We start from the raw sequence: 72,089 nt of genomic DNA, 5'->3' as shown, positions 1-72,089 counted from the left end.
AGTAACAGGGACTGAGAAGCAAAACACAACTCCTCATTTTCTTAAATCTGTAACCAGCTGCTTTCACTGCAGGAATAAAGGGTATATGCCTCACTCACCTCTTATTCATCTTTGTGTTTTGCCAGGTAATTTAAGAAACATTTACAAAAACCCCACCGTTTTCAGAGATTGAGTCATTCAGTAATGCAGCTGCTTGCAGGGGAGTCATTCTGCACAGGAGTGCAGGAGGAGCTTCAACAACTTTTGCAAAGCTGCAAAATCCCTGGATAGAGAAAGCAACAATCCAAAAGGTAAAATAATTCATATTCCAGAAGAAATGTCCCAGTGATGCAAAATACAGCTTAATTTAATGCACTGACAGAGACAAGGACTCCAAAATGTTTTGAGAGATTCTACTGTAGAAAGAGAAAATGAAGTGTATAAGAAATTAATTATTTGCTGCAAGTTTTTTATACATCCCTGAGCAATCTGTTCAATTTTTGCATTACCAACTCTTCGTATAGACTGAGTTAATAAAAGCTTTTAGTCTGTTTACTCCTATATACTTCAAAACAAATACATCCAAAAGCTTTTTTTTTTTTTTTTTTTTTTTGAGTCAATGTAGTTATAAGCAATATTCTGGGTATTTTTCTCTATGTAGTTTATTTCGATAAACATATTTACACAATATTCTTCTACCTTCACTAAGGCAAGTCCTTCTAAATACATATTACTATGTAGCAGAAAGAAAACCCTGCAGACAGCTCATATTGCATTCTCTGGGTATATGGGACAAGACTGTACCTGTAAAAATCATCCCAGAAGCAGTGTCAGGTCCCACAAAGCAAAGATGTTCCTTCCAATTGCACTGGGCCTCTCATCATCACCATCATCACTGGAAGGAATAAAATGGCACTGAGACACTCTGTGGGAGCTGCTGTACACACACGATGTCCATATGTTAAACATGACTGAGACACATGATACTGGGAATGCAAACCAGGGGAACTTAAGCTCTGATTTTAAAATTGAGAACATCTTCCTAACAAGTCTAGAACTGATTGCTCCAACAGCAAATAAGGACACTTAATTTTTTTTCCTACTTTGGCAAGTTACGCAAGAACTGAAATATGCTTCATATATCACAAATATATGCTTGTTGCTCCTCTTGTAACACATGGAAAATCATTAAATTTTGCCTTTACAGTGACAGCAAATACTGTACTCTAATTTCAAGGTGAAATGTCCTTAACTAACTTGAAATACAGAACAAAAATTAGAATGACCAAGTCATACCTCATTCATTGTCTTGAACAAAAATGAGTTAGTAGTTCAAAGAAAGGGCCTGGAAGTTTGTGACATGCTGTTCTCTCTAAAGAGTTGAAGAAAATCCACCAGTGTTCAGAATCAGCAATTACAATAAACTCATTTAGTTTTCCAAGAGATAGTGGCAGAGATAATAGTGGCAGTATTGCCTTTCAAACTAACAAAATGGCCCAGACAGCTTTGATATCAATTACTGCCTTTGCAGAGAGAAGACTTCTTGTCATTGTGGAAGAGGCTCATGTAATGTTCAAGAGCCAGTTAAGACCCCAACAGCGTCAGTGTAGTCACTCCAGTCTCTCCTCCCTCTGGTCTGTGGTGACTTTTCAGATTTTCAACATTCCACTTCAATGTCTAAAGTCCTTAAGGAGGTATCCAGACCAGGCACTGCAGTAGTTTTTACAGTGTTACAAAGTGCTTCTGTAAAACTGCCTTGGTCTGTGACAAAGTTTCACATGCTTGGGTGAAGGCACAGCAAGAAATGGGGGAACATGTTCCTCCAATTTCCCACTCTGAGGGACCTACTCCATTACCAGGACCACAATCAAAGGAGACTAAAATTTGCCAAAATATTCCTTTTAACAGAAAGTGCATGTCCCAAACACCTGACTCAGCCCTAGGTCCAAAATGTTTCTCTAAACACAAATAAGAGAAATGGGGTAATGATAGTTCATAATTATATATAAAATATCTTCTTTGAGTGTACAACCCTGTGCAATCTGACAAAAACTTGTTCTTTAATATTAGCTCTGTGATTTACTAGGGAGAATTCTTTTCTGGAAAAAGTTAATTAGTATTTTGTTATTTAAATTCCTACATGATTGTTGACAGAGCTTTCATGGACAGTTACCTGCAAAAACTTCAGTTACTGTAAGAGGCAGGTCAAGAGAAAAGATGGGGTTTTACACCTCTGCTGTTGGTCAAGTAGAGACAGGGAAGTAGGGACACCAAAACTTGTTCTCTACCTATCCCCATTGCCTCCTACGTGGGTAGTGCAGGAACTTGCTCAGCCCACTGTGGCTTCCTGCTTGTAGCACATAATCTGGGAGGAGAAATATCCCAGTGTTAGCTGCCCTTTGTACCCATGAGAAGCTGGCCAGCAGCTGCCTGGGGCTGAGCAGGCACAGCTGCACTGCCTTCTTGCAAGGCTGCAAATATGCAAAGGCAACTTTGAGTTTTCTTTATTCCAGCACTTGGCAAAAATGTTTTGGATGCTTAGCAAATCTAGGCTCAAACATTCACCCCCAATCAGAGACAAAACCCCTTGTTTTTCCAGGGCATCCTCTGCCACTCAGGCAGTGTTGTTGTTATTCCCTTGCCATTGTCCCTTGCATTGTCATTGCTGTGATAACACAGCTGTCTTCTTTGCAAACCAAATATTCCTGCACATCTCTCTCATTATCCCTCTAAATTAAAGTACCAAAGTAAATATGAGTTAAGATTAGGCTGAGTATACTCTGGCTTTAATTAAGAATATTGTAGAAGTTTTAGTGAGATCCAGTGCTTTCCTTACCCTTGCTAATCCACTTAATAGCTTTTCCATGGCACAGACAGGCTGCTAGATGACCTTATCCTGGTAATAAGGGAAATCAAGCCCTGCCCATTTCTAAAGGACAAGTTAAAAAAATGCCTCCTGAGCTTCTGATATGGTTGCTGCTGGAAGACCAAGTAGCTATCATAGCCAAGGCAAGTTGCTCCCAGCTGAAGTCACCTGAAGGCCTGGCACCTCTTCTCACAAAGGAAGACCAAGTAAAATAAACACATGGGCCTTTAGCGTCTAAAAACCAGTCTATATTAAATCTTGTAGGACTGGCCTTGGAGAACTTGGTAACCCACCTATAAGAAGTGTGAGTCTGTTTCCTGATAAGAAGTATGAGTCTGTTTCCTGCAGGTTCCCAAAGGACTCAAGATTTTGGTTTTATCAAAGCCCTAGCTTACCCTCACACATCTCTACTTCCTGGCAGGACAACTACTGGGGCTGTAGTCGAGCTCATCAACTGAGCATTTTCAGTATGAAAAAAGCCAAATGTTCTCCTTTAGAGTCCTTGACATTTGAAATTTATATTTACTCACTCCCTTATGAACCAGAGACTAATAAACCTTCAAGGCACTCTTGGCCACTTGGCACTTTAAAGCCAAATGTAGATTTACACCACTGCCCTAAAACAGACTAGAGTGGTGGGAAACTGAACAGCAATTTTGGGAACTATTTTGATGCATTTGTTTGCAGAGAGCTATTTGATTTAGGGTAGTATTAAAGAAGAATTAATAAAGGTCTGGTCTTTATTGGATTTCAGAGATTTTTCAAAGGCATGCATAGTGTTGGATTTTTTATAAAGTAATCCAAATAAATGCATAAAATATTGATCTTGCCCAGGAAGGCCAAAATAATGCAGATGTTAAAGTTCCCTGCTCTCCATGTATGTCAAAATCAGTAAAAACTAAAGCAAAACACTACAATTAAATGTATAGGTTTGTGTCTTTCATACCAATATCCCTCAGGTCCTGAAGTCCTGCAAACATTTTCCCCAGCTCTGCTGTGCAGGGACATGCATTATTTATGCACTGTGCATACTTAGAAAAGGCAAGCTCTTTGCCATTCTCAGGTAGTCTCTGAATAACACATAAAAGTACTAGGGCTGCTCAGAGCAGCCCTAATACAAGCTATGCAGAGGCTCTTCACAGGCCACTCTCTAACAAACTGTAACCCAGGGATGTGCTGGGAATGCAGCTGCTGGAAAGGCCAAGGCAGGAGTGAGCAGCTTCTGAAGCTCTGCTCTCAGGGGGCAGTGGTGGCCCAAGACACACAGCACTGCCACAGTGCATAATCAGAGAGTGGGTGAACACTCAAAGACATTTTAATCCCTCTCCCTAGGCTGCACTTTCTGTCCTTTGCCTCCTATACACTACAAAATCCTACCCATGGTTTGATAAATACCTGGAAGTAAAGCAGGATAAGAAGCACTGTAGAATGTGGAGTGTTATAGCTCCACACTTGTCAGACAGAAGAGACACAGTCCCTTTTAGTGACCCAGCATAGCCAAGTTTGACATGAAAACTGGTTCCCTTCCCTCGTCCTCACCAGCTAACTGCTGCCTGTGCTAACACTGCACACAAGCCCTTCCCAGCATGGCTGACCCTGGCTCTGGTCCCTTGGGCTGGATGCTCTCCAAACAGAGAGCCATGTTTGTCAGAATGTGAGTCAGCATGGGCTAAAGCCTTTAGCAGAAGGACAGGAGGGGCTGGGGAAAAGCCCCCTCCACACTCAAGCAGCTTCAGACACAGGGAACATCTCATACCTGACTGAGCTGGTGTCACCCAGAGGATGGGATCAGCATGGCTCTGGCATTTGGCAGGCAACAAGGGCAGTCTGAAACAGCAGCTGACACATTGGAAACAGGGACAGCATTAAGGCATGATGGAATGATGTGGCAGTTTCAATCCAAAACCGGGTGGAAACACCAATTTCCTGCAGTGGTAACCCAAGTGCTTCCTCCCTGGTTATGTAACAAAGGAAGGGTTCAGAACTGCAATATTTTTCCCTGCCCCCACACTGCAGTTCACATGTGTGGGGATTGAGAGACACGGACCATGCTGTGCAAGCAAAGCCAGTCACCAGCATTTATAGTTCTCTACGTTCCATACAAAATTTTCCACTCAGACCCCTTTGCCCCTGTTCCCGTAGCAACACAATCTCTTTGGTTATCAAGTCCTTGTTACATCTTCTCTTGTCAGAGCAGTCAGAGTGACCAGACATGATGTCTTCACTTTTGTTCTTGCCTTGAGTTTATCTCTCCCACAGCTTCCACTGTATCAGGGCCAAGAGGTTGACAGTGCTACCCAACTCAGTTTCTGTAGCTGTCTGATCTTCCACACCCATGGAGTGCACTGAATAAAGATTTTCCATGAGATTGGGAAAGGCTTATCTCTATCAGGCTGGTATTGATAAAGAATATTGTAGAAGTCATAGTGAGATCCAACCACTAGTTATTCTTCATATTTTAGATTCCCAGGACAGATGCTGTTTGTGGTCTTGTTTGCATGTTACAACACATTTTTATTACAGGAGTTTTATTTGTTGTATCCCTTAATTAGGGCTGTCAAACTTCTTCTGAATTCACTGCTTTTAAACCTTGGTTTCATGAGTTACTTTTGCCCCCTGGTTATTCCTGGAAGACAGAGGATTACTAACTACTGTGGAATTTTATGTAAAATTAAATGCAATAGAAGTTTGAAAACATAGAATGACCAGTTATGCAGTCATAGCTTGTTTCTCATTAGCCTGCAGCAATTTCACTTAAAACTTGTGCCATCAAGTTGTCTATTACTTGCTTTTTAAAAATAAAATACTAACCACCTTTCCAGAGAGGTGATTGAAACCATATATTAAAAATGCAAGTTGTGGTGCCTTCAGGATACACTGTTTCTCAAAAGGCCTTTGTTCAGTTAATCAGACATAAAGGGCTTGGCAGTATCACAATCTGTATATTGGTGTCAAGGACATCACCCATGTGTCACCTCTGTAATCAACCCAATTTGCTAAGCTCTCAAGTTCCTTGCCACAGCCTTTAGATGGAAATAAAGCCCACTTGTTAATCACAAAGATAATGCATTTTGCAGTAATTGACAGTGACAGAAGTAAAAACAAGTTGCCTAGGGTAAACAACTACCAAAAGCCTCAGCAGCAGCCAGCTATGATCTGCATTTCTAAATAACAAAAGCTGCCCAAATAATGCCTAAAGTCAGAGGCAGAGAGAGATGTGTGTACTTCCCAGTATTTTCATATGTATCGTATGCCCCATGCAACAAATAGCAGCAGGAATCCTGCTCTGCAAATTAAGACTAGGCAAGATCGGGCTGGGACAGAGTGAAAAGCAAGTAGTCCAGAACACCACTGCCAAAGTGCCCTCTCCTCAGATGTCTGTATTTGGAATATTCAGCTACTCAATGCACTACTCTTTTATCATAACTTAAGGTATTAAAATCTCTCCAAAGGTGAAAGAGGAAAACCCTTTTCTGTTAGAGCTGTATTTCATAAAACTGTAGTAATAATTTAGGTCAATACTACTTAAATTATAAATTCTGAGGGTTCAGAAGTGTGAAGGCCAGAATTTACAAGCAAAATTTATCTAGAAAAAGGCTTAATAATGGTCATTTTTATTTGCACCCTGCTGTCACTCCAGTGAGTTCAGTCCAACAAGAGATCTCTGTTTTGATATCCATGCCTATTTTAGGATTATTAAAAAAATACCCAATTCATCATAACATTTCAGAAAAACATATCAATTTCAGAGATAGCAGCTCCCTGGTTATGGATCACGGATTTAAAGGACTACTGGGAAAATAGGATGAGGAAATTTACTTTGGAAAGATTGTACATTCTGACTTAGCAATGAAATACAATCATCAGAAAGCAGGATGTGCTTGGTAATAAGTGTGGATTTCCAGCCTTATAGTTGGCCTGGGAGCTGGGGAAGGTGCTTACTGTTTCCAGACATAACTTTTCCTTTGTCAGCCTGCCATATAGCATTGCTGCATTGTGAAAACAAGACTGCATTTACGCTGCAGATATCATAAGACTTTGCTTAGTTTGGCTTCTCTGGGCACCCACAGGAGGCCGAGGATTTCACATTCACTTTGCAGAAGAGAAAATTGAGTCATTATGAAATCAGCCTTCTAAACTTCAGGAAATAATTGGAATTACAAGACCCCATATGCCATATTAGAGCTCCTTAATATACTGGAACTCCTAATAGTCACAGCAGAAAAGATTCTGGACACTGCTCAGTTTCACAGCACATGTCCTACAGCTAGGCATGACAAATCACTGGTTCTTTTGCAACATCAGTGATGTATTTCTCAAAACATGTTCCAGGTACAAAAGAAAATTAATACATTGACAGACATCATTAACACTGACACTGTGCTACTGGTCCATTACCTCTCACATTTCTGAATTTTCCACATTTAAGAGGTTCTCTGTAACAAATATAGGAAGTTTCATTAGTGTTCTAATCTTTCCTAGCTTTCTTTTTTCTTCATATCTTTTCCACTAGAAGTGTTGTGGACAACTCATTGGCAGTTCTGACACTGCAAAGCACTTGTGCTCACTTCGCAGCATTTGTCACATGCCCTCACTGGTCCAATGTCTCACAAGCTGCCGTTATGCATGTTATATGCACAATATGAATTCTGAGAACCTATTGTCAAAGCACCTTTAGAGCCAAGTTCTTTAAACATTTATGGCTAACTGCTATTCGAGTCAAGTGCACTGTTTATATTACCAAATGTCATATCTAATTCCCTGTTATGAACCCTTGAAATAAAATTATGTGATAATTACACAATCTGTTTGAAACCTGACAAATATATTCCCAGCACAAATGATTTATTAAGATAATGCTTTGCTATAGCATAATGGTACTTCTTAATGGAAGCAGTAAAGCTGTTTCCTATGCTCCGATAACCACAGTGATTTCTTACACAACCACTGATTAAGCAATAGATAATGTAGGCATTTTGGAAACTATACACACCACAGATTTATTTCAGGCTGCTCAGAAGTTATGGCCTGCCTATCTAAACGGACTGTTAGCAAGGTATGAGCTTCAGTTGGGCTGTTTTACTTGTTCCTACCCAATTTAGTGCCACTGCACTAGATTTATGTTTAGAGCAATGCACAGTTTAGTCTCTTTTTGTAAGAACTGCTGTTAATCAGAAAATTAATGACTTGGCTAGTGTGGTGTGAGACATTAGTAATGCCAACCCTGCTCTTCTGGAAGGGACTTTGGGCTGGTAGCTGGTGAGCAGGAAACTCCCCTATGTGGGAAAGGCTCGTGGCCCTGCTGCTCTGAGAGCACCACCAGCAACAGTGACTGAGGCACAGCCTCAGTGCAGCCCTGTGGCATCTCCTGTGTGTCCTCCCCTTGCTCCTCTCCCTCCCACCAAGAGGGGCAAGTGATGCTCGAGAGGGAAAGCAATTCAATGCACTAGCAACTGCATATTACATTACTTTCCTATCTCCTTTTCCCACTAAATAAGAAGTCCATTCTCAACTGTTTCATCATCATTATAATTAGTATGTATGGCAGATGATCAAATTAATTGTTTCTTGGGTTGAAATCTAGCACTGGTAAGATGTTAACAATTTAAATGAGACCCTCAATTTTCTACACATTTCTGCAGAGAGTTTAGTAATTGCTTTAGCTTTGTTCATTCTGCCAATCCATGCTTCAGAACACTGATTTCATTAATGAGCAGCTAAACATGACTGCCCTGCTGATGATTTGTTCCCATGCTACCTGGGAAATGTCATTTGAAATGGCCTAAACTCAGTAAAAGGGCACAGAAAAAATTTAAGTGGCAGCACTTTGTTTTACTCCCAATTGCTACAAGTAGAAGAAAAATTGCATCTTACACAGCCGTTTCCAAAAGCATATCCAGAAATTATTGGTGCAACTTGCAAAATCATGTCTGGTGTGAAGATGAAAACTCTCGCTATGAAGATTTTTTCTGAGCTTTAATTATCATAAATGTATATTCTTCAAGAACATCAGTGCTAGAATTATAGTCTATAATTAAGGAGGAGCTCGAATCTGGTTTGTTCTTGTCTTCACTCTAATTTCTCAGTTACACAACATCTGTACATCATGAACATTTACTATTTCAGAACCAATGCCAAGTGGACATGATGAAAGTAAGACTGAAAAAATATATCCTTTCTTCCTTAGAAGGATTAAATGCTTTCTTCCTTAGAAGGATTCAATACTTTCTGTGCTTAGCTGAGAGCTTCTTCTGTTTTCATGCTTCAGGTAGGCAGAGGAACATTGGTTAAGGAAGCAGATTAGTGTTGCAGATATGTTTCTTGCTAATTTAGTGAAAATGTGTCCCTATTCATGCAAACCTTTTGGATCTTTTGTTATGTGAGTTTATACATGCTCAGATCTTGTCAGATGAATCCTACAGCTGGGACAGCAGAAGGGGAGCCAGGTATCCCACTGCACAAATCAATTCACTGAAATCCTGGGAAGGTTTGTGATTAAACTGGGATTTGCTTCAGCACCACCCTTGCTACTGACTGGGTTAGATCTCTTCATATAAAATGTTGACCTTTTCAGTTCCCTGTTGCCTGCAAATGACCAGAAGTCTGCTAACACTCCTGAAATTGTTGTAAGAGCATTTTTAGCATCAACAATATATGGCTTTTTCTTAGACTTTGTTGTGATTCAACAATTTCAGCTGAAACATTCCTAAGCAAAATATGTCTAAGGATTAGAAGATGGACAAAGGCATAAGCAACTGAAAGGATGGTCCTAAGGAAAAAAGCAAACATACAACCAGACACTGTTACCTGTACTGCCAAAGTGAGGATTAGCCCTAAGAGAGGAATCAGCAAATTACTGTCCTCATGAATAATTTTAAGGCAGTTATTTAAATTAGAAGTAGAGCAGGTGTTAGATACTAATCTGCAAAGTAATTACATTAGTTGTATGCAATGTAATTGCAAATGAGTGCAACAGGCATTGAAGTAGGGGGCAGATAAGAGTAACAAAGGTACAGGCCTGAAACTAGACAGGTGAATTCCATGCACTTATGGATGAGGTAAGAATGGGAACTTTCATTGGTTCTGGTGGGCATGTGGCCATATCATGGCCAAGCAGAATTACCGGAGTGCAGCAGAAAGGATGATGTCAACTATGCACCAGTTTTCTGCTCTCCACAGCATTTAAAAGAGCAGTTTGAACAATGCAAACAGATTTTGTCAGCTGCTCTGCGGTATTGCCATGAGGGAATAAAGTTCAGTGATATTTTGAGGCATTCACAGATGTGAGAAGGGAACCACAAAGAGTTTGATTTTTATTCAACTGCTGCCTGCTTCCCTTTCCACTGCTTTTCACACACACACATGCTGGAAATCTCCCCCTTCACCCCCACTCAGCTTGTTGATGGCAAGCTTGGATGTATCCCGAGAAAGGAGCTGGCTCACCAGGAGGCCACTCTTCAACCTGTCTGCAGGACAAGGCAGGTCCACCAGCAACCCTGGGCAGCTTAGGAGAGCAGAAGGAAGGACTCACTGAGCAAGTTGTAGGCAACATGTTAAAATGTGTGAGAATGTCCCTGGCAGAAAGTTGTTGTTGGGAGGAAAGGGTGTGAGAGAGCCAAGGCTAAATTCACAGGAATGCAAAAAAATGCATTTTAGGTTGGGGAAACAAACTGAGATGGCTTGAGGCTGAGACAGGCCAGAGAGTGGGGAAAGAAGGAAAGGAGGTTTCTAAAAATCCCATCTACTGTGTATAATATCAGGGCACCCTGTAGAAAGCAGACTGAAGACTATTGAAGACCATTAAAATTTAGAAATATGGTTTAAATTCACATGATCAAAGGCAAATCTCCTAGAGAGGATTTCCTGGGTGCACCACAAGTAAGAAATCCCAGAGGAACACCACCACCAGCAGAGGACCAGTGCCCAGAACCCCAACCCTTCAGGAGGTTCCCTGCACATTTGGGGTGCTTCTCCAAAGCCAGACACTTCTCCTGGCCTTTCCTTCACAGACACTTCCCAGACTCTTCCCACTTACAGAGTGCTTCAGCAGCAATCAGAGCTCCAGGGACCAAAACCCAGGTCCCAAGGGTTCCCTGGTGAGCCCCTGGTTCACATCACAAACCAGCACTAATGCTCTGAAATTCTGCATTCATCCAAGACAGGCCACAATCCCAGGTCTGTTCTAGCTTCATATGGAATAGCATGGTTTCTGTGAAGCTTGGTTTTTCTACTAGAAAAAAATGTTCTAAAGGCTAGAGCAAGGAGACAACAGCTTTGCTACAAGGAAGAAGCTGGGGGGATTTTTTATGTAGACAGTTGACATGTAGACAACTATCTTAAAATCAGAGTAAGGAGAAAGATTTTTCTCCACGTTTTGTAACTATCAGTGCCCAAAAAACAAACATTTGACTTCTGAGTAGGTTTTCGTTGCATTTTAATTCTCCAAGAATCCTAATGATGATTAGATCAATTCCTGTCCATTAGAATTTGAAATGAATCTGTTTTGCAACCAGTGAGTGCCCTTCTAGTATTTCACTGAGCATTTTTGATAGATGGGTGAATTTAAATAGAACAAAAATGTATCTGATAACGATGTCATTATGCTTTTTCTGATTTAATCAGAATATTTGTACCATATAAGTCCATTAGAATATCAACGAGATGATTCATATCAGACTTCTTCAGGGAAATAGCAAGCATTTTAAAAAATTTTATACTTCCAGCAGTGAGACTTTGTCCTCACAACCATCCACTTTGCACAAAGCTTTGGTATGTTCATTGTGCATCTCTGCAGCCTTGTGATCCTATTTCAATGCTTTCTTCACAAAGGTGCCATCTCTTAGAAGATGTCGTATGAAGAAAAACATTTACCTTTAACAGGTATTCACAATTCAGGTGAATGCCTTGAGGCAAGTGAGTAAAGGCACGTCAAACAGAGCTTCTGGGGAAAATCTCCTCTCTGTTTCTCAGTCACACAGAGGCCCACGAGCAGGCAAGGCCAGGAACAAGGCACTGTCAGTGCTGCAGGACAATAGAGCCATGACCACCAGGAGTCCCACAGGTACTAATGGGGGAGTCTGGGGACAGGTTATTTATGCCCATTTGCCAAATACAAGCTACACCTACTTTTAGGGCTTTTAATATCCCAACCCAGACAGCTGTGGGGCCATTCCTCTTCCCAGCTCAAATAGATGACCCTAATACAATCCAGTTATAGAACTCTGCTGCTGGACTTTCCCACCTTCTTATCCCTGAACTCTATTAATATGGTGTAGAAATCAGAGATGCAACTGAACACATTCATGAAAATTCAGCTTTATCTCAAGCTCCTCTGTTGCCAGGCACCAAAAAGCCACTGTGAGAAACAGAAGACCTTGAGTCAAGCACAGTCCAGCAGTGGTTAAAACACTGGTGTCTTATCAACACTGTTTTAATCATCAATTCAAAGCTCAGCACCATACAGGCTCCCATGAAGTGAAGTAACTTTGCGGGTAAATGAGACATTAGCAAGATGCTCGTAACTAACTGCTGTTTGTCAGGAAGTTTTCAACCAAAATTTTTAGTCTATATGTTTTATTTCACAACTCTACCCATACAGACCATTATAAAAAGCCATTGACATCATTAAACTTCAGCACATATTTCTAATTACATCTAAATATCTAAGTGTCTGAAATAACAATGTTCTGAGTTTCAGTCAGGCTCTGCATGTTAGTATACGCAATAAAAAGATACGTCTCACTAGGTAAGACACTTGAAGGGAGGACTTGGGAAATTCAGCTCCAGCATATCACAAATTTCAACCCAATCCAGGCAAGAAACCATGACAAACCTGAGGATAACAGAGCAATGAAACTTGCAAATGGCCCTTTACAAAAAAGGTGGAAAAAACCCAATGTTTCGGTGGTTTTAAGCTTCACGGGTACTTATTTTTAAATTAGAATTATTTTTTGCTTCTTTGTCAAGTATGAGTTTAATTTCCATGTTTGACTGGAGTTAATAAGGAATTAAGAACATTTTCCTTGCTCCTCCATGTTATTCAGCCCTGTTGAGTCTCACATACAGAGGGCTTGGTGAAAGTTTCAGAGGCAGTAGAGCTCATTTAACTATTTCTGATCCCAATACAGAGGGGAAAAGCACACAGGCAGAACCCCAACCCCCCATTCCTGGTGAGGAGGAGTCATGTCTGAAATCTGCATTCATGGGCTCATGCAGCTGTGCTTCCCCCACCCCAGGCACAGTGTGTTTCAGCTCTGCACTGAGCTACCCAACATCCATTTTACACCTATGAAAGCCAGATCAGGTAAAGATTAGTTTTTCATCCATTTCCATGTCTTAGGCTATAAAACACTCCTCTGTTTTTCACATCCTTCCCATGATATCTGAAGCAGCACCAGCCCATCTGGAGGTTCTGAGTGCATTCAAACATTAACATTTTGATGAAAGGCCTGTTCCATCTCTGATGGATATTTCCTTTCCAGTCATTCCCTTTTTCCAACTGCAGTTACATCAAGGCTGCATTTGCTCTAAGTTGTTATTTGTTGCTCAACAACAACTCACATAACAACAGGTGAGTTATTGGCTGATACCAAACAGAACCTCATCCTCCTCTGTCAGTTTGCAACCTGCACAAACCATTCTAGGAGTAAGGCAGGAGAGCAGAGGAGGAGCTACTGCATGGCACAGGAGCACACCAAGTCTGAATGCACAACTCCTCCTAAGAAACCAGTTCACAGCCAGGAATATTGGTCTTAGGGGATTGTTTTCTGGAGGCCTGAAAAGCCCTCTCAGTGTTGAGGGACCTTTCAGAAAGAATTCCTCCTCTAAGCATATTAAGACTTAAAACCTGCTTTCAGGAAAAAAATACATCACATAAAAAGTTTTATGAAGTCAGACTTTTTTTCTTCCTATGGATGGATCAACCATAATTGCAAGACAAGGCTTTCAGAAACCCACAAGCTGTGAAGATATCAAATAAACAATGCTGACAAAGTTTAGTTCAAATTCCCTAACTGGCATTTACTAAGTATAAGCTTACCTTTCCACTGCATTTCTGAGTATCCCTTAAGACCAGTTGCTGTTGGAAGTCAGATTTCAGGCTCTCAGCTACCCTTTTTATTTACATAGGCCAAGTGATAACAATCAGTGAAATTCTAATCAATCTAATTCAAGAGATATAGTCTGCAAGATTGCTATCTCTACATGCTGCACAACTCTAAACTCACAAAGCATCATCCAGAGTAGCTAAATAAAACTCTCTGCTCAGGCACAGCAATGGTCAAAAAAATCTAATCAAACAATTGGATGCCTAGAAAAGATGATAGAAAATAGTGAAATTATAATAATGTCCTCAGATCAATATTACTCTTTCAGAAGGTAAAGAAAGCGGATGAGCGGCAAAGGTGAAGTTATAAACTTCAATTCTTACTGCTTCTACAGGAGGGCATAGGGCTTGCAGAAAAAACTGCAAATTGGTGGTGCCCTGATTTTAAAACCACTTGGTCCCCTCATTACAGCAATCAGTGTGAATGTACGTGAGGAACACGAACCCGAGGCTCTGCCAGCATCTGCAGGCTCTACTCCTGCTCTCAATCTTACAGCCAGAACACTTTATGGCTCAAGCTGTGTGAAATAGATACTGTGGACAGCAGCACAAACACTGAATTTGTCAAGAGAGCTGACACTGCGTTCAGCACATCTGTAATTGCAATCTGGCCCCTACCAGAAGTAATTCCAAGCAACCACTTAGGAACAATATTTTTTCTCTCCCCTCCCTTTCTGTTTTTAAAGAAACTCAGAGAAAGTCTCTTCAGATGACTCAGTGCTTCTCATTCCTGCATCCTGGCAGACTGGGAACTGACCTCTCTGTGCACGTGCACCCACACTGCAGTGGAAAATCTAACAGCTGCTGCCTGTGTCCCTGCTGGACAAGTGGGGTCCTCTCAATCACTTCTGCAGAATATTCACCTGGTGAATAACCTTAGAAGGAAAAGTGTTTTCCTGCAGCAATGTGGTAAACTCCTTTTCCCATTGCAATCCCATTAACATCCCACCTTCCCAGGACTGCTGCAGCACCGGAAAAACTCTAACTGCTTGACAGCCAGAAGGAGCTACAGAGACTCTCTGTCCAGATACCTAGGCCATCACTTTCATTAAAATCACAAAATAAAAGCATTTACAGCTACATTTATCTACAGTCTCTGAAAGCACAAAGAGGAGATGACAGAAGGTTTTTCTCTCTAGAACTGCTTTTAGAGGAATACACCATTTTCACTGAAGGAAGAGCATTCTTACAGGGAAAACTACTTTTGCTATCACAGCCAGTTAGCAGAAAATACACATTTATCTGTTAAGATATGGTCAAGAGGGAATTTTGGTATGGGTAACATAATCACCACGTTACTGATAGAAAGGCAATTCAAGGTTGTTAAAGCTCACAGCAGGCGCCTGCTAGCTCCCAGTATGTGCTTAAATCCTGCAGTACTCAGTGACAGGTGGAGATGTTTGCAGAATTGACATCCACAGAATAATGGCATTCAGATGGTAGTTGGCCTGAAACACTTCCCTTCATTTTAAAAGAGCATAAGTAAAAACTTTGGGTACCTTAAATGTGAAATCTGTGCTTCCCTTAAGCAAATGAAATTGTAATTTTTAGCTTTCATATCTAGATTCATGGACTCTGAAACTTGATTTTATTATTACACATCTTCACACTGGTTTCTGTTCAAAACTTTGTTTAGCATCCACAGGACCACAACTGAAGCTAAAGCAAAAGCTTGATCAAAGCTGGAGCTGTTTTGTAGATAGTGACGAGAACACTTAGAGAAAAAAAAATGTGTAAGAAAAATTTACCCAGCTAAAAAAACCAAAAAGGTATAAGCTAGTAAGCTGTTACCAACTATATTTTTTTCTATTTGAATGGCATCTTGTTTTCTCAAACTGTATGAAACAAATTGCTACCCAGGTCTGTGCTGAACTGGAGCTACACTGCAGACACTCAGAACCAAAACTCCTTTTACCACAACTGCCCCAGCACCATAGGGAAAAAAAACCTAAGATTTTTAAGGGAAATTGTTTTGACAACATTTTTGTTTTTAAACAAATATTGCAAGTTTTTAAAATACAGAAATCAGTGGCTGTTATAATGATTTTCACAATAGCATTTCCAATGCCAAGAAATAATTATGGTTTCAATAAACCATTTGCTATTTTACTGGAAATGTCCAGACTGATGATAAATTGTTACACTGCTCAGTCTGGATGCTAGACCACATCCAACATTAGGAAAAGTTATGAGTTTAATTAAACTAGCTGTGATAACAAGCATTCTCCTTCCATATAATGGTACCAACCTCCCCATGAAAAAACAGGGAATATCTGAAAGGGCTGATTCCATACAATTATTAAATAAATGAAGGTTCAAATTTTCCCACAGGCAAATTTGAATCTCAAAAGAGTTAATTTCAACCTTTCAGCCATATTTTTCCCACAGACAATTTAACTGCGCATCTTTTATGATTATGGACAAACATATTTGACTGGTAAAGGTATTCTCAAATTTTTGGTGGCCTTTCATTTTTTGTTGGCCTTTCATTTTTTATTGGAAATATGGACTATCATCAGTAAGAAACACTCCAGTGTGTACAAGTTGGGAAGAAGTTGAGCAAGCTTGAAGCAATTTCCTCCGCCAAGACTAGCAAGCTTTGCTATAACATAGAGATCCAGCTGAAAGAAGGGGTAGAGCTGAAAAATGTAACTTTTGGCCCTGGGTATGGCCAGGGCCTCACCCTGAGGGACAGCCAGGCAAGGAGATCCCTGAGTTCCCCTCAGGCCCTGGTATGGCTGTGAAAGAAATGTTCCTTCCCTAAACTCAGTTCCTAGAGAAAAGGGAGGCTGTGAATCATCAAATAATTAAAAACACTGAAGGGAAAAGTGAAAAACATAATAAAAATTTACTTACAACACAGGACAGGGAGGTGGGGGCCTGTGGGGCCTTGCTCCTGGCAGCCGCTTGCTCTCAGCTCTCTTGCCCGCCCCTCACTCACTCTTAAATTTCTGTCGTGTTTAGGAATAAAGGGTCAAATGTTTTAGCCAAGCCTTGGACTGGGTGTTTGTGTGCAGGTGCTGGCTGTGAGGCTCCTCTGTGAGGAGATTCCCACAGGAATTCTCTGCCACAGACCCATGGCCTGTCACAGCAACGCCACTCTCAGCAACGCCACCCTCAGCAACACCACCCTCAGCAACGCCACCCTGCAATGGGAGCCCTGTACTCATCAACACCACCCTCAGCAACACCACCCTCATCAATACCACCCTCAGCAACGCCACCCTCATCAACACCACCCTCAGCAACACCACCCTCATCAATGCCACCCTCATCAACGCCACCCTCAGCAACACCACCCTCAGCAACGCCACCCTGCAATGGGAGCCCTGTACTCATCAACACCACCCTCAGCAACACCACCCTCATCAATGCCACCCTCATCAACGCCACCCTCAGCAACACCACCCTCAGCAACGCCACCCTGCAATGGTAGCCCTGTACTCATCAACGCCACCCTCATCAACGCCACCCTCAGCAACGCCACCCTCATCAACGCCACCCTCATCAACGCCACCCTCATCAACGTCACCCTCAGCAATGCCACCCTGCAATGGTAGCCCTGTACTCAGCAATGCCACCCTCAGCAACGCCACCCTCAACCCTGCCACCGGCACCCCCAGAAAATCACATTTCAGAAAGCATTTTTGGGGTGAAACTCTTAGGAGCACATCCCTTGTAGTGCTTCAGTGGCCTCAGAATCTTTTCTCACATCAACAGCCCTGGCAGATTTTTAGGGAATTCAGTGCTGTTAAATAATGCTTTTCTGAGATCAGGGGCAAGAAACAGCTCATGCCACAAACTGGCCAAGTTTAGTCAGAAATATTCATCAGAGACAGCTATGGCCATGGAGGCTGAATTATTTCTCTCTTAACATCTTGAGCTCAGATCAGGACTTTTGCCGAATCTTTTCCTGGCTCGCAGAGCAGGGCTGATTTCCAGGCAAACCTTGCCAGAATCCTTAGATCTGAGCCAGATCTGCCACAAGGCAGATTTCTTCTGAAAAGGAATGCTCTCTCCAAGTCCCATCAGCTTTTCCAAGACTTTTTAATTTCTGCCCTATACTCTGGAAAATGGCCTTCCAGCACTGCAAATTAGAAAGTCCCACAAGTGCTGAATGGACTTGGGCTCCAACAGTTTCCAAAAATTCTTGCTGCTGAAGTGGAATTGAGGATAGAAAAGAGCATCCTTTATTTGGGTGTTTGGATCTTTTCCTCAAATTTACGGTTGAAAGTTTGCACTTGGAATTGAAACCACATATCAAACCCACACAGTCAAAAAAAAACCTGGCAAATGTCTGCCTAATCTGTCCTTTAAACCTCAGCAATGGAAATCCTACTGCCTTTCTGTGGTTCAAAAGAAAGAGACATGGAGGAAGAAAATCCTTGCCTATGGCTCCTTCACCAAGGGACAGTGGCAGATTAAGTAGTTCCTATTCTGAGAAGTGCTGATTGATTTGGGCTGTATTTTAGTACACCATGATGTGTTTTGAGAATCCTCATAGAATCAGAGTGTTCTTGTGCTTAGCTAGCCCAGAACTACAAACATCTTATAATGCCCCAGTCTCGCTTGCTGCAATTCAAGTCCAGTACTTCTTCCTTTACCAGTCATAGTCATGGAAACAGTTTCTTTCTCTGCACATTTTTTAAGCTATATTTTAGGTGTTTCAGTGATGCTCTCCTCTTCAGGACACAGCTCCAGCACCTCACTCTTTGCTCATATATCTCACTTTTGGTAGCCCTGTACTCCCTGGGCCAGGTCCACTTCACGTTATTGAGAACAGTGCCATGAACATCAGTGACCCTTCCCAGAGCGCTGTACACTCGTCACTTCAAACATTTCAAATGTCACACTGCTCCTTGCATATTGCAGTATTTGGGGGGAGGAGATGTGCCAGAATGTAATGTTCATGATTTTCCTGATAGCTGGAAGATAATTGTGTGTGACTCAAAGGTCCTTTTTATAAACATCATTTGTCACTTTTTATAAAAATTCATTTTAGAATTTCAGGTCACTAAAAAGCTGACAGTTCAACTTCCTACCCCATCTCCACAGCACAATACTTTGTTTTCAAATTTCTTAATAAACAGCAAAGCCTTTGGAATACCCTTCCTTCATAGATTTGTTTTCCATGTGGAAATCTTACCAATTACTGGAGAGAACCAGAATGTGCTGTCTTTATTACCTTTCCTTGCTTCACCTCCCCAAGAACACTTTCATGATCATAATTATAAAAAAGTTCCTTTCACCATCCTTTTCTCAGGAAGTACTCCGTGCTGATCAGGTCAAAGCCACACCATTCTTTTTCCCTGCTTTCTCTGCCTCTCAGTCCAAAGTTGTATCCAGGTTTCTTCTGGAACCTCTGCCTGTGTCCCTGGGCAGTCTGTTCCCTCCCATAAAGTGTCTCATCAAGCCCAGTCTTCCCTTCAGACGATGTTATTTGCTGTTGTTGAGGTCTCAGCCATGTGATGATTACCTTGACCCCTACAACTGGCATCCTCATCCTTCATTCCTTTCTCTTCCAGCTAGGGACTTTAAATGGTTTTATGGCTCATCACTTTCTGGACCTCAAAGTAGTTATACAGCTCCCTCCTTCCCTGTGCTGTACCTTGACATGTTCACATCACCACCCCTCTTCCTGTCATGTCTTTCTTCAAGGATCAGCTTTTCACTCACAAATCTCATTTACTATTTGCCAATTTTACAACCAAAGATACTCTTCCCATCATTTATAGTTCAGATCACCTTTTGATTTTCACATCAGCTTTTTTCCACAGGTTGAACCTCTCTTCTCTAGATAATTGATGGAAGGGGGCAGGTTCTCATAAGCATGTTGTTTAGCAAAATGCAAATAATCACAGTGGTTTGGAACCAGAAGAACTAAATTTAATTCTTCCTGGCTTTTGAATGTTGATGGAACAAGTATAGAAAACATGTATAGGTATAGAAAGAGATTTGTGTGTATGTATAGCTAGAGATAAATAGAACTATAAATTTACAGATTCAAAAACTTGTTCATTATCAGTCTCTGTACTGTTCTTTTCCTTTGCCTTTATTACAGATGAACTTTCTTTAGAACAAAGTCTAGCTTCCTGGAAGCATGTTTTCATAATTTATTAGTTACAGAAAACTAAATCCAAAAATACTGCAAAATGTCATGTGCTTATCCCATGACAGTAATTTTGAATACATAAGAACAGATGCTGCTGACCTTGTGGCAGTAGAACGCCCACTCATTGAGATTACATTTTTTGCTTAAGGAAGAATAGCAGGTTTCAGTCCACAATGGTATTTGGTTTGATTTTCAGAGATTGTTTTCTGCAGAGTTTTACAGTGAAGATGATTTCCACAATGCAAAGATATGCAAACATTTTAATCAGCTTGCAGGTGGACACATCTCAATCACAGAAAATGTTTAATTAAGACTAAGAAAGCATCATGCAGTGCCAAGAGCATTGAATGTTTTAAGGGAAGCAGGACAGAGAAGAAAGGTAAAAAAAACCAGACATTCACTTTTAAGCTGCTGTAACACCTTCTTCCTTTTGAGACATACATAGAAAATAGTTTCAGAAATCATGTATTGTAATAGAATAATTTATTCTCATGCTATGGTTGATCCCTGATGCTGTAAATAGAAAGACTCTCCAAGTCTCATATGCTGCTGAAACCTCATACACACTGGTGGTTACTTAGATCAAATAACCCAAATAACCCAAAAGCCAATGCTCAGTGCTGCTAATGGGTCTCTATATGACTGCCACATCTCACTTGGTTCAAAAAAAATGAGCTCACATGGCTTTCCTTGAAAGTCACATGAATTACCAGGGTCTGGATGCTCTGCAGGACCAGGGTGAGATCTGCAAACACTACAGGATTTGCAGGACCAGGATGAGATCTGTAATTGCTACAGGAGTCAGCCAGATTGAACAGCTGAGAATATCAGGGTATGAATATGAGGAGATTTCTCTCATTTGATAGGAAATCTCTCTGCTCAGTAACCGCAGGCATTATGCTGGGGCTTGGCAAACTCTTTGTGTCTTGGCCTGGACCAGAGAACAGAAAGAAAATCCTGGCAAGAACTGGAAGCCAGCATCAGCTCAAGGCACATTTGGGGAGTTAATGAACTCCAGGAGTGAAGCTCTTAAAGGAATGAATATCCCCAAATTAATAAAATTTTTCATTTCATTAGGAAGTGAATACTCTTTCTTTTTACTCTACATTGTTGAGACCATAAAGACAGCCCCTATGGAAATGGAAGACTCATCTGAAAAACTGATTTCATCTTTATCCATTATCTTTCTAAATGCAGCATCTTAGTGCCTGTGCTTTGAGTGTTCTCCAGAGAGCCAATGGGATTTCTTAATGGACTCTGTGCCAGGCTCTGTGTAGCTTCACCTAACAATATAAATGTAGCAATTCTGCTGAGGAATGATGGAATGAGGAATGATTGTCAGTTATAGCCTTGTATGTGGGAATCTCTCTTTTTCAGTGCATTTTGTGTGCGTTTCCTGCCAGAGAGAATTTCAGTCCAAATTTCTGTGCAATATTTAAAACATAATTGTGTTTAACAAACCCAGCAAAAAGTGGCAAGCAATGCAACAGGGAGGAAAAGCCCAGACTTGTTTCCAAACAATTCCTGGGCTAGCTCAGCCAGGCTGCTCTCAAGAACTGTGCTCAAGGATGTGTCCAGCAGGATGGGATACCATGGGGAGCCACAGAGCAGCTGCAGGAGGTGTGGGCGGCCTTGTAGGGCTGGAAGGGACCTGTGGAGATCACTCAGTCTAACCCACCCCTGCCCAAGGGTTTGGAATATTCCCAAAGAGGGAGACTCCACACCCTGCCCGGGCAGCTGTTCCAGTGCTCTGCCACCCTCAAGGTAAAGAAGTTCTTCTTCATGGTGAGGTGAAGCTTCTCGGCCATTGCTTCTCATCCTGTCCCTGGCACCACTGAAAGGATTCTGGCACCATTTTATTCAGCTGAAGATGTCCACTCTGGGCTGAAGACAACTGGTCTCAATTTGAAACACTGGGAGACTGTTAATCAGCTGCTTAATTTGGTAATTTTTTTCCAGTAATTAATCATCCTCACTGCTAAAAACTGTGCTGGATTTCTCATTTGAGTGTGTTTGGCTTCAGCTTTCTGTTATTCCTTCTTATTATACCTTTCTTTAACCTGAACCACTTAATTGTATAAACCACTATACTCTTTCCCTGTGGGTTTCCAGGGTAATCAAGTTACCTCTCCATTTCCTTTTCAATAATTTAAAAAATTTAAACTCCTTAGTGCTGCCACTTTCAGATGGAGCCTAAACCAACCCCGCAGACTGAAATTCTGTGTACAGCTCTTTTTTTCTATATCCCCAGTAGTGTTCTTCAACATCCTTTTTAAAATATCAGTCTCATTAAAATCAGATTAAAATGCATTTTGCCCAAATAAGCCTTGCCTCCCAAGTGATCTGCATGACTTTAAAAAGATTTCCCCTTCCTCATGTTAGTTCTTACTTTGTACCAGCCGGGGGTTTACAGTCCATGTTGTTATATTTGCTTTGGTGGAGTGCAGCAGTGTCAGGGGGGTTCCTCTCTGACCCCAGAGCCACCTGGGGCAGGTGGCAGCTCCTGTAATGCTGCACTCTAATCAGATCTCAGCGTTTTTTCCAGGCTGATTCTGCCAAGAGCAGACCTGTCCCTCCCATGGCAGTGAGCTGGGCTGTCCCTGACCCGCAGGGTGAAGCTGGCTGGCCCAGGGGAGCTGAGGCCCCTGCACCCCTCTGGACCAGCTCCAGCCATCCCTCCTCTCTCACAAGTGTAGTGCAATGTCCTTACACTCCTCTACATTTGTTGAGGCTTTTTCTCTGCAGGCAGCACAATAAGTAAAACAAGCAAGGCAGGCGACCCAGGGTTTTTGCTGATGTCTGGTGCAGTGAGAGCTCCCACTGCTGTGTTCTAACACCCATTTGCCCATGGGGAGGTGCGAAATGAGCAATTGTGAAGCTGAGATCAACTTCAGCTGTTCAACATTTTAGGAATCTCCTTTTTTGAACCACCATATGTGCCATATTTTTTCATCACAGAACTTCTACATGTGCCTTATCTTTATTTTCTCTGCAGTAGTGTTGGTATGACCAGTCTGTCCAAGACAAAAAGCTTGTAAAATACTTCTTTGATTAATTGTAGTAGCTTAAATAACATTGTTATTTACAACCAGGTGCTCTTCGCAGGAAGGGGGGCAGCAAAAGCACGGCTCTTTTCCCCCTGGCTTTCACCCCCACCACCTCGTGCAATCCCTCCCACTGCACCAGAGCTGTGGGCTTGACAGACCCAGTGGTGGCGATGGCCACAAGCCTGACCTTCTAGAATTCAACTACATAAAAGTGATGTGGATTCCATGCCCTGATGTCTGTGGGTCTGCAGACACAATCCCACCGTGGTTGGTATTTATAATTCAATGGAGTTTTGATTGTCTCTGGGGGCGTTATGGAAAATGGGGTTACAATGAAAGATCTGCTTGCATTTTCAAAATTTGTCTTGTGAAATCCCTCTCAAGATTCACCTTAATGCATTTCCTGAGTCAGGAGTGAGTAATGTGATTTAGCTTCCACATTTTATGGGATCTGCAGCTGTAGAATTAGAGAACGGAAACAAAATAAATAATAAAAATAAAACAAGTGCCAGAGAGACACAATTGCCATTCTAAGCAGAAGGCAGTTCCTGTAAATGGGAGTGTCAGGTAGAACCTGCTGGGCTTCCTTAGGGAAATAACAGAACAGCATCTTTCCATCACTGAACTCATCTGGGAAACAGCCTCTGTAGGAAGTTCTCTAGAGCTCCTCATTTCTCATGTTCTCTCATGTTAGGTCAGCCATTACTCAGGGACCTGCCACCGATTATAATCTGGCAAATAAAGGTTTTTGTGTGCCCAGAACCGGGAACAGATACGGCCAGAGTGAAAATGGGCGGCCATGGCTGGTCTCTGGTTTGGGTATCCTAGAGCAAGCCCTGCCAGATGCTGGGTTTGTCCCTGCCCTGGGCTGGCCGCTGTCATTGCTGTCGTCGCTGTCATCGCTGTCATCGCTGTGCGGGGCAGCGCAGCGGGCGCGGCTCCATCGCTCCCCCGGCCGGAGCAGCACCAAGGGCTGCACAAACAGCCAGCCCAGCCAAGCAATGTTAAAGCACATCTCTGTAGTACCCTGAAGCATGAACACATTTAAACTGTTTTCCTTCCCTTCCCTCCCCCCCTCAACTACCCATCTGGAATGATTTTGCCTTTCTATTTGCTAATGAAGCCGAAGCAGCCGGGAGCAGCAGCTTTAATGCTGCATGAAACGCCTCTCCCCGGAGTGCTGAGTGTGTGACACAGCAGGGGGAGCGCTGGATGTCGGGTTGGTCTTTCTGTGAGGTACCTGTGCAGCGAACCTGACATCCTTGTCTAGACAGATAATATATTTCCTTTTCCCTATCACTTTGCAATGCAAGTCTGAACATTCTTAGTCTTTCAAATACGAATGAAACAATTTTTTAACAGTTTGCAAACGTCTTTCTGACTTTATTCCTTTTCTTTTCTGTCTGGTGCTCACTGGAATCGATTTTTAATTGAAATCACTCCACCTCTAGGTCAGCCTGAAAGGTGCAACCATTACATTTCTGTCTTCTCAAGTTTGGAACATATTTTTCATTTTGCAGCTATAGAAATTAGCTCTCTTTGCTTCCAAAAGAGCAGCAGTTACAAGAAACGCACAACTTGAGCAGCCAAAAAAAAAAAAGTGGCAATAAGCAAAGCTCTGGCAGAAAGCCTGGGGAGCACACAGGTGCCCCACTGCTGTGTTTTGGGGCAGCTCATTTGTTCATTGCTAATTGGGCCCAAACTCAGGGAGCTCCCTGTGACTGGGGAAGATATCTGGGCTGAGGGGGAAACGGTCTGTAAAGGTGCAGCCACATAGCAGAGACACCAATTTGCTGTGATTTCCTTTTGGATACAATGATCAGACCCATATTTCGATGTGTTTTGGCAGGTACCACTTTGCGGGTTTTTTTAGGTTTGTTCTGTTGGACTTTTTTATCCAGTTAATTTTCCATGAAACTCTGATTTCCATTTGGGCTGAAAATTTACATTTCCTATCAGTTCTACTGAACTGATGAACTTAGAGTTTGTCCTTTATTTTATTTTTCAATGTGGCCAGAGCTCTGCCTCTCCAAATACTGTGTGCTTTGTCCTGTCTGGCTTCCATTTAATTTTCTGCCTTTGTGCATGCTGTTCACCTTTCACATTTTGGAAATTGCTTTAGATGCAAATACATGCATTTGTGACTCCTCATTCAAGATTTTAGAAGTTACTAGAAAATTCAAAGTAACATACGACAGATCTGAGCCTCTGCTGCTGATTCACGTAATTGGTTTTAGGGATTTTGGTTTTTCCATTTTCTTCTTTTATTAACAGATGTTCTCTTCCATTTTAAAGGACTTGAAAATGTTAATTGTTTAAAATATCAAGTCTGATCATTCTTTATCCTCTCTGTGTTTTTCAGCTTTTTCTTTCTGCAAGATCACCAAGCAGCACTCAGCACATTTAATTCGCTCTGCAGACCTCAGTTACAGATTAGTAGACTCATTCCCTTCACACAGCACACTGGGATTTACAGAAATAGAGGTAAGCAGAAAGCACTGGACTTTAAACAGAGGGTCAAACACAAAAGCAAGTTACCTGGCTTGGGAAGTTTAAAAGGAGCAGCTGGGCTTCAGGAACCAGCTGTGTCCATGCTTTTAGCATGACTCAAACAGCAGGATGTTGATTTAGCTTTGTCTGGAACACAGAAGGATGAGAGAAATCCACCTATTTGGTATTTCCATTGGTTCAAACCATGCACACAAGGAGGCACAGCTCAGCTTGGCCACAGCAACTTTCCTCATTTGTGATCCCATTTTGCTGCCCTTGGGCCCCACATTGTCATTGACTCAGAATATTCTGAATGGGCTGTAGGGAACATTGTCGGAGTTGTGTTTCATTGTTAAATACAATGAATTTGTGCTTGAGCTTCCTGCAGGTTTCTAGGCAGGTGGACACTTCCAAGCTGAAGCCAAATGAGGCACTCTGAGCGACCACCTGGAGGGTGCTGGCTCCAAAAAGTGCCTCAAACCACAAACCCCAGTGCCCCAGGGCACTTTGCCTAACTTAGAGTGATGCCAGGTATCACCTTTTGAAAAGGGACAACTTCTTCCTTCCTCAGTGACCCTTCCCAGACCAATTCACAAGGGCCAGAGCACAGCAAAGGAGAGACACCAGACTAGCAGCTACAAAGACATCAGTTTCTTCTCTAAATATTCAGAAATCATATGAAGAAGTGCTCTGGCCATTGAAAACTGCTGAAGGTGGTCCAGTGATCAGGCAGCAGCAATGGTGCTTTACTTTCCCCCTGCTGTCTTCCCTGCTCCTTGGACACATCTGTCACACACTGTTGGAAATTGAAGGGGGTTTTCTTACCCCCATGAGCCTGATTTTTAGTCTCAAATAAAGGTTTTGCAAGACTTTCATGGAAAGCACTAGAGAAATTCAACATCCTGTCAGAGCTGGGGCACAGGTGACACACAGCCCCGGGGCTGCCTCAGGGAAGGGTTTCTTGTGCCCTCATTCCCGTTTCTATCCATCTTGCAGCTCCAGCAAAGAGCTCTGGATAAACACAACTTGGGCCTTTAATAATGTGCAGCTTACAGTGAACAAGACAGCAACCTTGTGTGTCTTCTCCTTTTCAAAGGGTGTTTCTCTCTGTTTCCCCCATCAAGGCGAGGGCCAGAGGCAGGGTTAACGCTTCCCTGGCTGACAGCAGGAGGGCTTGGTGATGGAGAGGGGAGCACAAAGGTTCTGGGGACAGCCAGAGGGATGTCAGACAGGGAGAGGAGACGGCACAGACAGGCTTGAACCTGCCCCCTTCTGTTTTGTCAGTAATTCACCACTCCTGTTTCAGCACAAACAGATTCACCACATGATGCACAGGCAAGTTGTCATCTCAGGAGGTTGCTCCACCCAGCAAGAATGCCAAGGGCTCCCTCCAGTTGCCTGAAGTGCCACCTGACGGGTGACTGGAGGACATTAGAAGGGTAACAGACCTCCTTGAGTCAGATGTGGAGTGTAGCAAGGTGACCATGGGGATCTCAAATGGCACCAGATCCCTGTTTAAGCAGCTGCCTTGCAGGTCTCTGCCCCATTGGACTGCAACATGGGAGTACAGCTGCCAAAAATGCACATTTTGTACCTTAACATCATTCCAAAGTCATGTTGGGTTACAAATTACAGATCCAAGTGCTGGCTTTGCCTGTCACAATTCCCAGCAAGACATTTCAGCTGGGCCAATTAAGACTCAGTCTGGTAGCTTTCTGTAAGTTGTTTCTTTTAGGATTTCAGCAATGGGCCTGGCTGCCAAGTGACATATCTGAGCACTTTGTTCTAAGCTGAGGCAGTCTCTGATGATCCAAGCCACCCTGTGAAGACATGAGCAGCAATCCCTTCAAAGACACATCCCTCCTTTTCCTCTGAAATGCAGTTGGCAGTTTGTTCCTTTCTGAAGGAAAACAGCAAGTGCTACTACATGATATATATAGTTTATTGCTATTAATTTTTGGATGTGTTCTTTCTGAGAATATCTTATCTCTCTAAGTTTTTTGTTAGCTGGAATCGTTTTCCTATTTAAGGGAATCTGCCTGTAGAATTGTGGGACTTTCTTTCTTAATTAAACTCCAAATGAATTTCACTGTTAATTTTCCCAATATCCATTTGCTCAGTACAAATAAGTGGAAGGATTGTCCCATCAGCATTTTCCTGCTGCAATAATATACAAACATCTTCCTCACCAGCTCACTCCTGTGAGGGTGGGGGATCTCCACAAGAGCATATGTCTGAGTCACTGGAAGCCAGAAGCCTCCACAAGCTGTCTGAATTCACCAGCACTGTGCTCAGTCAATGCAGAGCTGGGAAGGAGGCAGTTGATAAAGAGAAGGGGAATTACCCAAACATGTGGTCACATTTCAGGTCTTCCTTGAGCAAAGATTTCTCTTCATGCATAGTTTTCCATACCACCTTCACAAATAATTGGGAAAGATCAATGGAACTGCTTAGAGGACAGCCCTGAAAGCAGAGCAAGAATAACTAAAATGCCATACCCTTCCCACAGCTTGTATATCTGCACCTAGGTCAGCCCACACCACGGGCACTGGAGTCAAAGGCTACATTCACTGCTTGGGAGTTTCTGGATGGTATTTTATGTGTCTGTAGAAGAGGGAGTTCATAGACATTTCCAGATTCTGGAGGTGATCAGCTGTGAAGTTTAAATCTGCTTCATAGTTGGAATGACCATAACAATATACTGCTTTATAGATAATTCTGGATAAGATAGTTTTTCTGTCTCATTCTGTCAGCTGCAGCATCTCTCTCCACTCTTACTGCAGCCCAAGAAATCCTCACATTAAATCTTCCCCCACCAGTCTTGTCTGTCACATCTACACCAGCCTACATGTTATTGTCTCTTTAATTTTGCTAGGCAGGACTTCATCATGCCTTACACCATCCTACACATGGTTCTCATACTATCCTCTAATTTTATTTCACGTCCTTTATTTTATATTTCCAGGCAGTTGTCATTTCTCCTAGTCCTGTTGTTTTACATTATTCTCCTGGCCTGACTATATGATCATCCTATTTTTCATATGATCACATTTCACCTTCTGCTTTCCCCAGTTCTGATTGGTTTTCATTTATTTTGCTGGCAAGGCTTTGGTGTCAATAAACCAATTAATTCTTGCTGTCACCACATGCTTTTAATATGGATTAGGTGACTATGGGCTTTTGAGAACTTGAACCCTAATTTCCAGCAATTTTAAGGGAAGACAAGTAGCTCACAGCTAACCTACCACTTTGGGAGCCCAGATGTCTTCAAAGGATGGCTGTACTGGACCAGACAGCAGAAATCTGCAGTATCTTACATGAGGAAAAGAGAGAAAAGAGCAAACATCTCATGTTTATTACAGCAGTAATGATATCACAGTGGGGGTGTGTTGCCTTATTCCAGATTTATAGCTAGGATCTGTAAATGTCCCAGGGCTCAGTATGCAATCCCAAAGACACTCTATTTGCATGTACTCCATATTCAATAAATAAAAAATGGAAGTGTCAGATTCACATTTTAAAACACATCTGTTATTAAGCAGTTGCCAGCAGATCTTGTGCTTTTTGGTCATTTCTCTCCCACAAGCCCTCCCTGGATGTTGTGACGAGCTGGAAGTGTTTGAGCTTTACTGCCAGGCTGAGAACCAAAGCAAAGGGGGGGGGGGGAAAGAAGGGGGGAAAGTTATCTTTAAATCTGTATCTTAAGATAAAATCCTGTCTGCAGACAGCCCAGGCTGGCAGAAGGAGTGATGACTAAGCCCCATGTCCTTCTGTGAACGACCACTTTGCTGACAGCTTCAGCCATGCAGCCCTACACACCAAGGGACACTGATGGGCCATGAAATTTGAGTCTGTATCAATGATCTGTTTAGCTTCCCATCCTTCACTCAAGTTCCAGAGATAGACATCATTCATAAAGGACAGGTTTTGGAGTCACCAACCATAAACAAAACCAGTGTTAACAAAAAGGTCAATTTTTTAGCAGTCCTCTCTTTTTCTGCAGATTCAGGATCTGAGAGGTGATTAAAGCAACACAAGATTATTACTTGGTATGAAAGCATGAGGATATTGCTTTCCTCTGAGGTGCAAAGCATGCAGAGGGAAGAGTGAGACTTGCAAGATCTCTGAGCAGAGCCCTCTTTAACACCACCACCTCTTTTCAAGCTGTCTGTTCTCTCCCTAGCCCACTTAGCTCACACCTCTAGTCAGGGAGACACAGGACTGTCATTCCTGCAACACATCCCTTCTTCCCCAAATCCCTGTGTGAGTGGGCAGACCAGCAGAGCTCACTCCTACATGACCCCAGCAAAACTGAAGCTTAACTTTCATCTGGGCTGCCAGCCTGGAAGAAAAAAACGGTGTCCTGGGAGAGGTCCCTGCATCCTCACCAATGTCCTCCCCATGGTTATCTGTCCCCTGAAGCTGTCCACTCCCAGGACCTGTCCTCTATTTTGCTGTCCCCTTTTTCTGCTCATTTCTCCCTTTCCAGAATCTTCTGTTTTCACTTCTGGGCATTGCACAGGCTCATGTCAACTATGCAACCCCAAGATATATGGTGTATTTAACCACTGCAGTCAGCTCTCTTAATTTCACCCTCTAGAATATAACCTTTTCTTTTTCCTTCCAGCAGAAGGCAACGCATTGCCATGCAATCACCTCTTAAAGATGAATAACTTTATAGCTCTTCCACCCCTGCAAAGGCAAAATTTTAATTTGCTTTCCTCAAGCAGGACTTTTCCTACTCCATTTTATTGGCACTTACCCACTGCATAATGTGAGAGAAAGTCACAGAGAATAAAATCATTTGTGCTGCAATGTACCTCAGCCATTTGATAATTTATCTGAATTATTTTTGGGTTTGGGCTGGAGGAGGTGGAAGGGTGAGCTGCACCTCAGCTAGAGCTGAGTGCTTCTGTACCCCAGATGTTCTGTCCATGCCTGCAGATATTTCCCCACTAAGTGCCACACCTGGCCCCTACACAGGTGACAACAAGAACAAGCTGATGTCTCTCACCACCCCCACCAGCTCTGCCAGGTTTGGAGACTTGGTTGGGATCTTGGTCTTTACCCAGTGCCTTAAAGTCATGGCCCCCAAAGTGAAGGTGCCTGGTGGGTCCTACCGTATGCTAAATTACCTGTGCCCACATTAACATTTTCCTGAATTACTGTTGGGTCATCCCAAAAAATGCAGCATCACAAATGATGCTGAAAGTTTGAAACTCGCTGGCTTGGACTTTTTGATTATTATCCTGCTTCCTCTGTGAGAGATGAACTGCACTCCCAACCTCGTGTTCTCTATTTGCAGGTGATTTTGACTTAACTGCACTATTGATCCCAAGATGGATAGGAAGCCCAGCAGCTTAAGCCCTGTCCCTGAAGGTGTGAAAGCTTCATTAGATTTATGAAATTCTCCAGGGTATACTGGGGCTCTGCAGTCTATCTAGCAAAAAGGCTTTACATTTTACTCACATTCACATGATTTGTATTCCTTGTTGAATTATTATTTTTTATTATTATTATTTAGCCTCAAGATTTCTCCTCTAGCTCAACTGCACAAGAAATGTAGTCAATTAGTAGGTGGGGAGGCAAGCAGTCCATCCCACATGAGTCTCAGATATCCCATCTCTCAGCCTCATTCTACCAACTATCTTCTCCCCTTCACATCCTTTTTATCAGGCAGGACAGATTTTCCTCTGAGGGAAGTAATGAGGCTTCATGATTTCCTCTTGTTTTCACCTGGAATAAACAAAAACATCTTTAGAAGGGGTCAGATAAAAGCAAGAAGCAATGGCCTTACAGGTATGTCCCAGTTTTGGCTGGGATAGAGTCAATTCTTTTTCACAGTAAAGCTTGTGTTATGTATTTTTTGTGGAACTGGTGCTGATAACTCAAGGATGGTTTCCTTATCCCTGGGCAGTGCAGTCACAGGGCCAAGGCCTTTTCTGCTCCTCATCCTGCCCCACCAGTGAGGCAGCTGGGGGTGCACAGGGAGTTGGGAGGGACAGGACTGCTGAGCCCAGCTGAGCAGCTCAGTGGGGCTGAGCTGTCACCTGGAGTTAAACCACAACAAGATGCAAATAAAACCTGGCATCCCCTTCTGACTCAGAGCAGGAACATCACCCAGCTGTGGGGACAGAGCCCTGAGGCAGCACACTGCACACCAGCTCCGTGGCTAAAGTGGCACTGGGGCACCAAGGGAACCACTTAGGGATAGAATTTTTTAATAACTTCCCTCACTGTGTGTCATGGGGAGTTAGTGGCAGATCCCTGACATTTGTAGAACAGACTAATTCAGAGGCTGAGAAGTCCAGAGAGGATAATGAAGTTAGACAGGTATTGTCTAAATGAGAGAAGAAAAAGGCCACCTTGTATATATAGGAAACACAATCCAAAATGTGGAATTTTTATTCAGAAAGAGAATGAAGCCTTGAAAGCAACAAGACAGAAGTAGCCCGAGAATGGACAATAAATCAGGTGAGTGTAAGGTGAGCACAAACTGGTAAATATCATCAAAATGTGACCATGGCTCAGGGCTGTTCCCTGGAATAGCCACAGGTTCTGCTGCTCCAGAGGGAATAGGGGCAGGCAGTGCACTGGATATACCGGCAGGATTGGTGAGGAGGACAGCAAAGACTGCTGAGGATCAGGAAGAAGGAGGCACGACAGCTACACACTTGAGGATGTTGCAAAAGTGCAGCATCCAAAGAAATGCAAGCAGGTTTCAATAGAGCTGTGTGTGGAGGGAATGTGAATCAGCCTGCTGGAAGAGAAGGAAACCCTCCCTGACAGATGAAGCTTCCTGTAAAGTGCCACAGCTTCCAGAGGCAGGATGGGAGCATCCTGCACCCAGCCTGGACCAGCACAAGACAACTTCCCCCAGACACTGGTAGCCAGCCACAGCCACAGTCCTGGCCCAGCCACCTCCTCTGGGCTGCCCCAGAGAAAACCTCCCCCCCCCAGCAAGGCAGTGCTGCTCCAGCAATTTCCCACTTAACTAAAGATAAAATAGAAACATTCCTGATTGCTCTTTTCTGCAGTTTTGGTAAAGCTTCAGCATTACAAACAGGAGTGACATCTTTTCAGGCACTTCTAGTTTTTGTGCACAGCAAGAAAACACACTTTTTTTCCCCATGAAATAGCGACTGTTCTCACCATTAAATGGCTGTTTGGATTTTTGTTACATTTTCTACTTGCAAAAACTCTTGATTTTCCTCACTTCTGCCTGGAGAGCATCAACATTTTTGCTTGCTTGTTCAAGGCAGTATTACTGAGGATATAATACACTTATGGTATATTTTTAAAAAGCCATTTCACAAGCAACCTCCCCAGATTACAAGCAGTACCCCTTTTTAACAGGTGTATTTTTGGCTGTACCTGGTGGTACCCTGGAGCAGCCTGGGATCACAGGGACTGCCACCCAGCCAGGGCATTTGGATGTGACAAGCAAAACTCCTGCGGCATTATCAGCCCCGATGGGCTGCAGCCTCATGAACCAAATCCTCTGATCTCCCTTAAAGTCTCTTTGCTAAATGGTGGGAATGCACCAGTTTGGAGCAGGCAGCAGGTTTGGTTTAGTTTGTTGGGTGGGGAGTTCCCCCACTTCCTCTGACAGAAGAACCAGGGGATGCATGAAGTGTTACTATAATTAAAACCCCTCTGTGCTGAAAAACAACTGCACCAGGCAGCCCTGTGCCAAACAAGTGCTGTGTGCTCCCAGGCTCCACACACAGTCCTGGCTGACCTTTACAGAGCATTTCTGCTGTGCCATTAATTTTCACAGGTCCCTCAGGTGGGCACTTCAGAGAGTCTTCCCTCACTCTGCATGCTGCAATTCCAGGGTTATGGCATTTTCAGACACACCAGCCAAAGACCCATGCAGGCTTATTTTATTTAATGGGTATTTTTATATACCCTTTAATCAAATATTTGGCTGCTGCAATCATCTTGGCTAATGAATGTGAGCAGGACCCCTCCGTGTTCAATGCCTGGGTCCTTCTCTTCATTTCACACCCACATCACACCATTCCTCCCCTAATATAGGGACATGGGTATAGGGCATCTTGTCAGAATCAAATTTATAACTTCTAAGCATTACTGGAATCTATTTCTTCCTCTTGAACTAGAATCTGAAATAGTGAATTAGTTTCCTATAAGATGGAGCACCTAAATGATTAAACCTGTGACCATGTTGCTAATTTAAATACGCTGTTTTTAAAAGCTATCGAAAATGGTCCCCTAGTCAAAACCATTTTTCAAGGTCTTGCTTTATTTAAGAGCACAGCCCTCATAAAAACCACCTCTGAATGAAACCACTTAAACATATTTTAAGCTGTCTAAGAGTAACTTGGGCAGATTTACCAATGTCTGTGCATTACAGATAATGAAGGCAAACACTGCAGTGACAAAGGGAGGCCAGACAGTGTAAGGTCCTGCTTTCAAAAATCACATCCCAAGTAGCAGTCGCTGCCCCAGAAGAGCTCCCAGTAATTACAGCCCCACAAGAAGCATAATGGGATGTAAGACCGAGCAGTTTATGAAGTTCAAAGTACACCTGGTGGTGCATCCCAATTCTACAAACAACCACGGCAAACATTATATAGCTTTCCTTTGGGGACGAGTGAAAATTACACACAGAGGGACTGGAAATCTATTAAGCCGTTCAGCAGGTAATAATTCCTGCCAAATCAGGCAGTAATGTTAGCTGCTTATTAGCTGTATTAGATCCCCGCAGACAGAAGGCACCCGGCACCGTTCTGTGGCACAGCATTAGCCCTTGATTTGTTTCAGGCCGCTTGTATTTGTCACCCTCCCCCTCAGGAAGCCAAAGCCACCACCTGGCATCAGTTAGCTGGAGGCTTCCCTCTGTAAATTGATCTTTGTGAATTAAGGCAGCAGGAGCTGTGGGCTGAATTACACCCAGCTGCGTGCAGGGTTGTTTTAAGAGGAGATTGTATTTTCAGCTCAGGTGAGCCAAGGAAGGGATGAGCAAGTTTTGCTGCTCCAGTAAATCATACACTGAAGGCTTTGTGGTTTTCCCCAAAACACAGCTGCACGCAGACCAAGGGCTCCAGCAGCAGTATTAGCACTTGTAGCCAACATCAGACTTAACAATAAAATGATCAATGCTCCTGCAAGAAAAGAGGAGAGAGAAAATACATCAACAGATATTTTATAGGCATAAAGTGTAACAATTCGATTAGTTATGTGACTCCTTGACCAATTGTCAGGTAATAATCTTAGAGAGCAATCTAATTTAAATTTCTATTTCCTGTTATTATATTACAGCTGCTAAGAACAAGAGCCTGTGAGTCCTTCCCCTCCTTTATTCCTGACTGCCTTCACCCTTTTACTGTGCAGCTGCTTATCCAAAACCCCATGTGGAGCACACAGGCAGTAACCCCTGGGGCAAAGGGCCCCACACTGCAGGGGTGCCATCCCCACTGGTGTACAGAGAGCTCAGGCACCTTGGTGCCATAAGTGACCATCCCTCTGTCCTGTAACTTACCCAAAAAACACACCTGATTTTAATTATCACATTATTTCCATGAAATGTCTAAAGATCATGGCAGAGGTACACCATATAAAAAATATTATCCAGTAAGTCAGTCAAGACTTGCACTCATCACATAAAGACCTGGCTGTTAAATGGTCTTTCCAATCACATCTAAATATTTAATTTTAAAGGGCAGATTTGGAGTTTTCTGAGGCACTTCTCTCTAAGGTCTAATATACATGACAGCTTCACAGTGTGTGATCCAGCTGTGAATGAGTAAAATGCCTTTCCAGTATTGCCTGTGCACATCAATATAAAGACAATATTGAAAAGCCAGTTGTGTTTACCAAGTGAATGTGCACATTTTACGTGCTCACTTAGGCCAGTGCACTGTGTCAGTGGCAAGCCAAGGCTGTTAAGGCAAATACAAACACTATAAAAACTGAATGAAGTTTTTCTATATCTTTGCAATTGCCTCTTATTTTATATTCTCCTGCTCTTTTTTATTCCCCATGTGAAGCTGAGCACCATGCCCCTGCTGAAATGCTGACACCTCCAGTTATAACTTCATTGCAGCAGAAAATCCCCAGGCAGATGAGTCTGGATCCTGCTGCCAGAGCCTGGGTGAGGGGTGGAAGGTGATGGAGGTCACCAGGCTGGGCCAGCCATTGTATTTGCAGGGAATGCCCCGATGGAGGCAGGAATGATGCATCTGACTCCATGTTCTCAGAAGGCTAATTTATTACTTTATAATACTATATTATATTAAAGAATACTATATTATACTGAAGAATACAGAAAAGACACATACTGAATGCTAAAAAGATAACAATGAAATCTCGTGGCTCTTTCCAGAGCCCAACACAGCTTGGCATGATTGGCCAATGAGTAAAAACAACTCACAGCAGAATCCAATGGAACAATCACCTGTGGGTGAACAACCTCCAAACACATTCCACATGAGCACAACTCAGGAGAAACAAATGAGATAAGAATTGTTTTTCTTTTCTCTGAGGCCTCTCAGCTTCCCAGGAGAAAAATCCTGGGCAAAGGGATTTTTTCAGAGAATGTGAATGCCACACCATGGTGCTGTCCAAAAGTTCCAGGTTTGAAGTAAGGAGTCTCCCAGCCCTGCAGCTCCTTCCTTCTGCTTCTCCACCAGGTATTGATTGTTTATCTTGTATTGGAGAAGTGCCCTTCCTGATCCAGCATCCCAGACAATGAGAGGAGCCCCTGCACCACCATTCCCTTCCTCTTTATGTCCAGACATTTGTCCTGCCTTAGGAATTTCCAGTCCCCCTCTCTTCCCCTCTGCTGCTCAAACACACCCAAAATGAAGTATGTGAAGTTATCCTTATGCTGAACAGTGGAAAAAAAACCCCTCAAATGGTATTTGAGGTGAATCAGGGCTTAAATGCAGAGAGACAATTTAAATCCTTCATTGTCATTAATACCCATGAAGAGGAAAATATTTTTCCTTTGTGAAAGATAGAAAACAAAGCAGCAAAGGGATTTCCATCACTTTTCTGGCTTTGGCTGCAGCAGCAGGTGGCAGGGGTCACACATCTGAGACTCAGGGGATGCACCTGGGGATTCACAGCCGCCCTACATCCCACAGTCCTGCAGCAGCAGCACCTCCTCCTCTGCCAGGATCAGCACTGAGGCAGCTGCCAGCACTGCCCACCAGGGAAAGGAAAACCCTGCAGATAGGATCAGACAGGTGCAAATGTTTACTGCCAAGAAAATTTCACATTTCCAGTGTGTTTTGAATGAAACTTTTAAAAGCAATTTTTTTTATGCCAGTGAATTTCCCCTCAGATTTTTTAATTTAAGCTACTCTGACCTGCTTGAGTTTCTGCAGAGCAAGAACTCTGTAAAAATTAATAAATTGCTACACAGCTATGTATTTAACAAAAATTCCATTTCTATGACCAACAGCCTGTGTACCCATCAGAAGGCATGCATGTGGTCACAAAAGCTGGCAGGGATGTTTGGGTGGGCTAAGGAGCAGGTAAAGAAAGCTGCCCCTTCTTCCCAGCCCATGATCTGCAATGATCTGCAGGATTCAGCCCTGTGCAATCCTTCTGCCCAGGTCCTTAACCTTGCTCTGACTGCTGGAGCCAAACACATTTCTCATTTAAAAGATAATTAACCTTCCAAGTGAAAGTCAGGGCTCCAGGCTGCACAGAGCTGCTGCAAGAAGGAAAACCAGGGAGACTGCAGGTGCAGATCTGTCAGTTCAAACCCCACCTCTTGCTCTACGCAAGCTCCAGGTGTACTTCATCTGTCCCTCCCCATACCCATTTATAACACGGTTAAACTTATGGGATTAGAAAATAGTGTGCCATTTGGTTTCCCTGGAGGCTGGAGAAGCTGCAACTCTCATCAGGGTTAGAGTGAGTCACAGCACCTGGGCCCTGGCAGCCATTACCTGCAGAAAGCAGCTAACCACTGCTATCCTGTAGGTTCTGCAGCTGGGAGGAGGTGGGAGCAGGCATGAAGGGGAAGGCTGTGCTCAGGCAGCACACCTGAACCATGACCACGGTCTGGACATCACCACCAATGGCACAGAGTGCCCCAGTCCCAATGCCATCTCTGGCTTCTCAGTCTGGTGCTCAGCTCTGCTGCCATTGCCACAGCAAACACACCCCATTCATTAGGGGAATTATGGACATAATGGAATAAGAAAAGAAAAACCAGAGGACAGAATTTGTAGAGTGCTACGAAATGAGACATTGACCCCACAGGTCATAGAGCAATGTCTCCTGTCATCACCTTGATCATTAGTTTTGATCTATTTAGCTCTATAGGGCACAGAAAATAAATGAGAATTCCTTTCCCTGAGTACAACAGGAGAGGGAGGAGCAAGGGACCAGAGGTATTCAGTGGGCAGTATTTGTGCCAGCAAAGAGCTGCCATCACCACAGTTTCCAAGCACAGAGGCTCAGAGGCTTTTGCCACATCCGAGCAGTGAGGAGTTGAAGTACAAACTGACCAAGTCCACCACCAGAACAACCCCAGGAGCCCCAAGATCACCCGGGGAAACACACGGGCTGTGCTGTGGGATGCACCTCCCATTCCCCTGCTCCATAACCTGTGCTCAGCTCCTGATGCATCAGGTGTCTCTCCTTTACCTTGCAGACAGCTCCGTGTTTGTCTGACTTGGACAGGCTTTAGCAGCTGCCAGGGTGCTGCAGGACTAAGAGAGTGAAAGGACCATGAGTTAGAGGTGGCTGCCCAAGCAGAACAAAATCATCCCCTCCCTCAGGGTGTTTCACAGCTGAGGAAAGGGGTATCTGCCCTTTTTGAGCTCACTGTCAGCTTGCACGTTGGGCAGATAAACCACATTAGACATTTTGTAGGTCAGATGAGTTAATGGAGGTGAGAGAAGAGCAGCAGGTTGGCAGGTCATAACTTCATGAAATCAAAGTGCATTAGCAATAATTAGAGGAGCTCTTCTATAAATACTCATAGCTCTGTAAAATACAAGAGGCACACACAGCTGCTGCCCAGCTTCAGCCCAACACCACTTCAGGGTGTCTCCTTGGGATGAACACTGTGATTACACCAGAGCAGCCTGGTTGTGGCTCAGCTCCCCAAAACAATGTAAAAGCTTTCCTCTTCCCCAAATCAGCCCTCAAGTAACAGCACAATTTGCTCAGAAATGCCTGATGAGCCATACTGAGGGCAGTGCTGAGACGTCAGTGCAAGATCACCAGAGCAGGGTAAGATTATCATTACCCACACCTTCTGGGGGACAAGCTCAGCAGACTAAAAACCAGTCTCTCTCAGGACCACGACAAGCAGAGCCCTCCCTGCCCTTATCTCTGCCTGTGGGATGGGTGCATGCTCATGCACTCCCTACAACCAGGTGCAAGGAAAGGCTGAGGAAATCCAGAACTGAATGGCAAGGAGTGCAGAAACCTCCTCGCAGTCATCTCTTGAAGGGGTGTCACATCCTGCATGTGACATGGATTCCCTTTCAGCGCCCCTCGGGATTCCCTGTGCAGAGGGACTCAGTCCTGCTCAGCAGCCACAGGTGAGATCTCTCCACTTCTGGCTGGAGCAGCTGCAGGGAGACACGGATTCCTTGGCTGCAGACAGAAAGACAAGGCTCTAATCCTCCTCCCCTTGCCGTGACTGCAAGGCACCAGCCTTCCCGGGAAGGTTTCCATCAGATGCTTTCAGTCAGCTGCTTTTTTTCCAGCCAGGTTGCGCTGAGGGGTTTTCCAGGCTGCAGCCGCGCAGGATTCCTTGTAGGAAAATGCCATCGTGTGGCGGAGTGTGAAACCCTGCCTGCAGCGAGCCTGCACGCCCTGCCGGGCAAAGCCTCACTCAACTAGAACACATGCTGCTAACGTGCAATTGCAGTAATAATAATTCAAACGTGCTGCAATAAGGCCAATTCCCTCTCCCCTCCCCACTGTGCTTCAGCTGCAATTCTGCATTACAACAGATTCGTGCATGTTCCTGATTTTCTGTGTTCATTGGTAGACCAGTTGCTTCATATTTGTTATTATTGTTTGGGGCACAACTTTTAGTATTTTTCACCACTAGCACAGTCTGGCTAAATCAGAGTTGTGAAACTGGAGAAGAGAATAAAACCAACCCACAAGTAAACACTGCCTTTGGGGGTTGCATCTCAGAGCAGTCCCTGCTGACAGAGCCCTTGCCATGCTGTGCGCAGCAGGCCCATCCTTGGGCACTGCAACAAGTCAGGGATGGGGACACCCAAAAAAGACCAGGGGTAAATTTTCCATACAGTTGAGCAGCCAGGGCATTTAGCTGGGAAGGAGAGATGTATTTAAACCCCTGCTCCAGTAAAATTCTTTTATAAAAAAATTGGAACAACTTCAACATGCTAAGAGCTGAGTCCTGGGTGCTCATGTCGGTCAACTTTGAGCTTTCATGAATGGCTTCTTCTGTGTCAGTCTGTCTTCCAAACAAAATGTCTTTCTTGATCTTTGCATTCATGAAAAGAAGAAAAAAAAGCTCTTTTCTCAGCCATAGCAGAGTTACATGCTTCATATCAAGCACTATATCTCCAGTTCCTATAAATTAATTGTTGCAGTGCTCTCTGGGCCTCCCTTCAGCGTAAATGCATTCATACTAAAAATACATATTCATATTTGCACTGCAGCTTTGGGGGAAAACCTGCAGCCACTGTGCCTGCCACTGCCCAGACACAGAGGGGGGCATTGCTTCTCGTGGAGGTGAGGGAAACCTGCAGCCAACACAGGCCAGGCTCTGCCCTCCCTCTGGCAACCCAGCTTCTGATAAAACAGTTGAGAGGAAAGAGACATCTGCAGCATCCACATGGGAGCTGGGATCTCTGTCCTGTTTGAAATAGGAAACTCACAGGCATGTACTGGGACAGAGGACTGTCACTTGGATCTGATTATTCCAGCACTTTGCTTCTGTGGGGGAATTTTTAAAAAAAGAAACAAAACAACAAAAACTAAGTGACACTAACAATGTATTTCTCTTCATTTTACTGCCACAGGAGTTTTGGCCTACACAGAGAACACCAGTTATCAGGCAGGGAGGCTGCACAGCACCAGCCCACAGCTGGCAAGAGCTCAGCCAGCCCAGCAGTCACTTGCAGGCAGTTTTTCAAGGGATAACTCATCCATCCCAAAAATACCTAACACTTGGTACAAACATTTGCACAAAATGAAGAGATGAGCCTAAACTGACTCAGCAGTGACCTTTGATTTATTCCAAGCTCAGCTGCATGAAATTACCAGCTTTTAAGCCAATTAAACCTGGAGTCCTACCTCATCCACTGGAATAAAATCAAATTCCTGGAGAAGGGTAAAGTAAGCCAAGTTTGGGCAGGCCAGACTGCAGCTGTTTAGTGCTCTTTGATACTTTCTGTGCACAAGCAGCACTGCTCCTGCTCATGCTGCAGGCAGCAGGACAGTAAAGTGCAAGTCTCCTTTATAGAGACTAGATACCATGAAATCAGTAGGTTGGGAATGACCAGCTCAGCTTTCAGCAGATGGGGAGAGCCTGCTCTGTGTCTTTGAGATTTCCTTCTTGAAGAAGGCCCAGCCTGCCTGGACTCCTCTGCCCTTCAGGATGGTCTCCTAAGGGATTCTGTCAGCCAGTCTCATATGTAGGACACAAAGCTATGCTGTGACATCAGTCCCATTAAATACTCCTACATGGGTTTAAAATTGCTTTCTTCGTGTAACCGCCCCAGTAACAAGCACTTGGAGAAAAAAAAAAGTAATTTCATTCTATGTGGTTTTTTTAAACACTTGCCAGCAATGAACCTTTTGGATGCTTTAAGCCCAACCCCACACAGAACAATGGGAAATCCACATTTCAAGATTGCAGAGGGTTTTCCTAGAACTGCCTCTGTTCCACATTGTACAGTGCGTGCCTTACACAATCCCTGGGATGACCAACCCACAGGCTGCTCAGCCCTTCACCACTCACCAGCAGATCTGATTTGGATCTGGTGTTACAGGCGCAGAACACTGATGTGAGCATTGCCAGACAGTTATTCCCACTGTACAAGAGTGAATTTTCTATTATGGCTGGTGTGTTTAAGTATTGATGACTCTCCATGCAGTCCAAGTCATTAATAGGAGCTGCTCATACTTTTGAGTTCTTTTAACACACTCAAAAGCAGCTGTGGGTGATGTAACTTCTCCAAAAATACATCTACAGCATTAAAAAAAAAAAAAAAAAAAAAAAAAGGAAAAAACCTCCCACTTACTTCATTCTATGAGAAAATTAAGATAATTTTAGATCACACCTACCAAAAAAAAAAAAAAAATCAAAACAAAAACACCACAATTGTGTAAGAGTATGGTTGCCTTCCATTCTCTTCTACACAAACAACAAACAGAAGCTTAGAGCAGCTTCCCTGGGGCCTCAGGAAGATGAACCAAGAATTTGTGTAACACTCAAGGTCTCTCTACGGCTGTGACAGGAAGAGTTCACTCCTTCTCTTTGCACTTGCTCACTGTTATGTACATATCTGTGTTAGGAATTTAAGTTTTTCAAGTGAATTTTAAAGACCTTTTTCCTAGAGAGGAAACGATCCTTGCCTTATCTTCACACCACTGCAGTGTATCAAAATATGCAGGCACTAGAGTATGATACAGTGGCAGAACCAGGACTGCTAGAAAAGCACAACTTTATATTTGCCCTATTGGTCTTCCTTACCACATGAATCAGTCCACAGTTATGACCAAACTGAGTTAAAAAGTGATTTATAAAAAAATGAAACACTGTATCACTGTTAGGGAGATGTCACTTATAGTTTTGTAATAAAATTGTTCAAAATATTCTTGTTTGCATCATGTTCTGCTTGATTACAGCATGTAAATTTTCTACAATGCTTGCTGTAAAAACACTTTCCCATTTATCCTTGTTTTGGAGTCACATTTACCAAGTTTTGAAGCTCTGGCAATAGATAAGCTTCTCTGATGAAAATGTGAGGCATCTTCGCGACTCAGAAGAAACCAGGATATCTCCCTCTTGTGGTTTTCTATGCAAACAGCCTCAACTCCTCTGTGGGCTCAGAAGTGCCTAAAGAGTTCTCTCATCAAATATGAACAAATTGTAAGCAATTCCAGTCACTACAGAAAGTGCTCTTCCTAGAAAGAATGAGAAAGAGATTGTTTTCACTTTATTTTTATCTACATGGTATTTTCTTGCAGAAAAACCACAGAGATTGAAAACGCAGTGCTGACTCCTGAATAGCACCACCTGCAAGAAAGTGGGGGGAAAAAAGTTACAGAACAAAGTAGATGAACAAACCCAACAGTGGAGGAGCTGTCAGGCTTCTCTAGGTAAGTGCTAGCTAGCTGAACACACAAACTGCAGCTCTAAAATGCTCACACTTGAGTTACACAAAGCACATTACATCTCTACCTCACAGACCAACCTCACTCCTCAAAAGCCACAGCGGATATGTAGGGACCCATGCTCAGAACTTCCCATGTCATGAGATTAACAAGTCTGACACCAACATAAAAAGAAATTTTGTGCCTTTATTGGAATGGTGTTAGGCTTTAAATACACCAAATTTTGATAACCTGATTATTTGGTTTAATTAGAAATGACACTACAGAACTGCAATACTGGTCCAACAGTCTTGTCTTTACTTTTTCTTTTTTTTTTTTTTTTAAGCAAGAGATAGTATGAAAATGCACCAAGTAATCAGAAAGCACTAGCAGGCATTGGTTAATCCAAGATAGTAGCTTCTTAGTTCCAAAAGCACTCGCATTGTATGGAACCCGGGATTTAGACTGGTCATGATTTGCAAGAGCTAGTTGCATGAGTCATGACTTTTTTTCTTTTTTTTTTTTTTAATTTACTTTCAAGTTGGTCACTGGTAAATTGTTTTCCTCAAATATTACAGTTTCTTTTATTCATATTTTTCCTCAAAGTATAAAAAAGTATGAAATATAAACAAGCTCCTGCATTGTACCCATGAAGGGGTACAATGGAAGCATTAGAGAGCTGACTATCTACACACCATCAAATCCCATCAAATCTTGGATAGTTCATTAATATACAAAATATCAGGGCACAGAAAGAACTAAAATCCACTTTTTTTGTTTTGTTACGCACAGGTTCAAATAATCAATCTAAAGAAAAAACGTGATCATTTTGGCTTTCCACTACATCCGCATGTTGAGACACTTATTAAAATGATCCTGCTTAATTGTGTTTGGTCTTTTTCTTATTGTCAAGTCATGTTTGTTATCTTAAAACCAGCCATCAGACAAACAAGTAATCAGAAAGACTCTTCCTCCTCCCCACTTCCCCATCCCTGACCCCTGCAGGGTCAGCTTTAAGACATGACTCCAAACACAGGGTTGTGACGACAGATGCTAGGGCCAATCTCTTCATAATCTTTTTTGGTATGGCATACTTGGTAGAATTCAGGCTGTAAAGGGAAGGGAAAAAACATCAGTGTATGGTATAGACACCTTAATTAACAATATAAACTTTTATGTAGCCAGTGGAAAAAATAAAGATGGCACATAAATCCTAAAATTAACTTACATCATGCAAGGCTAAACACCAATACAAAAAATATATTCTGCCACAAAAATAAAATGTGTAATTTAACAGCTCATACAAAGCTTTAATTCAGCTTTCTTTTGCTCTTCCAAGTCTTTAAAGTCTAATGCAAAAACAGGGAAGGTATATTTACCACCTGAAGCCTATCAGAAATTCCCCAATCACATTTAATATACAATGAAGGTGAGATGAGAGCTCCAAAAGCCCAGTCAGAATGGCCCAAACATGCTCAGCTTTACAGCTAAACTCACTGTGGAAGCCAGCATTGATCCTCCAAACCAGACTGCATATCTCTGCATATGGTGTGTAATGACTTGGACATCAATGGGCTTGGGCTGCAGAAAAAGGAGAGAAAAGCAACAAAGCAACACATTAAAAGTCACTTCTGCTGGTAAAAACAGATCTAGTTTTAAAACAGTGTATATACCAAGCTTTTCATAAATTAGTATTTCCATAAAGCTGTGCATGTAAATTTACATTTATGGCATCAGACTTTCCCTTGTACAATGAAGAGTAAGAAACAGCTCCTGCTTATAGATGAGTTACCTGCTTTATCAGACAGAAATACTTCCATTCACACCCATTTTTTCACAGTATGTTCTGATTAATTTCTTCATGGACTATTTTTTTATTTATGCATTTATAAGCATTGACCCATACTACCTAAACTTTAAAAAAAACCACACTTTAGGAAGGTTATTTTCAAGTTTCATGCGATTATTCTAACAAAGCATCAGTTGCAGATTGGAAGTTTATCCAGGATCAATACAGTCAATCATGCTTTTCTGAACTACAGCACTCATTCCAGTCAGCCATTCCCTTTCCCTCCACAGGCACACAACCTATTCCTTTCTTGTGCCAATCCAAACTGGCAGTATATGTAACAGTCTCAGAATTTATTTCTCCAGCCCAACCTGCTGAAATTTGAAACAGTATCTAAAAGTGTTCTGCAACACATGTGCAGAACTCCAGCCAGTGATTCTTTGCCATGCCTGGTACCAAGAATAGAAGAAGAATCACATCCAACTCCCATCCTCAGATTCTGCTTCCTTACTAAGGGGTACAAACCTAGTGAAGAAAACAGAGACTAAATGATGCTTCTTGGGCCATGGAACTCTGTTATGACTGAAATTTCAGAGTTCTCTACATGACATATTATAAAGCTCTGCTGGGGTTTTTTAAAGGCTTGTTTGAGCTCACCTAGCTAGATTGCTACTAAAAATAAATGAGGAAAATCAATTTCCTTTGAAAGGAAAAAAAAAAATTTTTTTTTTTTCTCTACTGGTCTCTTCTTCATGCAGGGACAACAGAAAGATGCAATAGTTAGGTCAGAGGTCTGAAGGAAAGGCAGGAAAGAGCAAAAATTAAGGATCATGCAGTTCAGTGAAAACATGAAGTCCCTCATAGGATTGAAAGATAATTGAGGTGGGAAGGGACCACATGTCTCTGGATTGGCCTCCTGCTCAAGGCAGGGTAAGCTATGAAGCCAGAGGTATTTAGGGTTTTATCCAGCTGAATCTCAAAATCAGTAATCTCCCCGCATGTACTGCGGCACTGTCAGGAGTCCCAAAGCCTTCCATTCTCTAATCAAGGCTCCCTCATTCCTCACAGGACACATGCTCCTCACTCTCCTGGTGGCTCAACAATGAGCTCAATTCACTTCTCTTATCTTCAAGCCCAAGAGACTGAGCACAATGAGCTGTAACTGATCAATAAACACCAAGCACAAAGACAGCTGCAGTGGCCAACTGCTGGTATGTGATCGGTGTAATGGATGAACCTCTGAAAAGCCTCTATATGAACATCAAATAAGATAAAGACATTTCAACAAAAACCACGACCATTGCAAGATGTTATTTGCATGTTTTCCCGGTAACAGATGCTTGTTAAGTGCACGAGCTGCAGGAACCCACCTTCAGTCTGCCACCACTAAGTTCTTCACTAAGTTTCAGCCTGGCATCAACAGTCCTTTTCAAGTCTCGCTGTAAACGGCGACCGAAGTCCCTGAACATGGTTGAGCCTCCAGAGAGGACAATATTCTGTTTTGAATGACAAAATTTGTTAGCCACACCTGAAAATGCAAGTTTCCACATTACCCACTTCCTAAATTCTAAATATCTAAATACAGTTTTAAAAACTACAGTTAGCAGGTATGCTTTTACTGTAAATTATCTAGCATACAAACATGACACAACACGAACTCACCAAGAGTTTGCCACATTAAAATTGTCTGTGCTTTAAAATCCATTTATATCTTATTACATCTCACCACTCTTGCTCAGTTTTTTGTTTCCCTATTGAAAAAGCACATTCTGAAAATGTCTAACTGAACCACCAACCCTTCTGCATATTGGATTAATTTCCAGGAAAATGGTTCATTTTGCTCATTTGGTACTGGTTTTTCAGAGTTTCAAATATGTACCTTGATGAAAATCACAATTCTTCTAAAACCCAAATATAAAAAATAGACATTATAGCTACTGACCTTATATAGAGGACGTCTAACATCAATGGGACAATTCTGAATAACTTCATCTACTACTTCTGAGATTGGCTGTGTGAAGTCAGGATTAGCAAACTGCAAGCAGGAATAAAATCAAGTCACTGTGGAGGACCACACATTGCACAGGAAAAGAGGTAAAGAGATAAAAAAAAGGAAAGACCCATTCTGTTATACCAGAGATGTCATGAAAACTAATAATGGAAACAGTTGTTAAATATTTTTGCTGCCATTTTAAGTGCTTTGTGGATCAACCTGGATTTTTATAAAGATTAGTAGCAATCAAGAATCAAAGCACACTGACTTGCAACAATAGCCAGTATCTATTTATGAATAAGAAAAGTAAGTAAAGATAACCACTTCTTCACAATTTTGCAAATAGGATTTTTCTGTTATCATCTAAACAAAGTCTAGACAATTCAAATCAACTTACCTCAGGATGGAAGAAAATCTCTGGCCCCAGGAATCTCTCATAACCAACATCAATGGTAAATTCTTTCTTTGAGATAGCATTAATTCCAGTATATTGTTTAATCCACTTTGTACCATCTGTGTCATACTTGTTAAATTCTTTTACTAAGTCGGGGCAAACATAACTAAAGCGCTCCTGAAAATTGAATAGATACAGTAAGAATTATCTAAAGTATAGAAAACTGGTAAGAAATTTTTACAAATGCAGTAATTTAAACTTTTAACACTAAGTATTAAATTGGCAGATAAAGAATAGGCCTCAAAACAGCTGAACTGACATTTACTGTACACAGGTAGATAATGGCTCTGCTACTACAGATCATTTCTGTGCAGCACTGAAGGCTCTGGCTGAGCTAAATTACTTTTCTTCTGCTTTTCCCCTAAACTTCCAAGACTGTGAGAAATTAATTCTGAAATACATTGAAGAACTGCCAGAGAAACAAAACTGAAGTGTACTTTAAGCTGAATGTCTTTCAGAATAGCTTTGTTCTCTATGTAATGTGTATTACAAAAAAGAACACATTAATATTCAGAAAGAATATAAGAGCAATTACAGCTCTTTATATGACACATCCAGCCAACAGTATTCCTACAGAACATTACAATAATAATAGCAACAGGATAATAACAACAATAATGATAATGGAGGAGAAGAGAAAGGGGAGACAACAGGTAAAGAGTGAAATTCCAGGCCAGACTGAGTGAGTATAACCCAACTGTAAACCTTGTTATTTCATGTTATTACAGTAAGACATTTTTTATATTAGTTAGAATCAGAGCCCCATTACTCAGAAGTACAATAACTTCCAGATATTCTTATACTTTAAAATCAGATACCAAATTGTGATATAAAGTAACTTTAAGATCTACAACGTTCATATTACCTTCACTGCTTTAGCTGTTTCCAAGGATTGTTCAGGAGGAATTCCTACTTCTCTCTCCCTCAGCAACTGCTGAATGAAGTATGTGATATCTCTGCCAGCAATTGGAATGTGTTTGATACAGCTGCCAATCACATATCCTTCAGCCTGTAAACAAAATTAATGGGGACAAAGGTACTGATAAGAACTACTTTCACCAAAGCTCAGAGGGAGAGAGAAAGGCATGGAGTCTAAACTCCTACCCACTACCTGTGATTCTGAGGCTAAAGCCCTTTAAAACCAGCTCATTTCATTACCACAAATCCAATTCTTCACAGCCTTACTTTACTTTGCATGGCATTGGTTCATAATTCTTACAAGGTTAGAAGAACAGAAAGGTCACTAGTACATAAGGCAGACAAATCACTATACTCACTATTCCTTGGCCTTTATTTTCTCTTCAAAATGAGGTTACTCTTACCAAAAAGGTCAAGGAACCTTTTTTGGTGAAATATTATTTTAGAATAACTGATGTGGCCCTGCAGTCACAGCCACTGATGTGAGGCGTTACAATCCACATGAACCAAAATTAATTTTCTGAAAGCAGGGAGAAAATGCATCATTTCAGGACATTAATTGAGACTGCTCAGAACATCAGACTGGCCCATCCTCATCCATCAACCTACCCTTACAAGTCACACTCATGCTGGGGACAAGTATAAATACACTAAAAAATGGTCAAGTGTGCAAGGCTGGCCTTCAACCCTACCAGACCTGCTAAATCCAAACAGGAATCCAGGTATCACACTCATAAAATGCTTAAGTTTTCCTATATACACACACCTCATATTCACACAAAAATGTCTTACTAACAGAGAAAATAGTGTCATTAAAAAAAATCTACCACTACTTCAGAGATAAGCATTTGTTAATTCCTTTCTATGTATTTTATAACAGAAGTGGTAGAACATCGTTGACAATTTGTTCAACATGTTTAAAAATTTGAGAAGTAAGTGACATTCTGCTTAAAATGATACAGACTACCTGCTCTTATTTTAACTAAAAAAAAAAACCCTAACCCACAATTCAGGAAAAGTTCAACTCTTTTAAAAAGTAATTTTGAACTACTAAGTAAAATTTTTAAAGTTTACTTATAGAAGGTCTAAGGTGTCAGTTGTTTCCTAAGCCTTATTAAAAATACACTAACTTGGATGAACAGTATGAACAAAGATTTAGCCACTATATTCCCCCAAAATTAATAAGAAATTGCTACATGACAGTTTGACCACCACCAATGCTACTGCTTTTAAAAATCTGATGTTACATGATAAAGCTTTGTACAGATTTTTGTCTTAAAAATTGTAATCTAACTTCATTCTGAAAATACAAATATATCTGGTACATAGACATGAATTTAGCTCCCCCAGGAAAGATGGGCAATAATTTGACAGTAAAGAAAATTGCTGCAGCTCCAGGTGTTCATTATTAAAACATCACAGAATCATCCAAGTTTCTGCTTCAGCAACTTGATGTACTGGAACAGATACTCAACACTAACCAACCCCAGGGGTTGTTTTCTTCCAGTCTAACAGGAACTTTGCCTTTGCTTGTATGGCTGAAGCACTACTAAATACAGGGAACAGATGAAGAAAAACTATAAACAATACTAACTACATCTGCCCTCTAATACTTTGTATTATTTCTACTTTATATATAAATGGATTAAGCTAAATGAAAATAAGAAGTCAAACTTTTTGTACTGACTACTGTAAAGAGCCTATTCATTCTTACCAGCAAGCCAAAATGGAAATGTGCTAAAGCAATTTCACTCATCACTTAGCATGGCCTTGCCAATTCACCTTTCAAGGTAAGTCACTGAAATAGAATTAGACCTGCCAAACTCAGGGTTGCAGAGAAGTTCTTCAAGAGCTTCTGCACTACAAAATGAACCAAAACTCACACCCACAGCCCTGGGAATTATCTGATGTTTTTGAAGACTCCTGTCTGTACTTCAGTGTGTGAAGGTGTACATTCAGAGAACTTGGAGGACAAATAGTTCTCCACTGAAGCTGTAATGTAGCTCTGAGGCACACTTACCACAGGAATAACATGAGTGACACCATCTCCACTGTCTATAACTGTGCCAGTCAGTGTTCGCTCTCCTACTTGCCTTGATGTCCAAGATGCAGCTAAGGCAAGGACAGCCTGGGGAAAAAACACACTAAAATCAAACACTGGTAAAACATCTGCCTGCAGAACTCACTTCCCACCACTCCTCCCAAGGACAGGCTGACACCCCCATGGTAACTGATAGCATGGAAACTGATTTAATAATAATATATATGTCTATACAACAGCTTAGAAAAAAGAGGCTGCAAAACGGAATTTTTGACACTTGCCTGATATTTTTTCAGCCATGCTCAAACATAGTTTTTCGTTACTTCATACTGAAAGGGATTCAGTTCTTGGATTAATAGAATTATTATGATGTGGTGTGGTTTTTTTATTTACTTATGATGCAACAGATATCATACTCTACTGCTCAGAAGCCTGTAGAGGTAACAGAGGAACAGTGTCCAGTAACCACCCACAGAACCAAAGCATGTCAAACATGCAGTGCTGGAACTGCCAGAAGGACATAAACATATTCCAAACACCACTTACACAGTTTTTTCACAGTGAAATTAGTTTTGGTCCAAGGAAAATACTGCAGCTCTAACTTTCAACAGCCCTCCCCTTACCTGAACAGCAATATATAGCCCTGGAACGTTGAAAGACTCAAACATGATTTCAGCAGTATATTCTCTATTTTCTGGAGTATTTAATGGAGGCTCAGTCTGTGAGACAAAAAAAAACCAAAAAATTTTTTACTTTCATTCAAACCAAACATTTGACTTTAAAAAAAACCCACCAACTCCTAAGTTAAGATTAGTCATTCAACAACAATAGCATGTAAAAATAGTAATGGACCAAGGGTGCTTTTAAGAATTTATGCAAATTGCACTAAAAGAAAGAAAAACAAAAGTGCAATAAAAACTACATCAGTTACTGCTTAAGAATTTACATTCAAGACCCCCTTTGTGGGCTGGTTAGCTCATTACAACTTTTGATTTCACTTGAAAGAATCAATGACAATCAAAATATGTCAAAGGATGCAGTTTAGCACTTTCATTCAAAGAAAGACATTTTTTAGATTTCTCAGTGAAAAGAGCTGTTTTCCTTCAGAAGGCAGCCACTGTAACACAAGCTGATATGCTCAGCTGTAGGAACATACTCAAGTGAGAGAGGCTGAACATAAAACATACCATAACAGTGTGCTATAGCTTTCACTGAAATATCAAACATACTCAAGGCTCTACTCTGAAGGAGCATTTTGGATAGTGCTACAGAATATTTGAGAAAAGAAAATATCATTCTTCCATTGCAACAATTGTGTAACAGGAGGGTAAAAATAGGAGGGAGTCAGATTCTTCACAAAAGTGCTGGGACAAGGGGCCAGGGACACAAAACTCAACTTGGGAATCCTAACTAGGCATTAGGAGGAAAAAAGGTAACTTAAAGGTGGTCAAATATTGAAAAGGGAGCCAGGGTTGCAATGGCATTTTGATCCTTGGAGATATTCACAGCTTGGCTGGACACAGCCTTGGGCAACTGGACTTACTTATTGCTTAAAAAAGATGAAGGCATTTAAACAGCTGAGGCCAACACTTCTAACTCCAAATTTGTCTACAAATATCACACTAAACTAAATTGCCTATTTCAATGACCCTAAATAAAATACTAAGGAATTGCAGATGCTTCAGATTTTGATCTGAAGATCTAATCAGCCCAAATATGACAATCAACCCTTCCAGTTTCACAGAAAATAAAAGACAGAAATTTACTCTCTAGATACTTCATCCAGATGGCAGTACTGTAAAAACAAAATAATTGCAATTATGTAAAGTCAAAACACAAGTATTGTTTTTGTCTCAAACATATAAACTTGAGATTATTGAATTCAGTAGAGAAGGAAAATAAGAAAGTGATGAATCAGACAGTTTGGAGGGAAATGAGAACAGAAAAATGTTTGCTGTTCAAACACACTGACATTTTTAGAAATTAAAGAACCTGGATGGCTTAAGGCAGGTCAAGAAAGCTCCAGGTAATTTATTTACTTTTGCTTTCAAAATATGCATATTTATATTTAAGAATTTACATAAATCAACACATTGTTATTCATCACACAGAAGTTCTTAAGCAAGGCATAAATTTACCTACCAAAAGAAAATAATGGTCCTCAGGTTCTGCCCTTAAATACTTAAAGATTACTTGCTCCATAAACCTCTCCATCAAGTCCCAGTCTTCAACTATACCATGGCGGATAGGCCACTGGTGGAGGAAAAAAACAAATTATAATTGGAAACAAAAAGAAAAAAATGAAACAAAAAACCCCAAAACCAAACAAAAAAAAATCTGTTTTCAACTGAAATATGCTTTCAACTGCATATATTAAAAGCATATGATCTACACAGGCAAGAAACCTTCATTTAGACTTCCCCTATTCCTATGTGACAACTATTGAAAATTCTGATTCCAACCTGGAGTAGCAGAGACAACACACTGGCATTTTTCCCAGTACAGCAGAATGGTGGCACTGGGATAAACCAAAAGTTCCCTTAGCCCAGTGTCCCACTCTGATGCTGCTGATAGAAGCTGCCAAGGAAGAAGAGAATGTGGCATTGCCACTTAACACCCTCTCTGCCTCTTTTCACTTAGGAAGAAACATATATATATAAAATATATATATTCGCAGTGTTTTGCAAATTCCTACAGGCTTCCCAAAGTCAACAAAACTAATACCAAAGCTTATTTTCTATTTAAACAGAGTTAGTAATAAATAAGATTTAAGTTATCCAAAAAGCATTCCTAACATTATATTTACTGTACACACGATGCTTGCTAAACAGGATTGAAAAATTATTTTTAAAATTTTTCTTAATACCTTAGTTGCATAAGTTGGTTTTTCTATTGCTTCGTCCCCAATGAAGAAGTCTAAATCATCCACACCTTTCAAAACCCTCCTTTGTGCTTGATCCACCACTTTTGCTGACTCTTTGATAGCAATACCTTCAACAGAGAACACAAACATTACTGTAGGTCATATATGCTGCACTAAAAAAAGAAAACCTACACTGGAAAAAACAGACACACTGATCACAATCATCCTTTGTTTCAAGTGTAACTCAGAAAAGCTACATAGAACACAGATAATTTGACTTCCAGTCATGGGGAAGCGTGGTAAGGACTTAGAAAGTAACGCAGTAACAAGCTTAAATAAAAATTTAATTGTTAGACACCCAACATGCAATCAGAAAAATATACTCAAACACTAAAATAGGTCTCTACAGATCTCATTTTATTCAAGAAACATGCTAATTTTCTGCACACTCCAATAATAACAATAACAATTTTAAGTATTATTATTAGTGTTGTTCTTTTAAAAAGAATCACTCCCCAGCCATCAGGTCTGCAGCACCAGCAATATCTGCTGTTTTTTTTCAAATCTTACTATTTGCCTTTAAACAGAATCCTTTACACAGATGAGGAAATTCACATATCCAAGCAGCATTAATCAGCCTCAACTGTCCTAAGGCCATGTTCCAAAAGTTCCTTCAGTGGCAGAAGTATTTTTCTAGTGCTCACCTTCAGCAAGAAGTCATGTTTGCTCACAACTAAAATTTAAAAAAGTTATGAAAAGCTGCAGTCTCAAGCCCAGAAGCCAGGGCAGCACAGCTACAGGACCTGGAAATCAGCAGCTGGCTAAGGGGTAAAGCACCCTGAGCTCACAGATCCTCCTCATCCTCCTCCCTTCCCTTCCCACACCGAGCAACAAAGGCAGAGCCAGAGGAACCAAGAAGCTGAGTGTTGTGAAAGACAGAACAGGATGGAACAGAAGTCATTATTTTGAGCTCTTCAGGAAGAAAACTGAATCATACTGCAACTTCTGTAGCTGCTTACAGGAGAGCAGAGAGGAAGCAGAAGGCTGGGGGAAGACAAACAGAAGAGGGGTGATGGGAAGCAGAAGCTAAAATCACAGGGAAGGAAATGGCGCAAGGCAGGTGCTTGCTGCAAGTGAAGAGAGGAACCCTGACAAACATTTTCAGGTCATTGTTACAGAGCTCACACATCTGGGGGAATTATTCTGTCCAGATGTGCCTTATCCCCAAGAACTTTCAAGTGAAATCCACCACTTGCCACAGGATTACACCAATTTTCAAACCCAATGGTTTCACCCTGTTAGAAGCCTAAAAGAAGATGGGAGGTCTCCAATATTTTGCTGCCCTCGAGGCCAGCTTGTTCAGCCCTGCTTTTGAAAGGTAGAAACTAGGAGCAAACAACTTGAAGCAAGAATCATATCCTGAAAATACAAACAAGAAAATAAATCTTGCTGAAAACTCAGCTGCTGTGCCTGAGGACAGGCAGCACCCCAGCAATACTCAGAGCAGTTGCCTTTGGTTGGCTTGGCACAAGAATTAAGAGCTTTTAGGGAAAAAAAAAATAACATCCTTGCATTGAATCAATTTATGTGCTGACACTACTCAAACCAGTTTGTTTCTTTTAGAAGAAAAAGCCATCAGCTATCACAGATAAACTGAAATAATGAAAAATCAAGAGAACTATTGGGTAATGGAAAGAAGGTGGCTCCCATTTTAACAAACAGCAGGCAAAACCTGCTAAAGTGAGTAAAAATCAAACAAAATTAATGATCTAAGATCTAAAAAGCAGTGAGGGAAGAAAGTAGTGAACCCAAGCTGCATCAAAACACTGGCCCAATATATTCTCATTTACTTCACTTTTCATGTAAGCATTTATAATCTCTACAGAAACATATTCAGAATAAAATCAAGAACACCTCATAAGGAGATAAAAATTTGTTAAGAGCGGGAATGAATAAGATAAGCTACAAGTGAACAAGGCACAAGGAATGCTGCTCAGACCTGTTTAACAGCAAACATTAATTTTAGAGAATCAAACTGACAAAATGCCACTGCTGGAAGTGCAAGGAGAAACCAAACCATTTTTCCACAGGAATAGGATTAAGGAAATTATAGATACCAAAGTGCTTTTTTGTAGCATTTTACTTTGAAACTCAGTACTGCAGAACTCTATTTCTGTTTCTCTAATGTGGATTAACCCAGTGCTATTTTGTTTCATTCCAAGCAGAGGATTAACACAAACTCATGCCATTACTGTAATTATCTAGCTTGGACTGCAGCACAAATGAGAAAAATGCCTTTTTTATTGAGAGAATTGTAGTCAAGGGTCATTTCAGCTGCAAGAGCATCTAGACTGAGCATCCTTTTTTCTGTACACCACACTGCATCAAAAGGCTGTCAAAAAAAATCTCATTTCATCTCCTTCTCTTCTACTTTAATAGCATCCCTGCGGGACAAGTTTCCCTGCTTAATGATCTGACAGGTCATTTAATTTCCAGTGTTTAAAATATCATATTTCTTCTTTCTTGGAACAAGACAGAGGTCTTCAAATTAAATAACCAAATCTAAAGATGCAGGAAAAAGTACGTAAACACTATGTTTGTGAAATTAAATAGCCACTTGCCCATCTGTATTTTAACGAGTGCTACGAAGTTTGAAGAGCACTGTAAGCATTTTTTCAATGTTTAGAAACTTTTAATATCTAATTTTAAACTAGTTTTTGTGTGAAAAACAAAATCATAGAGTGTTTTATATGACACTGAAATAAACTTAATGAAGTTCACTTGGAAAACCAAATAATCTAAGAAATACTTATTAGAAGCCAAAATAGAAGATACAGAATGGATTCTCTGAATATATCCTCCTGTTCTCATATAAGTGAATTTGCCTTATCTTTCCATGAAAATTACTTTTTGAAGCACGTTTCCTTCAAAAATCAACCCAGAGCCTGGGTTGATTTCCAAGTTTATTTCACAGTGACTGTGCTAAAGCAGTATTAGTTCCAGCTCTCTTCCTGTTGAATTTGCAGGGAAAACTGGGTGTGCTAATTATTCCTTTTCACCAGGATGTAATCCATGATTACTTTGGCACAGATGAACAATGAGGAACTGCCAAGTGGTGTAGGAGGTCAAAAGGTGAAGCATTTCTAAGGGAAGCTGAGTGAGCTCCACTCTCTGGAGTAGAACTTTATCTCTTCAAGTGGGAGAAACAGTTCAGGAGCCAGGCAGCAAATAAATAAGCTGCCCTACATGGGGGAAAAACTTGACACGGTTTCTTGTTACATTTGCAAAATACAGTAAATTAACACAGCTGTAATACTGACAACTTCCAGGCAAGCAGAACATTTTAAACCCTAGAGATACTAAATCATACAATTTTAATTTTTTTCCAGTTATAATCAACTCAATATTTCAGCAGATAAATCAATAAATGGGGGGAAAAAATAATCTCCTAAAAGGTAAATGTAGCCATGCTACTGGATTTTTACATTATTTCAATGTCCAGAAAAATCAGCTTCAACTATTAATATCCTTTTTTAAATGAATGTATCTTTCTAAACTGAGTACCCGCAGCAAAACAAAAAAGCCACATTATTACTCTGTGTCATCACTCAGAGATCAAGAAATTCTCTTTTAATGTTGGTTTCTCCTGGTGTTGCAGTTTTTTGGGGTTTTTTTTTTTTTGCTTTGTTTTGTTTTTTTTTTTTTAATGGCTTGTTACAGAAAGTCCAAGAGTAACTTTAGCACTGATACACAAGTAACAAATACTTACATGAAGGGATAATGAACTGGGGTTCAGTATTACCCGCATATCCGAGCTTTGTATACCTGTAGAGGCAAAAAAAGATTTGGTGCAATATTTAATACCACAAATAACAAAGACATCTCATTTTTTTAATGAACAGACCCCTGCTCAGCAGCTAGTGTCTTCAAAGAAATATTTTCATATAGCTAATGCTGGTGGTAAAAGTGTTTTTGTAATTCCACTGTGGGGGAAAAAGCTGCCCTGCCTATGGACTGCCAGCTGGGCATGAGGCATAGCTGTTCATCCTCATGTCACAAGCAGCTAGCTGATAATGCCAAGTCCTAGCATAAGCCATTCCATTTCACAAATGGAAAACCGTGTCAAAATGTGCCTTATAAGAATAAAGAAATCAAGGGGAAAATAACTACATGCCTTCACCCAGTGTCCAAAATGTGCTACGGATATATATGTTATCTTCATTATTACAATGCAAGAAAACTGAAGAAATTAACAAAGTACTCATGAAAAACTCAGGGTACCAAAACCAGCTGCTAGAAATGCTGTCACTGAAGCAGCACAGGCAAATTCTGAAGCATGCAGACCAAAATGCACAGCTGTAGCTCAAGAGTTAGAGCATACCCACATGTTTTTAACAAACATAGACGTGACAAAGTTTTTGTTTTATTTGAGTGCAGCTGCACTGAATTAGCACCATCAGCAAAGGCATGAAGGCTGTAGTAGCACCTCTGCAGCTTTCAGCACTCTGACGTAAAGCTGGAAGATCTTAGGAGGTGTAAGGCAGCAGTAACTCAAACAAACCATAAATCCATGGCAGTGACACAGCAGGAGGCTGGGCTGCCCAGGCTGGGAGGGGAGTGCTGCTGCTGCAGCTCTGCTGCCATGCCCCACGCAGCAGTGAGCAGCAACACCTACACAATTTCCATCCCTGATGCTAATTGCACCCATCAGCGCTGGCAAGACACCAGATCTCACAGGGAAGGGGGGTTTCTCTCTGAACAACGAAGCGGTTAGCACAGGACCTCATCTAACACCACAAGTGCTTTGCAGGAGATGTATTTTCAAAGCTGGAAAGAGGATCTTGTGTGTAACACACTATAACAGTTGTGAGTAACCACGCACAGAAACTTGACTTCATACCAACCAACAGGAATGCTTCTTGACAAAGTAAACTCTGCAGGCAGATGACCAATAATGAAAAAAGAAACTATCAGAAAGAACTTCACACCTCATGAAGACATTAGGCACTGTATGTGCCTCAACTCAGGAAATGCAACTTGGATTTTGCTCACTGAAGCTTGATTTTCTTCTTAAAGATTTACTTCCCAGAAGAAATATCAAGAATTCCACAAACTGGTGCTTCTTTAACCTATCATGCAGAGTACAACTGCTCACGGTATTTATATTGTTTTAAGAGGCTTTTAGTGCCACAATTACTAAGTAAACCAGCAAATACTGACTCACTCCCTCTACCTTCCCCTGCAAACCAGAACTGTGGCATGCAGATTTTAAAGCTAAATCTACACAAGAACTTTGGAGCCTGAATGCTATGTAAGCCTACAACGAGATTAGAAGTGGTTTTTAACAGTTAAAAAAGTTAAAACTGTTTGATTATTAAACTCAGTATTTCAAAGAAAGCAAAAGCTCAACTGTTGCAGGTAACTGGCAGCTTAGTTGCTTGTGGGTGGGAGTCTGCCCAGCACACACACAGCCAGCAAGCCTGAAAGAAAAATCATCTCATGAAAGATGCATTTTACATAAAAGAGCGTATTCAGACATAAAATCAGCATATATAAAAATACTATGGCCTACTCAGCAAGAAGTGTACTGACTCAGGGAAAAAAAAAGTAGTGCATTTTTAAGCTTCCAAGAAAAGGGGGAAAAAAATCTGCACAATATCTCTGAATATTAGAGCACTGTACCAGCAAGTCTCCAGTGCAGTGCCCTACACAACACTTCACATCTCTCATGTACAAGACTTCCTTGCACCCCTGGAACTCCAGCATTACTGGCACATGGGCCAGGGATGGGCCCCCTGCTGCCCTGGGAGCCTCAGGCTCACAGCACAGCCAGGGACCATGGCACAACACATTATAATCACTAAACCTGATTTTATAAATAAATGCATAAAGAGATACCCTTGAGCTAAAATGGGGTCTAAAAATGTGATAGGTGAAGCAAAAAGCTAAGGTAAAACTCAATGAAAGTTGATAAAAATCTTAAATAATAAATGCACAATCTAGTCACCGTGGGATTCTTTACAAATTAACTTTTGCAGATATGAGGCTTTATTCAGACTGATCAGATCTATCACTCACTTGAAGTAAATATTTAACTCACATGAAAAGAAGGATACTATAGTCAATCCAGATTCCATAAGTATGCAGTTTCCATAAGGACTTCTTACATAGCAACGTGTGTCTGACTAATCAATGATTCACAGGGGAACAAGGCACACCCCAGCTTCCCCAGGGTAGGAATCACTCCTGCTACAGAAAAAGAATCCTGATAGTAGAGATATCATAAGGCAGTACCAACTCTGGATTTTCCATAAATCACCCCTGGTCTTGCTACCCAGATTTGAAGAGTGGCAGAAGGGACTTGCATGGAGACAGGCAGGCACACCCCATTAATGAGACCTGGACTCAGCTTTCCCATATGGAATCTGGGGCATTCAGCAGTAAGGGCACAAGGCACTGCACACAGCACAGTAATGGTATAAGCTGATTTCTATTAAAATCTGTAACACAGAACTGATTTACAAAATCCCAAAGGTGAGAGCCTGGACTGTTGGGGTGTTTCCCTCCTACTTCTCTGCATTCAGCTCCCTGAAGTGTTTCTGTAGGCCTACTAGCTCATAAAAAAAAAAAAAAAAAAAAAAAAAAAGGAAAAAACCTCTAAGAAACAATCAGGCAAAAATTTGTTGGATAATCATGGCCTTTAGTTCAGAAAATCAGCTACAGAGTATTCAAGAGTATCCAAGTACACATTCTCTATACATATGTGCATGTATACATGGACATGGAGAACCATATACACTGTTTCCCACACTCTCTCTCAGCATGCATACATATATTATACATATATATATATATATGTAGTGCTGGTATTTCCCAGTGACTTCCCTGTAATACCTTCTCCAAAAGGCAGCACCACTCTCTAGTCTACAGAGATGTGATAAATAAACATTATCTTTTTGTAATAGACATTCAAAGCAAAACAGGTTTGGGAGAGCAACTAATGAAGGTTCCTTCTGAGTTGACTCTACTAACCTCTATCTCACCTATCAGCAGAGAAATATCTTCAGCATGTGATCATCACCCTCAAAAACTCACATCCTGAAAGTGCACAGCAGCTCTGCACTCTCTGCCCAAAAGCTCTCTGGAAGGACAGCCAAAGGGCTTCCCACAATGTTCTCAGCAGCACTAATGGGATTTCTTACATGTGCTCTCTCACCTAGAATAGATGTTTCTGAGGCTGTGACACAAAAGCAATGTCACTGGGAGGTTACTTGTGCATTAGTCACGCAGACAATTTTAAAGCCAAGAGGAAACAGTGCTGAGGGTAAGAACTTGTAACAAGGATGTCATTACCAAACCTCCATCTGCAAACCACAAACTATGACCATGTGCCTTTGCTCCACTGCTTTCCTACCCACAAGAAATGCCATTCTCCCAAGTTATACACCCTAGTTCAAACACAACTGCAATTCAACAAAAGTGAGGAATAGCGGGACAACTGCTTCGTGGGCAATGCAGTTGTCCAGCTGCTCCTGAAGTACCACAGAGCTGGAGGGGGTCCAACACAAATTGTGCCATTTCTCTGACAGCTCCACACAAAGACAGGAGTTAACTGAGCACAAGCAGACAAGAGCACTCAAGGACAAGCATCACCTGATCTCCAATTCCTAGAGTAAATCTGGGTTGCAGCCTATTCCTCAGCTACTCCTAATGACCTGGGCTAATAGAAATGTCACACATTTAAAACGCACACACACAAACAGAAGTAAGATGTACCTGCAATGCTGGTCCCACTGGAAAGTTACAAAGCAACTTGAAAAACAAACAAAAAAAGGAACCATTTTTCTGTGGGAAAAGTAAAGCAAGTGGGAATATAAAACCCAAAACTGACAGGAAATCAAAATGGTGTCTTTCTGGTTTACCTTCAAGGAGCATCATCAGCAAAACAAGGGCATTTTGTTCAGAGGGCTATTTTTTTCTTCTTGTTCAAACTGCTCTCTTCATGATGGTTCTGAATTACTGTTCACCATCTGAGCCACAGTCTTTCTGTGCAAGTTCTCACTCCAAATACAACACATCCTTTGCCTGTATTTCACCCTGCAGATGCAATGGGTTTCCCAGGCACCATACGTGTGTAACTGCTAACATTCTGTTTTCATGTGTACCACAGCCCATACATCAAGCCCAGCAAGGTTTCCCTACCTAAAACACACCTCAGTTCCTACGCAGAACACATCCAAGTGGTGATGCTCCAAGCAAGTCTAAAATCCAGTGATTAGATTAGGCTTTACACAGTTAAATGCATTTATTCTTAAATGTAAGCTGATACTGCCTTTTTGCAAGGTGTCACACTTGCTAAGGCAGCAGGAGATCTCTGCTCCATATCCCCTTCCATGCAAATGGGTCTGGAGCCAATCTCCCATTTCCCTTGAGAGCCTCTTCCCATGTGTTTATGAACTCTCCTGAGGCAGGAGTGCTCTGCATTTCTTTACTGAAACCACGTGGAAAAAAAACTCCAGGAAACAAGGGCCAAACACAGAAAATAAGATGATTGCAACACTCATCATTCAACACATGTTCATTGCTGGCTAAATGATCTTAACTCAAAAAATTGTAATCATGTAAAGCAGGATATAGAAGGCACTACAGAAAAGATCAGACTGTGGAGATTTTATGGAGAACATGCACCTGGTAATATATTCAAGAGGGCATGAAAAAAAATCTCATGGCAAAAACTCCAAGTTTTTTAACAGAGTGGAAAGGGATTCTTCTCTTCAATACCAGTTCCTTACACATGGTCTGTCCATCAAAGACTTTATCAAAAAGGGCTTTCTTGTTTTAACTGGCATAGACAGGGATTATAAAATAGATACCATGTTTTTACTGTCTGATATCTTCTGATAACAGCTGCCTAAAAAATAAATGAAGCATTTCTCAAACATGGATGAATTCCTAGTCTTCATACACAGAGCCCCATGTGACTGAAAAGCCTGAACAAGCCCTTATGATTTTACTTGTTGTTTTCCTTCTATCATCCTTCTTGTATCAGGATTGTTCTCTCATCCAGATGGGACTGAACTTCCATATGGGAAGTATCTACTTCTCATATCATGTGAAGAGAAATTACGAGAAAATTCCAGTGAAAGAGGAAAGCTGTCTTGCCCCTTAAAAAAAGGTCTCAGCTCTAGCATCAGGTGCAAATTGGTTAAGCAGCAGCAGAAGTCCCTGAAGGACTGATTACATTAGGAAAATGGGACTTGCATTAATAAATTAGTTTACTATCTCTTTTTAAATGTCCTTGATAAAACATAAGACAGCAAGATTTTGAAATTAGCCATGTTTTTCATATTTTACATCTTTAGCTAATATAGTTTACCTTTCACACATTACTAGTTTGCATTTTTAAATAGCAGCTGCTTCTGTCAAATTTGAAAACATTTTTGATCAACAGGTGTTTTAAGTAATCAATAGTGGAAACCAAAGAAATTGCTCTATACGTGGAAAAAATCCACAAGATCAGAAGCACTCTCAGGTAAAGAGAATCTTCAATTGCAGATAAGTCACATGAAGGGATGGTAAAAGGGAGTACAGTATTTCACTGACATATGGGACCTCTAGGTAGCAGAGGTATTAAAAATCTCACAGTCTACAAACTTGACCATGGAATTAACTGTACTACTGTGTGTTTGAAACTATCATTTTACAGTATTTCCCCCCCAAAATACCAGCCCACTCAAGCAAGAGCCTTTACCTTGGCAACAAATACTTCTGTGCCACATACTGAAACTATCACAGTGAAACAAACCATAAGAAGATTGGTGAGCAATTTAATAAATGAGCTTAAAAGCAGCTTGAAAGAGAATTGCTTCTAGCAAAGGTTTATTTCCTAAATAGACAAAAACCACCTTTAAAAAAAGACTGATTTATCTTTAAAGGCATCTCTATTTTTGTGTAGAAATTTATCCAGTGCTGCTTTTTATGAGCAGCTACCTCTACAACTCAGAGGACAGACAACTGTACTGCTCACTAGTAAAATCCAGCTAAAATGGGGAGTGAAAACCACAAAGACACAACACAGCTGCACACAGCCAGACTAGAGGCACGAGAGGAACAAGGGGACAAAAGCAGCCTGTGCTGCACAGCACTCAGAATAAATTACACATGCAGTGTAATACAGGTCTCCAGGTGCCATTTTTAACACCAGTCTGGAGAACAGAGGAAGCTACTGCATTGTGCTGCTTCTAACTTTACTACCATTTGGATGGAGTAGAAGAGCAACAACTTTCAATTTTGCTTTCTGTTTATTACCACCAAATCTTTGAAAATCAACCAACCAACCAAAAATTAGTAACACTGGTAAGCTGGCTCTGGAAAAGTTCTCCTGAAAGTAAAGAGGAAGATAAGATGCATTTATGTCCAAAAAACTGGCTTATAATTGAGCCATGAAAAGTGGACTTGAAACCAGCCCATACTTAAAGTGTTTTCAACTAACAAAATCCAAACTGTGGCATCCTAATGATACTACCACATAAACTTATAGTCTTTGCCAATTTAATCTGTACTTGTAAAACCATTTCTAATATTTAATGCTGGCATACAGTTTAACACAAAAGTTAAAGCTTTTCTCTGACTGCATTTTCCTTAAAATAAGAAGAGCAAATGGCTTTGGATATTATCTTTGTATAATGAGAGTAGAGTAGTTTGAGGCAAAATGTTCCCTTTCTACTTGCTGCTTCCTTTGAGACTTCTAGACTAATTCATGTTAACAAGTGTCTTAACAGTGCCTCTGTGTTACACCACACCCACACAGCACTCACCTATACTGACAGGCTTTTTAATAAATTTGTATTTCATTTTTCCAGGCTTTCTGAGCATTTTTCACAGCCTGCCTACTCCATGCAGTATTTCCAAATACTGAGGAAAGAATGCCCAAAAGTTTGGCAGCCTTACATGAATAATTACTTAACAGTGTAAGTTATTTAGTATGAGGGGGAGATTTATTTGGCAACTTTCTACATCATTTACCCAAAATAATCTAACATCAGGAGTTGGACTCAATTATCCCTGTGGGTCCTTTCCAACTCAGAATATTCTATGACTGCACAGACATTTATCAGGAAGAAAAAAAAAACCAAGAAAATGAATGAATTATACATATTTTTCAACAGATAAAGCAAGGAAGGATCAATTGAATGGACACATACATAACCTGCAATAAACAAAATCCTGCACTTGAAGAAATTAAACAGATGAAATCTAAGTCTTGTGATGCAGAAAAAGCCTGACTTGACTTGAAAGTTTCTTCAAGCAAATGTATTAAGGAGCTAAAACTGTAAAGTTCTTCCACATAAAAAAAAAAAAGGTGAGCTTTTGTGCTTGCTATTTGCAGTTTCAGCACTTGAGAGCTCCAGCTTTGACCCAAGAGCTGTGTAGAGGGCAGGATGAGACTGAATGGCCTGGGAGAGCAGGGATGGAGGGCAGGAGCACCCAGCAAGCACCAAGGGATTGGCCCAGCATTCCCAATCTGCCCCATTATCACTTTAGCCTTTCAGCAGGTAACCAAATGTTTTCCATCAAGAGCAGGCTTGCACCTAAAGCACCAGATTACATATTTATCACGTTACACCACATTTGTAATAAAAGACTGTTTCAATTAGAAACAGTTGGCTCGTAGAAAAAAACTCAGCTGCAGACAAAAACATAGCAGTAAATCTTGTTTAATATAAAAAGCAGGTCTCATTTAACAGGATCACAGAGATTCTGCAGTCTGACAGTAAGTATGCAAGCCGTGGTATTGTAAAAGCTCCTGCAGATGACAAACAATGTTCTGTATCTAAGGCAAGTCATGACAAAAAAAATACTAATACTGAAAACCTAGACAAGAGGTATGATAAAAATTTCAATCTGGATTCATCCATTGATAGCATTTATCTATCAAAATAAACTATCAACCTCTTGTCTGCATCTTGCTCTCTACAGCCTGAGCACGCCAAAACACATCCTGTGCACAGCTGCAAACATTTGCACTGACCACAAGAGAATAATAAAGAGAAAAAGGAAATCCCAGAAAAAAATCAAAACCGTACATTCAGCTAGAGTTTTTCCATCTAGCCTTAAAAATGCAAACCCATGATCAGAACAAAAATAAAAAGATATGAATCGTACTATACCCTACATTAAGTCAGCAGATAAAATTATTCTTTTTTTCAATTTTGGATGTAACTGAATAAACAAAACCCCAGCAATACATCACTAGTAGCACTTGGAAAGGATTGATGCTTCATTTTGATGGTTAAATGATCCCGCTATGGGCACTAACAAGTTTGCAATCCAATTGGTATCTTTAAACATCTACCCGAGGATGATTTCTGTTAGACTGGTACACTTAAATATATTTTAGTTCAGTGATCAAAAATCAAAGAATCAAAGATTAAAGCAATAGAGATTCCTTTTCCTACACTGAGCAGAAAAGAACTTGGAATTTCCTTGAGGACAAACCCAAGTATGTTTTTAGTTATTTTACCTTTGAAATTAACCTTGACTCTCTAAAGTCTTCTAACTTTGGACAAGCATTCATTTAAAGTTCTATTTTAAAAAGTTTGTTTGAAATTGTTGAAACCTTTTAGCCTGTCCCAAAGAAAGCCTGCAATGATGAAACTAAATGTTGAGCCACGATGTTGAAACTTTCCAATTGCATGAACTAACAGACCCACTGCAAAGTTTCTTAGACGTGCCTACAAAACAACAGAGAACATGAATTACTACTCAGAACTGGTACAATATTTCTGAACTCAGAAAAACTGCATTTTTAATTAATTTAGACCAGTAAAGGTCCCTAGGAGTCATGCAATCAACACACTTGCTGGGCAGAAAGTCCAAGCCAGGTACTAAACACACCAAGGGACAAGGAGGGCACCTGCCCATCCCAGGTACACCTCAAACCCTGCCCCAAGCAGGAGCCCTGCAGTTCACACAAGGAGGTTCATTAATCTTTAACTTAACAGATCCAGCCCAGGGATGCAAGTGGATCCCTCTACCCTGAAATGCCATTGCCCCTTTCCTCTGTATCAAGCACAAGTGAGACACAGGAAAAGAGGAGCAGAAACTGAAGGACTGGAAGGTGCCATGCATCTTGAATGGCTTCTGGAATGCACTAAATATAACAAGATATAAACTGATTCCTACGATGGAATTACCCAAAAAAAAAAAAGGGTGTGTCAGCAGAAATAGATGTACTCCTAATTGAACTCCTATTATTCCTAATAATATTGCATACTCTGAGCATTTAGTATTGCAACATGGACTGTGATGCATTAGAATCATCCAAGAGACACCACAGGTCATCATTCAGCCTTCCAAGTGTCCTTGCAAAGGTTTTTTAAATGTATTAAATCAATTCTTAACCTAGTACAATTCCTTTTTCCAAGTGAAGGATGAGACATTTCCCCCTCCCTCCCTAACCACACTTCAGCCACGGGCAAGCAAAAGATACTCTTAAAACCCTGGAAGAGGATTTTTTCCAAATGCCATCAAGAAAATATTTTTTCCATGCTTTCCATATTGAAAAATTACTTCTGGGATGACACAACACAGAAAATTCAGACCAAAAGAGAAAATTTTCATGAAGACTGAAGCCCATAGAAGGTTGTGACAAGCTATCCAGTTGAAGTATTAACTGTAAAAATATCATGGTGCTGAAATCTTTATACTAAACATAAGTTAGGCTTGGAAAAACCTGTAGAAATGAACCATGCCTGGAACATTAGGAAAGAAAAATAATTTCAAGGCACGGTATAAGATAGTAAAAAGTTCAAGAGCTCACAAAACAGGCTGTTACTTCCCCCTACACCTTGATTTTATAGCACTGGATTTCTGACCTCACAGATTTTTCTGTCTATGGAAGATTATTGCTTTTCATGAATCTTGTACTCATTTACACTCTCAGGTCAAAACCCAGAAGAGAAACAGAATGACATTATCCTGTCATACCTTATCACATCAGAAGACACTGAACCCATAAACACTTTGCTCTCCTTAAGAGCCATAGAGGTGTTGCATGAAGATTAACTAGAGCAGTAGGGTTTGTAGAGAATTTCCCCAAAGCAAAGCTCACTCCAGCCAGCTTCTGCTTTTCTGAGGTTCTGTGTGCTCAAATTTACTCTTCCTCCATTCACAGCACTGGTTAGAGAGACAAAATAGCTAAGAAACTCTCAGAGATGTAGGTGACTCATTCCAAAGAACAGCTTGCAACTCCACATCAAGAAACCCTGGAAATCCTGAGCAGCCTCAATTCTCTTGGCTCTCAGCTCAGCGGGAACCCAGACTTTCAGGAGGTGTCCAAGAAATCCTGAGTTCTCATCAAGAGCAGGAAGTCTTTCTCAAGTCAACCCTAAAACCTTTCACTCACCCCTAGTATGCAAAAAAGAAGTTAAAAAAATACATCACTTTTTGCAACCTGTGCATGGGAAATAAAAAAGGGAAATAAAAAGCTTGGCATAGGAGAAGGCAGAAAACAAGACCCATGACAACAGGCTGGGTTTTTTTCCACGCAATCATATAACCAATTTACTCAAGAAAAAGGTTTCCAACAGTCATGACCCTTCCAATAAAAGAGTCCTGAGTACATTAGAGAAGCTCGTCACCACTGACACTCAAGTATTGAATGGATCCACCTGGCAGCCATTGAAAGATGGCACACAAACCTGCAGAAAACAAAGCTCAGGTATAGAAAATACAAATAATATTCTGTAAATCCTTTTCAGTGCTATAATTAAGTTCTCATTTTAGAAGTGCAGTAGTTGCATAGCCACTTACTGCAGCTCAGCTGAAGAGCCATTAATTTGAACACTTGCAATTATCTGCCACCCCAAATGAGCTAATTCAGTGTTATACAAGTCACAGTGAACGAAAAAAAGTGCATTCACACAGAAAGACACAGTTAAAATCTACTTGTCAACCTAATCAAGCTAAATTCCAAAGTGGCGTAGGAAGAGCTTTTAATCATGACTCGCAGGCAGCGCTGTGCTCGCCTGTAGAAGAGGCAGCAAGAACAATTCAAATACCCAAAAGGCACAGAGCAAAAGACTGCAGCCTACTGTGATTAAAAAATGACTAAGAGCCTTTTCCTTTCTTTGGTACGTTGCTCACACACTTTATGGGAAGAACTCCATCTCATTTTTCTATTTTTAATTTTTGTTTTAAAATGAATGTAATTCTTAGATACATCAAGTATGAAGTAAGTCACATTCACAGCATATCTACTTACTTCAGGAAAATCAAAAATTTGCCAGTGTTTGAAGGATATAAGCAGCACATAGGTTCATAGCTCACTGTTCATGGACCTGGTGCCTATCTTTTGTGGAAAGGAGAGAAAGAGGGGCTCTCAGCAACCAAGTGAAGTCAAATTCACTACCAACATGGAAAAAGACTTCCTGACAATAAGGTCCACAGTGTTGTTCTACAGAATACCCAACAAACAATATACTTAAAACTAAACTAGACAAGGCTATCAGTTCTAGAATTAAATAATACTGGGTTTAGCAGTTATGTTAAACTAACTGGGCTCTTCAGATTTTTCCTATCATGCACAAATACTGCACAATTAAAAGGACAGTGCCTCAGACAAGCAGCTTCTAAAACCACAAGTATTTACTTGCTCTTCCTAGCTATCAATTACCTTATTTTCTAGGTATCAAGTTTGCTTCGGCAAAGAATGCAAATTTCAGAGTACAAATGTAATACTGGAAGAATTTCAGTTGCATCTGATTGCCATGTCACTGATTAAACCCATTTCCCAGCTCCAGTTGTATGACATGTACTTAGATGACCCCTAAAAAGTTTGACTGAGCTGTTAAAACCTCAAGCAACAGTCATCATGTTATCTCCCCAATCTCTTCTGTGTTTTTTGCCTCTTTATGCTTTGAAAGAAGTCCTTATCATTTGTATAATCTGTGCAGGCTGATGCTGAAAATTACAACTTTGCGGCCTTTCTCATTCCTCTGTCTTAGCCAGCAAAAATGCACACACATATTAGAAAAAAATTTAACACCCCAAATTTAACACTGAGATAAACAAACTGAACTGTGAACAAGCACAAGACATAGGAAGACACTCTTCAATACCACTTCTACAGCTGCCCTTTTGCTGATTGAGGTCAATTCTCCTGAGATTACAAACTATCAACCCTTTCCTCTAAAAAAAGCCTACTTACTGGAAAACCAGTGCACATTTAAAGCCTGTTCTAAGCAAGGCAGCTCCTTTCACCCTTTCTGTTTTGGCTGTATTTTCAAAACCTCTTTTCCTCTTTTTGGGGGCTATATTTAATTTGTCTGCTCTCTTTCATTCTGGCAGACAGGACAGAAGACAAACCTCAGCTGATCTGCACTGAGCACAGGGCTGACATAGTTCGTGCTCTCACAAAAAAAGTGAGATGGACTGGGAGGGCTGTAACAAATGAAAAATAAAAGCAAAGAGCATGATTATGCTATCATAACCCACTGCACTATTACGCAGCTGTTTCTCATACATCTCAACTATCATATTTTTCTTTTGTAAATTCACCACCTTACATTTTTGTCTACTGAAATTATTGAATTCAAACCACCCCAATACTCTGTAGTCTTTACAGTACTACAAGTCTTTACAGTACTACAAATCTTTGCCCCACTTTCTTGAAGCAGAATTTTACAGAATAACAACCCTGGATGATGAAATGCATCTGAAATGAAAAGCTTAGAGAGTAAAATAGGCTGGGCTGCATTAAAAAAAATACAGCGCACAAAATAGCATCTTAGAACATTTTTTCAAGATTTGTAGGGAAATAAATAAACAGGATCAAGACTTGGCTAACATCACATTCAAGAACATTACAGAGTACATCATCTGAAGTGAAGCTGATAAATGGTGTACTTGCACATACATCTTCCCCAGGAACACTTGCTTTAACATTCATGTCCCTTGGTACACCTCTCAAATCACGAAGTTATTTCTTCCACAGCTCTGAGCTTGCATGCTGCTCCTGCAGGGCATTGCTGAAAGCCTTAAGCAAATTTCTAATCCAGTGGTCACAACCTGCACTTTACAAACCTATAAAGATATAATTATTGCCTTTAATGGGACTACTGGTGATACACAAATGTGGGATGGGAAAAAGCCTCTGGTGGCATGTGGAAGAGTAGTTAGAAAACTTTTGCTCTGAAAGACAAACAGCAGATATACACATGTTAAATTCACATATACTTCTACCCACTCAGCTACACATCCTCATTCCCACTGTGCTAACTTTCCTCCATCCCACAGAACTCAAAGTTTTAATTCTGCTTTCACTACAGGAATGACTTCTTCATACAAGTGTTAGACATACATCAGTCACACACATACATATACCTGCTCTTCCTGAGGACCGATTTATTAATGTCCTACACTAAACAGATTCTTTTGAGGGGATGATGAGCATGTGCTTTCACAAACAACTGCTTAGGTTGCAGAACACACTCTTTCAAGAAAGCACGATAAATATCTGCATCTACAGAGCACTCATTGAAATTTTTCTTTATTTTTCGCAAGAGGGATGAGAAGTGAAACAAAAGTAAAAAACGAGTTAAAGAAGCAGTATGCCATCAGCGGCAGCTAAAGAGCTCTGGAAACACGGCAGTGTTTTCCCTTCCCATGAACAACAGGGGCCCGATGGAGCCGTTTCCTCTTTCCGACGGCCCCGCGGTCGGCGCTGCCCGAGCGCGCTCTGCTGCGAGCGGCCCCGCGGAGCCGCCCGGCCCCGCTTCCCACGGCCCCGCCGGGGCTGCCGCCCTGCCCCAGCCCCCGGAGCCGCGCAAAGGCCAGCCCGGCTCCCCGGGGCCTCCTCCCGCACCGCTCCCGGTGCTAGGGATCACTGGCACTGCGTTCCCTCCACCGCCTGGCAGCTGCTGAACGAAAAGAAGCGTTTCCAAAGCGGATTTGGTTCAGGTTTGACACTGAAAACTGCCTTATAAGGTATAAAAGCCCGAAAGCAGGAAGAGGCTTTGACAAAACTAAGGAAGTTCCTCTGCGCCTGCTCGATGGAAGGGGAGGGGTTTTTTTCTTCCACAGAGAGAAGTAACACAGAATAAATGACATTATCCGCACATTAAAACAAAAAATAAATACACACGATCCCCCCAGACGGCGCCGGGCAGAGCGGCGACTCCCCCACGCCGGGGATCCCAGGGGCTCTGGGCAGCCGCGAGAGCCGCGTCCCCGCTCGCCTCCCCCGGCCCCGCAGCCGCACAAGGTCCGGCAGCCGCACAAGGTCCCGCACCCCGGCCCGGGACCGATGGGGACGGCCCCGACCGGCTCCGGGCGGCCCGAGAGCAGCGAGCGGGGCCGCGCCGGGACGCGGCTCCCGCCAGGCGGAGAACGAAGGGCGGGGAAGGGAAGGCGGCTGGATGCTCCCCCCGGCCCAGCCCGGCCCGCTCCATCCCTCCCAGTACCGGCCCCGCGGCGGTTCGGGCGCGGCTGCCCGGCCCGGCAGCGCGACCCCCGCCGCCATCTGCAGCAGCATCGGCGGCGGAACCCGCCCGGCCCCGCCCCGGGCGGCCCCGAGCTGTCAGCGGCCGCGTCTCACCCCGTGCCGCAGTCCACCACGCAGGCCGGGAGCCGCCCTGCCATGCTGGTCGGTAGCGGCGGTGCTGGGGACGGCGGGCAGCCCTGGGCTCCGGCGGGGCTCGACGGGCTGCGCTCGGCGGCACCGAGGGACTTCCGCAGGGCGGGCGCTGCCTCCGCCCCCGCCCGCTCGCTCGCTGCCCGGCGAGCCCAAGATGGCTGACCCGCCCCGCCCCGTGACGTGCGGTGGCGCGGCCTCGCCCGCCGGGCGGAGCGGTCGAGCGCCCTCAGGGCGGCGGGAGCTGCTCGATCTCTGGTTGTCGCGGGTATAGCACGGGGTCAGTCTGGATGGAGAACGCCCCCGAGGTCACCGGCTCCGACCAGTGACCGAACGGCACCGTGTCAAAACAGAGCATGTGCCACGTCCAGGCTTTCCTTAAACACCTCCAGGGATGTGGCTCCACCACCTTCGTGGGCAATCACAGAACTGTGAGGGTTGGAAGGGACCTGAGGAGGTCATTCGGTCCATGCAGTGACACAGGAATGCATCCAGGTGGGCTCG

At 41.8% G+C, this 72,089-nt stretch overlaps 1 protein-coding gene across 1 annotated transcript; it reads right to left on the bottom strand.

Moving 5' to 3' along the window:
• Nucleotides 1-43,080: 43,080 nt before the first annotated feature.
• Nucleotides 43,081-71,727, bottom strand: ACTR3 (actin related protein 3). Its single transcript, XM_059852597.1, has 12 exons — nt 71,550-71,727; nt 56,721-56,776; nt 52,955-53,079; nt 52,231-52,341; nt 50,712-50,807; nt 50,068-50,175; nt 47,995-48,138; nt 47,073-47,246; nt 46,625-46,717; nt 46,053-46,178; nt 44,391-44,474; nt 43,081-44,002 (listed from the first exon to the last, which is right to left on the bottom strand). Exons 1-12 carry the CDS (start codon nt 71,591-71,593, stop codon nt 43,907-43,909), a joined length of 1,257 nt encoding a protein of 418 aa, XP_059708580.1. The 5' UTR covers nt 71,594-71,727; the 3' UTR covers nt 43,081-43,906.
• Between the last annotated feature and the right edge of the window lie 362 nt (nt 71,728-72,089).

This window comes from Haemorhous mexicanus, chromosome 8 (genome assembly GCF_027477595.1).
Source record: "Haemorhous mexicanus isolate bHaeMex1 chromosome 8, bHaeMex1.pri, whole genome shotgun sequence".
Classification (NCBI taxonomy): domain Eukaryota; kingdom Metazoa; phylum Chordata; class Aves; order Passeriformes; family Fringillidae; genus Haemorhous; species Haemorhous mexicanus.
This window is presented reverse-complemented; position numbering and strand designations above follow the sequence as displayed.

Excerpts from the sequence above, each read along its gene's own strand:
- ACTR3 (XM_059852597.1), bottom strand. The coding sequence starts at position 71,593 with ATGGCAGGGCGGCTCCCGGCCTGCGTGGTGGACTGCGGCACGGG. Across the intron at positions 50,808-52,230 it reads AGGACCATTATTTTCTTTTG|ACTGAGCCTCCATTAAATAC; the intron begins GTAGGTAAATTT and ends TTTGTCTCACAG. Across the intron at positions 47,247-47,994 it reads AAACAGCTAAAGCAGTGAAG|GAGCGCTTTAGTTATGTTTG; the intron begins GTAATATGAACG and ends TTCAATTTTCAG.